The sequence below is a fragment of the Vulpes vulpes genome, chromosome 15 (genome assembly GCF_048418805.1).
Source record: "Vulpes vulpes isolate BD-2025 chromosome 15, VulVul3, whole genome shotgun sequence".
Lineage (NCBI taxonomy): Eukaryota > Metazoa > Chordata > Mammalia > Carnivora > Canidae > Vulpes > Vulpes vulpes.
Genome location: NC_132794.1, coordinates 39,943,433 through 40,015,521, shown reverse-complemented (window position 1 = coordinate 40,015,521; position 72,089 = coordinate 39,943,433). Strand labels below are relative to the sequence as shown.

The 72,089-nt window shown below is 36.6% G+C and overlaps 2 protein-coding genes and 2 pseudogenes across 2 annotated transcripts; 1 reads left to right on the top strand and 3 right to left on the bottom strand.

Moving 5' to 3' along the window:
- Window positions 1-990: 990 nt before the first annotated feature.
- Window positions 991-1,917, bottom strand: LOC112919791 (olfactory receptor 4N5). The gene has a single exon (XM_025998314.1). The coding sequence runs from the start codon at window positions 1,915-1,917 to the stop codon at window positions 991-993; it is 927 nt and encodes a 308-aa protein (XP_025854099.1).
- Window positions 1,918-20,354: 18,437 nt separating this feature from the next.
- Window positions 20,355-26,704, bottom strand: LOC112919827 (olfactory receptor 4L1-like; annotated as a pseudogene).
- A 5,781-nt stretch (window positions 26,705-32,485) lies between these two features.
- Window positions 32,486-33,427, bottom strand: LOC112919790 (olfactory receptor 4Q2). The gene has a single exon (XM_025998313.1). The coding sequence runs from the start codon at window positions 33,425-33,427 to the stop codon at window positions 32,486-32,488; it is 942 nt and encodes a 313-aa protein (XP_025854098.1).
- Window positions 33,428-51,801: 18,374 nt separating this feature from the next.
- LOC112919826 (olfactory receptor 11H6-like) lies at window positions 51,802-68,039 on the top strand (annotated as a pseudogene).
- The last annotated feature ends 4,050 nt before the right edge of the window (window positions 68,040-72,089 follow it).

The following is a 72,089-nucleotide window of genomic DNA, read 5'->3' as shown; positions in this document are numbered from 1 at the left end:
GAAAAATAAAAGGATAGTGAAAGAAAAACTGTTAATATATTACTATCTAACCAGATTGTGTTATATCAACTTACTCTTGCATTGTAACAAATTACCACAAACTCATTGACTTAAAATAGCAAAAATTTATTATCTTATAATTCTTTAAATTCTCCTTGGGCTACACTCAGAGTTATCAGAGTTGCATTCCTTTCTGGAGACCTTATGAAAAAAATCTCTTTCCTTGTCTTTCACAATTAAACCAAGTAGGATGCATCCAAAAGGAAGGGGAAAATGTGAAAAAAATATGAATAAATATAGAACGTTTGACAAGAAAGCAAAATATAATCCAATCATATCAATAATAATCCTATTACAGATCTATTATATAGAATAATTGTCAAGCATTTCCACATATATATATAAAACTATACAAACCCAACAAGGCATCATACTATTTTTGTACAGTCAGTACTTAGTATATACTTAATTACATATATCAACATATTTGACAAACTACTATTCTTTCTGTCATCTTGAAATGCACCAATTGATAAGATCTTTGTACCCTTGCACTTGTCATCCTCTCTCTAGAATTTTCTGTCCCCATGTAATTCCACGGGTATTTCTTTCAAGATGTCTGGATATCAGCTAACCACCACTCTAAAAGACCTTGCTTAACAACCAAAAGCAAAGTAACTACCATCTCCTGGTCAAACTCTATCATAAAATTATTTTTATTTGCTTCAGTTCACTCTCTCTTTTGGATATCATGGGTTGCTTTTAATATAATAGTTTAATCTATGTTTATCCACTTGACTATAACCCCAAGAGACCTGGAATCTTACCTGCCTATTTACATACCTAGAATAGTGCCTGAAAATTGCAAGTACTTAATAAATGTAGTGTTGGGTAAAATGACTGACTGATTCAGTGCATTAATGAATAAATGATTTCATTAATTCCAGCTATATTTTCTCCTTTGTTGCTTGTCCTATCATTCTATTCCATTCAGCAAGCCATGTGACGACTCAATAACCTCTTCATGGAAGCTTTCACTTCTTGGTTGCGAAGTGTATAAATCACAGGGTTCATCAAAGGAAAGATGACTGTGTGAAAGAGAGAAACTACTTTGTCAGCTGGGAAGGCTCTGAAGGGTCGAGTGTAGATGAAGATGGCAGGTCCAAACATGAGAAACACAATGATAATATGTGTAGTACATGTGGAAAGAGCCTTGTTCTTCCCTTCAGAGGAGTGTCCCTTCACACGGCAGAGGATGACTGCATAGGAGGCCAGAAGTCCCAGGAAGCACAGCAGGGTGAGCAGGCCACTGTTGGAGACCATCAGGAGCTCCACCACAAAGGTGTCTGTGCAGGCCAGCTTGATGACTTGCGGCACATCACAGAAGAAGTTATCCAACTGGTTGGGGCCACAGAACGGCAACTGGAGAATAAGGGCTACTTGTACAATGGAATGAGCAAATCCCCCAAGCCACAGGGCCAGCAGCAAGGTGTAGCAGACTCTAGCGTTCATGATGGTGGAATAGTGCAAGGGATGACAGATGGCGATGTAGCGGTCAAAGGCCATCACAACAAGAAGGAACATTTCCCCCGCCCCCAGGAAGTGCAAGAAAAAGAGCTGAGTGATGCAACCTCTGTAGGAGATTATTTTCTTTTTGGAGAGGAAGTCCACCAGCATCCTGGGAGCCACAATGAAAGAGTAAGATGCATCCAGGAAAGCCAAGTTTCCCAGAAAGAAGTAGAGGGGGGCTGTGAGGCCAGGGTCTGATCTGATGGTGAGGATGATAAGGAAGTTTCCAGGGAGGATGATGAGATAGAAACCTAAGACAAGCACGAATACCAGGAGCTGAACATGTTGAGACTGGGTTAGACCCAAGAGAATGAAGTCTGTCAACACTGTGCTGTTCTCTGTCTCCATCCCTCCTCTGTCTGCAGAATAACAGAGAACAAAGTATATCTGTTATGAGCACCTTTCCATCTACTCAATAGCTCTTTTCCAGAGAAAAACATTTACCACATCAAACACTTGCCTAGCTGAAAAAAAAAATGCATGTCCCAAAACAGGTGACGTTTTGAGTTGACCTTTCTACTCTTCCCTTCTAGATCTCCCCCTAAGATGTTGTTCTCATAACCACACTTATTCCCACTTGCCCATGTGCTTCTATATAATTGTACTCCTCTAGGACTCTGGCTATATTGCTTGAGGTGTAGTCAGAATTTCCTGATTAAAAATAAAGTTAGAGCAGCCCCGGTGGCTCAGTGGTGTAGCGCCGCCTTCAGCCCGGAACAGGATCCTGGAGATCCGGGAGTCCCGCATCAGGTTCCCGGCATGGAGCCTGCTTCTCCCTTTGCCTGTGTCTCTGCCTCTCTCTCTGTGTATCTGTCATGAATAAATAAATAAAATCTTTAAAACAAATAATTAAAACAAAAGTTAATCATTATTGTATTTGTCAGGGTTGTTTTTGTTTTTTTTTTTTGAATAGTGTTGGCGCACTGTGTCTAATATTTAGGTTTGATGTTGGGTTTTGGTCAGTTCTCTTCATTCTCACAGAGCACAGTGCTTTTCCAAGTGCTTCTTTTCTTTGGTTCCTATAAAATCCCCAGTTCCTGGTTGGTAGCTTTATGTCTTGTTTTCTAAATGTGTGTTCCTTACTTGTTCCTATTGCACTGTTCTGCTTCAGTGCCTTTGTGCACCTTTGTTCCAAACTGGTTTAGGGTCTCAAATAAGAATCTTACATTCTGCTAACACAGAGGTATTCCTCTAGGTACACCCTTGGTTGGCTCCCAATCCTGCATCCACTACACACCCTTTTCAAAAATCCTAATTTTTAAAAAAGATTTTATTTATTTATTCATGAGAGAGACTGAGAGAGAGAAAGAGAGGCAGAGACACAGGCAGAGGGAGAAGCAGGTTCCATGTAGGGAACCTGATGTGGGGCTCAATCCTGGGTCTCCAGGATCATGCCCTGGGATGAAGGTGGCACTAAACTGCTGAGCCACCCAAGCTGCTCCCAAAATCCCAATTAACTAATCCAGTTTTATTTGTTTGCCATGTATCCATTACCTACTCTTTCCTCAGATCTCAGAATGATAGCCAAATGATATCCTTCCCACAAATATTTTCAAAAAAACTTATCAGAATATATAAAATATTTTGAATATCTCAGCTAACAAAATCAAAACATGATAGAATTGAAATTGGCCATGTAGAATATTTAGTATGACATACTCATTGAGTAGATGAGAAAAAAAAGCAATTGCAGTTAAGATTTTTAGTGTTGCAATTACTTCTTTTCTTCATTCTCATTCACAAGTGGTAAGAAAAATAAAGCTGTGTATTCCTCAGTTTAAACTTATTAGGACATTAATAATTATTGTATATACCTTGATAATATTTAGGTAGTTAATCACAATTTTGCTTGCATAAATATTTCCCCTCTTGAGGCTGTAATCTGGTCTAAATAAGAATTCTATTTAGAGATTTATTTAATGGTTATTTTCTAATTTGTATATTACTATAATTGTAGAAATGTATTTTATAAGTAAAGATTCATATATTGTGATTTTTATTCATGTCTGACTGTTGGTGTGAATTGTTTAAAAAATGAAAGATTGCTAATTGTAACAATATGATATATAATGTGATATATAACAAAATTTGTCTGGATTTTGAATTATATGTAATGTTTTTAAAAGTACTATGAATACAATGGAATACAGTTTGACAATAAAGAGGAATGACAGATTGTGACATGCTACAACATGGAGAAACTAAAAAACATTATGCTATATGACAGGAACCAGGCACAGAGGACCATGTATCGTTCTATTCAATTTTTGAAAATTTGCAAACAAGGTAAATTGATGGAGACAGAAAGTAGAAAACTGGTTGCCTAGGTCTATTGGTGGAATAAAGAGTAACTGCTAATATGAATTTTCTCTTTGAGGTGATGAAAATGCTCTAAAATTTATCACGGTAATACTTGCATAATGAAAATACACTTAAAACCATTGAAGTATACACCCTAAATGGCAAATGGTGTGCTATGTTGATTATAGCTCAATACATCTTTTTTTAAAAAGATGTGTTTTTTTATTGAGAGAGAGAGAGAAAAGGCACAGGGCTAGGGCCAGAGGGAGAGAGAGAGAATCTTTAAGCAGACTCCCTCAGCTGACCATGGAGGTGGATGCAGGGCTCAATTCCAAGAACCCAAGATCACAACCTGAGCTGAACCCAAGAATTGGACATTCAACTGACTGCATCACCCAGGTACCCCTCAATAAATCTTTTTTTGTTCTTTTTCAAGTGCTATTATAGGTGGAGGGGAAAACTGGAGAAGGAGAAAGTCCTGACTGAAATTTGACAGAAATTTTTGATGGCATTTCTATAAAGAGAAGATAAGAAGAGAGGAAAAAAAGAAAAACTAAAGGAATATCAACTTTAAAAAGTCCATAAAGAAATTTATGGGAAATGTAGGCAATATGCTGATGTTTTCAGACACACATCTAAGAAACATCAGAACATATATTCTAGGTGATTAGTAACATTTCTAACTAGCAGCCAAATATTATGGGAAAGGAATTTATAATACATGGGCACGTGTGTGGGATACTTATTCACATATGTATAAACACACGTATAATGAGTATAAGAAACGAAACTAATGGGCAAAGGGGAAAAAAGAAAGAGAAACAGACTCTTAACAAGAGATATCAAACTGGTGGTTACCACAGGGAAGGTGGGAGGGACTGGGTTACATAGGTGATGGGGATTAAGTTCTACACTTACTGTGATGAGCACCGGTAAGTACGACGGGTGTCATATGGAAGTGCTCAATCACTATCTGTACACCTGAAAGTAAGATTACACTGTAGGTTAACTAACTGGAATTTAAAAAAAAAAAACTAAAAACAAAAGAAATGGGGAAAAATTATCTTTGGTGTCCTTGAAATTGCTTAGGAGCTTCCTTCTGTCTTTTACCCACTTAGATACCTATTGACCTCCACATCCATTCCTCACTCTTCCTTTAGAAACCTGCTCTTAGGAAAGTAAGTCAGTAGCTCCTTCTGCTGGTTCTTAGGTTTTGTGCCCTCCAGGTCTCACTTACAGTTACTTCATGCGTCTTTGAGTTGACCATTCCAAGCCTCAGGGAGCACTCTGAGAGTCACAGTCTCTCACTCTTCCTCTGCTTCTATTTCCCCAGACCCCCCTCTACCCCATGTTACTAATCGATGGAATTGCAGATCACTTCCCCTCTCTCATATACTTCCTTCTCCTGTTCTCAGTTACATACCTTCTGTTCCTGTGATTTCCAAATTGTGCTCAACAAGAGACTGAGGACAGACATTCATCTGATGACATTACTCTACATGAAATGAATTCCTGAGGAAAGAAGCCCTAATAATGACTCTCACAGTGACCAGTGTTTTGCTGTAGTTGGGGAGGGTGAAGCATTGTCAGTGTGGGCTGGGCCAGAGATCTGAATGTCTTCATCATCCCTGACCTTCCTTGTTATTTCAGCTGATACAAAAACACATCTGGCACTGAAGATGCGCAGGTGGAGAGGGGACTCACATCCTTACCTCCTTCTGAGATGCAGACACCTGGCATCCACAGGCCACACCGAACATGTCTAGATTCCAGCTGCTCTCAGACTGGCTCCTGGATCCAGGTTTTGGGGACTGAGCACCTTTCTAGCACCTCCTCCTTCATCTCTATCCATTCATTCCCTCTTGCTCCTTTAAAAATTTTTCCTATTTGCCCATTCTCTTCCTGTTAATTCTATTTTGCACACTCATTTGCTATGTTATTCTTTTTACATTTGCCTTAGCTTATTTTATTATTTATTTGTAATTTTTCTCCATCAACCTTTTGCTTTTCCTTCCTCATTGCATTCTGTTCATTCTCTTTCTTTCTCTCATTTGCCCACATTCTTTGAGCCTTAATTCATTTTCACTTTGTTTTGTGCATGTGTTCTACTTCATTATATCCAATGCCTGTGTTTCCATTAATTCTGAGGCAATAGATTGTTTTCTCCAAGGTAGAAGGAGCACAGTACATGCTTCCTAAGTGTTCCATTCCATTGGATTTTTCTACAGTTTATAAAGCTTGGCTGGGTCTTCACTGGACCTTTTTCTTGAACATTATCGTCTTTGAAATTTACTTAGTCTTACCCACTTATTAGTTACCTCACATTCTTCGAATATTTTGTCTAAATCATGCTGATAAGCATAAATTGATTTATTTTTGTGCTTTAAAGTAAATCTCCTTAAAACTACCCCTGCCATCACAAATCCAATTAATGAATATTTGAAAATGACAGTGTGGTTTTTGGAGTGCCTGGGTGACTTAGTTGATTGAGTGGCAAGCTCTTGATTTTGGCTCAGGTAATGATCTCAGGGATGTGGAATTGAGAGCCCTGCATAGAGCTCAGGGCTCAGCAGGGAATGTGCTTGAGATTCTCTCCCTCTCCCTCTGGCCCTCCCTTGGGTGAGCATTCTTTCTCTCTCTAAAATAAATAAATAAATATTTAAAAAAGAAAAGAAAAAAATAACAGTGTGGTTTCTGCCTCTGTATTCATACCCTTTTTATGATTATTAAAAAACACTCTTACTCATTTCTATGAATTTTGAAAAATGTGGATCAAGCTGAAGAACATAAAAAAATATTTAACTGATACTGTAGTTGAGGGTTATATAAAAGTTTATTGAAAAACACAAATATTCACCCACACAGCTACTTACCAATTCAATGGGATAGCTAAATTGGATGATGGAAACCTCTATTGTTCTTTAATATTTTGTAGTTTTAGACAGTATCATGAATGTTCCAGGAAGGACTTTCCTTTGGGAATTATTATATCTTGTTTATGTTCCTATTTCTGCAATTTGGTAAGCATATAACTTTAGGCAAGTCTTACGTCCTTTAAAATCTGAATTTTTGATTCATAAGGGACAAGTAATATATCCACTCTTTCTACTGCTTAGGGCTGACATGAAGATCAAATGAGATGGTTAGTCGCCACATCACGTCTATACAAACTGAACTAAGAAAGTGCTCAGTGATTAGACAAATTCTAGTAAAAAATGCTAAGTGGACCCTGTATCAGTAGATTTTGTTGTCACTGTGCTGGAGTTAATCCCAGAGGTGGTGACTGCCTAAATCTGAGTCATTTCGAGATTAAAAATTTGTGTTGTTTTCAAGGAGGTAATTGTTTATTTGTATTGTTTTTTAAGGACAACATAAGTAGTAAGCCTGGAGAGGTTATTTTAGATATTTTTATATAATTCAGTTAGGATTTGTGAATCGAGTCTGCCTTGTTTTAAGATCCCTAATTCTGAGCCTCATATTAGGACCACATGCAAGAGAAGAAACTCATGACAGCGGAGTGTGGTAACCAAGAGGTTTGTAAACTTGTGAAATCAGTGACATTTGTCTCTGACTCAGCCTACCTGTTCTAACTTGTGATTCCCAATTTTCTTCTTTGTCTTATCTCTGATTTACAATGGAAAAAAAACCTGGTAATTTGTGTGATACTCAAATGTAAATCCAGGTAGAAAATCTCCCAAAGCTCTGACATTTACATTTCTTTATAATAGTGCAGTTAAAGATTTTAAATCCTTTTAGTATAATACTACGCATCAGGAGGACTTGTAGGATGTGTATTTTGAGGGACAAGGTAGAGAATGCTATATGTCTGAATTTAGATCTTACCTTTTTTTTCTGTTTCTGCAGGATTACTCTATTTTTATGCATTTTAAGGTAGCAGATGTACCAGACAAATAATATTACTTTCTATTCTTCCTCTCAATTTCTTTCCAATATGAAGGATGACCAAAATTTTTCACCTCCTTAGGAATCCACTGCTACTCTCAAACAAGGGGCTATCCACTTCCTTCTGATGAAAAGATTACCTGTTCATTTCTGAATTTTTCCTCAAATATATGTCCTCATGGTAGGACATCATAAATTCTGAAATCTGCTCTCTAATTTGTGATGCAATAGGGAATATGCTTTGGGGTTTTAGCTACCTGAAGCATGCAGAGTGCTTCCAATGGGAATTAATAGAATGTCAAGTAGAATTAGAAGAAGAAAAAGATAAGAATATTATAAGGATTAAAAATATTCAAAACATGTGTCAGCTAAGACCCCTACTGGGTCATGTCACTATTTTAAACTTGATATTTTAACAGTGGCAATGAAAATGGAATGGTACACATGTTTTTAAGCATAATGAAAGTAGTAAGCCTGAGGAGGTTATTTTATATCTTTTTATATAATTTATATAAGTGATAAGAAAGCATTGGTGTTTACTAAGAGGTTAATAGTGAGACTAACTCAGTGCTGAGTATGTTAGTATCTGCATATTTTGGGATTCAAAAAAGTTAGGTAGATAGATTGTATTAGGCTAAAAAAAGATTTTTCAGGAATAACTCCCCTCTAAAAAGAGAACTTCATGTCTTATACACTAGTTCTTTCGACCTCTCAAAGAATTACTCTATTACGATCTTGGTATTAATTATTATTCACTTTTTTGAATATGTAGTTCCTGTATTCTGCATTAATAAATGAAGGTCTTTCTCTTTTTCAAATAAAGAATATTACATAAAAAAATAATCATGAAAAATCCATTTATTTTAGTTTCTTCGTCATTCATTAAGAGACAAGATGGGATAAATTTGATCATATTAAAAATAGTAACAAACTTAACTTTTACAAAAGAAATACAATATACAGTCAGGTGTACATCCATTCAAATTTATGTCCAGTTCAGACAACAGTGTAGCGGGACATGATGAAAAGTGGAGGAAAGAGGTAAAGAGATGGAGATAATATTGTTTGCAGTTTTTTTCCTATTGCTGCAAATAGCTAATTTCGCTTCTTGAAAGATTAGAAAGCTAGAAATATAAGATAATTGGAAAAAAGAGTAGAGCATCAGAAAAGAAATGATAAGATACATATGGACAAAATGGAGAAAAGATGAAAGGACAGAGAAACCATGCCTCCAGAGATGCCTATACCACAAACCACATGTGCAGATACCAAAACAGGAGGGTTGGTAGATAACTAGAGGAAGGAGGGGAAGAGAAAGGATGAGAGATCTTTAGAAATAGAGAAGTCTTTTTGTTTTTTTGTTTTTTGCTTTTGTTTTTGGTGTTGTCCTTGTTGCTTCATCTAATTATACAGACTTTCCCAGGTCTCCCTTCTCAGAATTGACCACAATGCTTAGAAGTAATTAAAAGTAATCTGGTGATTTAACTAGTCTATAGTGGGCCTCTCCTCTCAGCTGAGAAAGCTTTTTCATCTTAGGCAGCTTTTTGGTATTTTAGTATTTTAGTATTTAGTATTATTTAGTATTTAGTATTTATTTAGTATTTAGTATTTAGTATTTATTTAGTATTATTTTAGTATTTTATTTATTTATTTTAGTATTAAAAGAAAGATATGTGTGTGTGTGTGTTTTAAGAGGTGTATCTCATGATGCCTCAATTATTTTACTACACAAAGCATCCAGTAGTGATGAAAATACAAGACTAGAATTCAGAATACAAGACTGTAGTCCTGGCTTCACTCATGATGATTACTTTTGGGAAACTGCCACAGATATTTCCCAAGGAGAAACCATGGAAAGGCGTTTTGAGTATCTATCATTTGAAGGCTTGTTGTATGGGTGGGTCAGTAATTCAACAGTGATTATGGTACACAGGATCCTTGGTGTCAAGGATTTAACATTCCAATGGAGGGAGCCAGTCAAAGAGCAAAGAAGATAGGTTTATATGTCAAAAATGAAAGAATATAACAGAATTCTCTACATTGGAGAATGAATGGGGACAAGTAGGATGTTCTTTGAGTTAGATGTTGGAACAGTCTATTTTTGTGGAGGTGACATTTAAGCTAAATAACTAGATGTCTAGCCCTGAGGAGGTCTGAGGAAAGGGCCTAACAGGCAATGGGAAGAGCAAGAACAAAGAGCATGAAGACAAGGGAGCTGGTGCTTTGAGGAACAAAAAGGAGACTAAGGTGACTAAGTGATGGGCAAATGGGGGGAAAGTATAAGGTCATGTCTGAGAGGTAGGCAGCAGCTGCACACGGGATGTGGCATTTAGTCATTACAATAGGGCTTTGGCAATCTCAAGGCCACTCTGGCCACCATGGAGAACAGATTTGAAGAAGGCAAGTGTTAAAGTAAGGAGAACAGTTTAACGATTTTGCAATACTATGCATGGGAGAGTTTGAGGAAAGCCTAGGGGAGGGTGGAAGAAGGAAGTAGGGAGCAGAAAGAAGAGAACGCAACTTGTATTTCTAAGGTAGTCATTTGAACTTGCTGATAGACATGATATCTGAAAAGAAGAATCAAGAATACTCAAGAATTTAGAAGGATTAGCTCTGAATAGAATTGCAATTTAACAACATGGAAATGACTCAGACAAGATGAGTTTAGTAATAGGAAAACACATGCTGTTTTAAATATACATTTAATTTTTGCATAGGAAATATGTTTGCATAGTTACACATATTTTTAAAGTAAAAAAAATATGTTCTGTGAGGAATCTTCCCATCATAGTCCATATCCATAACCCATGATACAAGTGAGGAAACAACCAATTTTTATGTAAAATTTCAAAATTGTGACTAAGTAATATTTATATACATTCCTTTTTTCCTCGTTTGAACATAAACTTGAAATGTATTACACAATGTCTTGTACCTTATTTTTCACTTACTGTATATCTTGGAGAAGTTTTTGTGTTAATGCTTAATAAGTTTCCTAACTCTTTATATGGCTGCTTATTATTTAGTTCTTAATATACTATTCAGTTCTTTAATTTTTTCTCCTAATGAGGAAAATATAAGCTATTTATATTTTTTTGCTATCCCAATGTGTTTTGTAATAATTAAAACTAAATGTGTCATTCTTTGAATATATCAAGGACAAACTCTCAGAAATAAAATTAGAGGATCAATATTAGTGTATGTATGCAGGTACATGGTACTTTTTTCTATAGTTTACTGAGTTGTAATTTATATACAATAAAATGAACAAACCTTCAGTATACAATTAGATGAGTTTTTGAGCATATATGTACATTCTGACCATGATAAAAAATAAAATATAGAATATTTCCAATATATCAAAAAGTTCCCTTGAACTCCTTTTCAGCCAATGACCCCAGAAATAACCACTTATTTTTATTAACATAGATTAGGTTTGTGTGTTTTTGAAAATAACATAAATTGGACCATGGAATATGTATAATTTTGTACCTGGATTTTTAAATTCAATATATTTCTTTTGAGATTAATCCACATTTATTGCTGATAAGTATTCCATTTTCTAAATATATAACAACTGAAGAGGTCTTTTTTTCCCCTGAATTTGGGAGAAATATGAATAAAGCTAATTTGAGCATTCCTGTATAAATCTTCCTGGACATCTGTTCTCATTTCTCTTGTGTGCACAATTCTGAGTTGGGTTGCTGGGATATAGGGTCAGGATATTTTTAATACTTGAGAAATGACCCCGCTTTTCTATAGTGGCTATAATATTTTACACCTCTACTGTCAATATATGAGAGAAACAACTGTTTTGTATCTTCACAATAATTTGTATGTTTAGTCTTCTAATTTTAGCAATTCAAGTCAGTGTGTAGTGACATCTCCCTGAAGTTTTGGCCTACATATCCCTGATGTGCAACTTTTCAAATGTTTGCTACTTGGAGGTCATCTTCTTTCCAGAGTCCTTTTAAGCCTCTCTCTAAGAGGACTCTATTTTGCACTTTCTGTCCTTTTTAGTCCAATTTAACTCTTGCTTTGCCAGAATACTTCTCTTAAAAGCCTCATGCATACCTCAGGAATCATTTTGTGTATACTTCATGCTCCAAGAGCCACATCCATAATTCTTTCTGAGACAGGTATTTTTCTGCTTTTAGTGTTTTTAGCTAATGTGGACAAAACTTCTAAGATTCTTGGAGATCCTTTCTTCCAGCCAGGATTCTATTAGGCACTGTCTGTAGTGTTGCTGGAGACTTATCAAAGGGGGGTCAGAGCCACATCATTGATTTATTCTTTAAAGTTATTTCTCAGGCAGCCCAGGTGGCTCAGCAGTTTAGCATTGCCTTCAGCCCAGGGCCTGATCCTGGAGACCTGGGATTGAGTCCCACGTCAGGCTCCCTGCATGGAGCCTGTTTCTCCCTCTGCCTGTGCCTCTGCCTCTCTCTCTCTCTCTCTCTTTCTCTCTCTCTCTTTCTGTGTGTCTCTCATGAATAAATAAATAAAATCTTTTTTAAAAATAAGGTTATTTCTCTCATGAGGTTTTTTTCTGTTTGTTTTTGTGAGCTGGAGGGACTGTCCTGGGCCTTCCCTATTTTTTCTAAAATCTTTTGAAAACAGATATAAGTATTTCTGCTTAGGATCTCTGTCTTCCTACAAATTATCACACACAGGATTAAAATAATCATCTGGTGCTATAAATATTCTGTCTACATTATTCTTGAGCCATGCCTTTAAGGAAACTTATATTTTCCATACTCCATATTTATTCTGAAGACACTTCACCAAACATGTCACCGTGCTATGCAAGGCACTTCTGTTTTCTATCCTCCAATGTTTCTGGAGCAATGCATGAGATTGCAACTAGATTGCTACCCACTGGGAACTGTATAGGTTACACCTCTCCAAATCCTAATAATGAAAAACCCCTTTCTCTAGGATGGTTTTATTTTCTTATTAATCTTTTTTCATGTTTTCAACTTTAGTAAAATGAGCTATTTAAGTTGAAATTTTAAAAAGGTAACTCAATTTTGAAAAATAAACTATCTCCATTTTTACAAGATGTAATAGCAAACAGTCTATCTTTTATATTCAGGTTAATAAAGAAGGAATGACTAGATAACAATGATATTTTAATATTTTAGGCAAGTCATAGAGGTCTTGATAGTGTATCACAACCTGTGACTTGAAAATCTCTTTTAATTTAATCATAAATTGCTGATATTGAAAGCAGAAGAAATCAATAGCTTAGAAAAAAGAAAAAGAGAGAGGGAGAGAAGAAATCCAAAAAGACTTACAGAGGTGACAGGGAAGATGGGTGAGTTGGTTAGTAAGTTTGGTGTTTCAGTGGCAGGTTTGGTGGCTGTGGTGGAGGCTTTTATAAGAATATTACAGGGGCAGCTGTGAGGTTATTCTCTGATACCTGTTTCCCCTAGGCTACCCTGCCTTATTAAAGCTGTTATTCCAGCCATATCCTCCATGATTCAGGATTGCTCTCTGCTTTCTAGCATTCCGGAAGATTCCTTTTCTTTCTTCTATTTTAGCTCCTGAATCCATATGTTATTTTGAACTTAGTAATACATCATTACTTTACAGTTAGGTTTGTTTTTGTTACAAATGAAAAAATTTTAAGAAAATATCCCTGTGTAATAGCAGTGCACCACTTTCAAAAGTCATTCTTTTTAGTAACTTTGACCCTAGTTATATGAAATATAGGGTGACTAATAGAAGTCAAGCTTGCTTCAATACAATGATGTTAATGTGACAGGACAAAAATAGATGCTATCATTTCATTATTTGTGTATATATATATATTTTTTTCTCTTGCTCTTTTTTCTTTCCTTTTTATTAGATGATGTCTGATATTTTGGAGAAGTCAATTAGTTTATCATTTCTAGGCCAAGAGGAGTCAATACAAAATTCAGAAATTAGAACTCAAAATCAGTCTGCAAGGTCTTAAAACAAAAGCTGCATTACTATTGAGGAAAAAAACAGATCACCATAGGAGAAAAGGAAGAATATTTTGCATTCCAATTGTACTTTGGAAGGCAAACTAACTTCTCAATTAAAAATAAAAATGTTTTTGGGGAACTGCATGGTTCAGCAGTTGAGCATCTGCCTTTGGATCAGGTCATGATCCCATGGTTCCAGGATCAAGTCCCACATCGGACTCCCTGCATGGAGCCTGCTTCTCCCTCTGCCTGTGTCACTGCTTCTCTCTGTGTCTCTCATGAATAAATAAAATCTTTTAAAAATTAAAATTAAAATGTTTTTAGATGAATAGAACCTCTGTGATTCTTCTTATTAGTCTTTCATTTTTATTTATAACAAGACTGTGACAGGAATCTATTTTCCTCAAATTACCTTGTCAAATAAGACTAGAGCTCTGTCTAATGAAATGACATAATTTTGATGACTATGTTTTTCAGTTTGAACTGAGATGAACACTGAGTTTTTAGTGTTTTTTTTTTGTTGTTGTGTTTTTTTTACTTTTGTGAATACACCTTCTATAACCATTCATATTCAGTCTCTTGTATGGACATATGTTTTCTGTTGCATACATATTTGGAGTGAAATTGCTAGGTCTTCTAGTAACTGTATGTTTAACATTTTCAGGAACTGCTAAAATTCTCTCCAAAATGTTTGCATCATTATACATTCCATCAGGAATGTACTAGAGCTCTGATTGCTCTGTGTTCTCATCTGTCGTTTTGGTTATTGCCATCCTAGTGGATAAGAAGTGATAGGCTACTGTGATTTTATTTGTATAGCCTAGTGACTAATGATATTGAGCATTTTTGCATGTGCTTATTGCCCCTTTGAATATCTTTGTTGGAGACGTTTCTACTTAGATCCTTTGCCTATTATTTAATTATTTCTCTTTCAATTCTGGAATTGTAAGAGTTATTTACGTATTCTGGATCCATGTCTCCCTTTTTTGTTTTTAGACTTTGTGATTTTATTTTTTTAAATAAATTTATTTTTTATTAGTGTTCAATTTTCCAACATACAGAATAACACCCAGTGCTCATCTCATCAAGTGCCCCCCTCAGTGCCCATCACCCATTCACCCCCAACCCCCAACCCTCCTCCCCTTCCACCACCCCTAGTTCATTTCCCAGAGTTAGCAGTCTTTATATTCTGTCTCCCTTTCTGATATTTCCTACCCATTTCTTCTCCCTTCCCTTCTATTCCCTTTCACTATTATTTATATTCCCCAAATGAATGAGAACATATAATGTTTGTCCTTCTCCGATTGACTTACTTCACTCAGCATCATACCCTCCAGTTCCATCCACGTTGAAGCAAATGGTGGGTATTTGTCGTTTCTAATGGCTGAGTAATATTCCATTGTATACATAAACCACATCTTCTTTATCCATTCATCTTTCGATGGACACCGAGGCTCTTTCCACAGTTTGGCTATTAAGGACATTGCTGCTAGAAACATCGGGGTGCAGGTGTCCCGGTGTTTCATTGCATCTGAATCTTTGGGGTAAATCCCCAACAGTGCAATTGCTGGGTCGTAGGGCAGGTCTATTTTTAACTCTTTGAGGAACCTCCACACAGTTTTCCAGAGTGGCTGCACCAGTTCACATTCCCACCAACAGTGCAAGAGGGTTCCCCTTTCTCCACATCCTCTCCAACATTTGTGGTTTCCTGCCTTGTTAATGTTCCCCATTCTCACTGGTGTGAGGTGGTATCTCATTGTGGTTTTGATTTGTATTTCCCCGATGGCAAGTGATGCAGAGCATTTTCTGATGTGCGTGTTGGCCATGTCTATGTCTTCCTCTGTGAGATTTCTGTTCATGTCTTTTGCCCATTTCATGATTGGATTGTTTGTTTCTTTGGTGTTGAGTTTAATAAATTCTTTATAGATCTGGGAAAATAGCCCTTTATCTGATACGTCATTTGCAAATATCTTCTCCAATTCTGTAGGTTGTCTTTTAGTTTTGTTGACTGTATCCTTTGCTGTGCAAAAGCTTCTTATCTGATAAGGTCCCAATAGTTCATTTTTGCTTTTGTTTCTTTTGCCTTCATGCATGTATCTTGCAAGAAGTTACTGTGGCTGAGTTCGAAAAGGGTGTTTCCTGTGTTCTCCTCTAGGATTTTGATGGAATCTTGTCTCACATTTAGATCTTTCATCCATTTTGAGTTTATCTTTGTGTATGGTGAAAAAGAGTGGTCTAGTTTCATTCTTCTGCATGTGGATGTCCAATTTTCCCAGCACCATTTATTGAAGAGACTGTCTTTTTTCCAGTGGATAGTCTTTCCTGCTTTGTCGAATATTAGTTGACCATAAAGTTGAGGGCCCCCTTCTGGGTTCTCTAGTCTGTTCCATTGATCTATGTGTCTGTTTTTGTGCCAGTACCACACTGTCTTGATGACCACAGCTTTGTAATGCAACCTGAAATCTGGCATTGTGATGCCCCCAGATATGGTTTTCTTTTTTTAAAATTCCCCTGGCTATTCGGGGTCTTTTCTGATTCCACACAAATCTTAAAATAATTTGTTTCAACTCTAAGAATAAAGTCCATGGTATTTTGATAGGGATTGCATTAAACGTGTAAATTGCCCTGGGTAACATTGACATTTTCACAATATTAATTCTGCCAATCCATGAGCATGGAATATTTTTCCAATTCTTTGTGTCTTCCTCAATTTCTTTCAGAAGTGTTCTATAGTTTTTAGGGTATAGATCCTTTCCCTGTTTGGTTAGGTTTATTCCTAGGTATCTTATGCTTTGGGTGCAATGGTAAATGGGATTGACTCCTTAATTTCTCTTTCTTCAGTCTCATGGTTAGTGTATAGAAATGCCACTGACTTCTGGGCATTGATTGATCCATGACTATAAGTATTTTTCTCCCATTTCATGCATTGTCTTTTCACTTTCTCCTGACTGTCCTAATTGCTGGGATATTTTTGTTTGTTTGTCTTGTGATTTTTGATAGTTAGTTTTTATTTATTTTTATTTTTAAAATTTATTATTTATTTATTTAATTTACTTTTTGTATATTTTTTTATTGGAGTGCGATTTGCCAACATATAGTATAGCACCCAGTGTTTTTATTTATATTATTTTATACATTTCTGTGAGAGTTCAGTGTAATCTGTTTTCAAGGAACATTTTTTTTCCACTGAGTATTTGTGTTTACTTTTGTCAAATGCCTGAACCTATTTCCTTAAGTAGCAAGTTAAAAGAAAATTCTCACACTGATGTGTGGGAACATACAAAGAATGTGATGACAAGCCCAACCTTGTGAAGGACCCATTTATTTTCATCTATATCCAGAATCAAGTTTGGGTAACTTTTTTTTTTTTTCTGTTTTCTCTGTTAGGCAGGCTTTCTTCTAATAATCTCCCTCTCTCTTCCCAGAATCTGTGCACTGAGCATGGCACTCTGTTATGGTGCAAAACCCAAACCTCAGTTCTCTCCCAAGTTTATAGGATCTCTAGGCAGCAGAATTCTGTAGATGTTCTCAGAGTGGGCAATGGTTCAGTGCTGGTCTACCCTCCTGGGACGGAGCTGAAGCTTCATACTGACCTCAAGTGAGACATTTACCTTCTTTTAAAATCTTCAATTGATTTTTTTTATCCTTTGGGAAAGGATTCTTCTTTCCTAATATCCTCATTTTTTTAAATTTTTGTGTTTTTTCTTTGTTTTTTAAATTTTTAAATTTTAATTGGAGTTCAATTTGCCAACATATAGCATAACACCCAGTGCTCATCCCGCCAAGTGCCCCCTTCAGTGCCCATCACCCAGTCACCCCAACCCTCCCCTTCCACTACCCCCTTGTTCATTTCCCAGAGTTAGGTGTCTCTCATGTTTTGTTACCCTCACTGATATTTTCACTTCAATTGATTTTAACAGTTATTTTACATGATTCTAGCAGTCTTAGATGTTTTGTAACCAGAGGGATTTCAGGATTTTGGTTGTGCTATGCTACAGACACAAAAATCTTATGTAATATTTTATCAGTTTAGAGTACGATCCCATCTACCATTGGAATTATACTTTATATGGTCATGATTTATTTAATATAGAGTGTGCTATAAAGTAAGACTGAAATTTTATGTTTACTGTGTTAGAAATAAGAGTAGAATATAAGGTTTATAGCAAATATTCTTTTTTTTTTTTGCAAATGTTCTTAACTTACTTTATTTTCTTCCATTTCCCTGAAATTTTCATGTATTCTATGTTCCTTTTCTTCATATTTTTTTCTTTACAAGTTTTCATTTAATTCTAGTTAGCTGACCTAAATGATAAAGTTGGTTTCAGGTGAGGAATTTAGTGATTCATCACTTACATATACACCTGGTGCTCATCACAACAAGTGTTCTGCTTAATATTCATCACCCATCCAGCCCATCCTTCATCCATCTCCCTTCATGAGCCCTCAGTTTGTTTTCTATAGTTAAGAGTCCCTTATGGCTTGCTTCTCTCTTTCTTTTTTTTCTTCCCCTGTGGTCATATGTTTTGTTTCTTAAATCCCACATGAGTGAAATCATATGGTATTTGTTCCTTTTCTTTAAGTACAAGGCTTTCATCCCTGTAATTACTAAAATATATGAGCAATATATGTCTTTATGTATTGTAATTTTTTAAAAAGATTTTAAAAATTTATTCATGAGATACACACACAGAGAGGTGGAGACACAGGCAGAGGGCTAAATAGGCTCCCTGTGATGTAGGACTTGATCCTGGAACCCCGGGGTCATGCCCTGAGCCAAAGGCAGATGCTCAACTGCTGAGCCACCCAGGTGTCTCTGTATTGCAATTTTTTAACAGATAATATCTCACAATAAAGTGCACATATTCCTTAGTTGTAGGTTAACTTAAATAATATTCCACCAGTATATAAAGTATTTCATCTTTTCTTTCTTCATTCAATAAATATGTTTAAACTGCTGAGTGCCAATATGTACGGTAGATACTAGAGATACATAGAATTTATAGCCTAAAAACAAAGCTGACATTAACCTCTAACTGCGAATAATTATGTCATAATTTATGCAAAGGATGGAAATCACAGCATGCTGTAAATAAGTAAAATAAAGAAATGTGAACTGGCCAAGGACATACAGGAAAAGTGTTCTAAAATGTAAGATTGTGAGGGGCTTGTGGGTAATTCAGTCAATTAAGCTTCTGATTATTTATTTCATCTCAGCTCATGATCTCAGGGGCGTGGGATTGAGCCCTGAGTTGGGCTCTACGCTCAACAAAGAGTCTACTTGGGATTTTTCTCTCTCTCCCTCCTCCTCTACCCCTCCTTGCTTCTCAAATAAATAATCTTTTAAAAAAAAAACTTTAAAAATTAATATTTTGTCCAGATTATACCTCTAGGAGGAAGTTAGCTAGGTGTAGAAGTAATGGAAGGTCATTCTAGGTGAAGGGAACAGTCTGGAAATAGTCCTAAATTAAGATTCTTGATTCTTTTGAGAACTTAAAACAAAGTAGACATTATACAACATTATGAAAAAAAATGGATTGGATTGGTAGATTAGTAGATTCCAGAGGCAGATTGGGTTTTGAAGGCCAGTGAAGGATATGAACCTGTGTCTCTTAATGTCACTAAAATAGTTTTACCCAAGGAAGAAAAATTGAGAATTGCATTTTAATCACATCACTGGGTGCTTGTGCAGAATGCATTCAGGAGAGTAAAAAGAACTTATACAGTGGTTAAGAATCAATTAGAAAGCTGTTGTCTAGAGGAAGCAAGAAATGTTGGTGACTTGAATTCAGAGAGAATATTTAGGATTACCATCAATGACAATGGGATTCCCTACTTAGAATGCACTACCCCCTCTTCAACAATAACAAATCAGATTTAGCTGATAATTACAATAAGGATTACATGCTTGCCAAAGGCAAATTTAAGTATAATTTTATGTAAAGCACTTGGAAAGAAGTTACATGATACAGTGCTTAAAATCAAGACATATGCAGAAGCATATTTATTTATTGAGGTTTGAAAGGAAACCTGTGCATACTTATAATATGTCTTGGAGCATTTGGTTTCAAGGCTGCTTTTTGTAGCTCTACTGAAGTTGTCCTTGCATTGGTTCCTTCTCTCTGGTATCTTACATTCTCTCTAGCACCTTACATTGACTCTACTGTCAAATTTAATTATTTATTCTTATTTTTTTCTCATTGGATCAAGAGTTTAGAATCATATTTTCCCATTGTTGTACCCATTATTGCACACATGATTTGTACTGGTACCTCATTTAAAGACAGTATAAATTTATGAATGTTATTAACAATCCATATCTATTAAAATCATTTCTATTAGTATTGACCATATTTTAAAATACTGATTTCTTCACTAATAAATATATATCGAATATCTATGGAAAAGGGCTCAATGACTTTAAATGTGTATTTTGCTGTAGGTCACTCATTATCATTATGTGTTTTAGCAGCAGTAAGGATTAATTAAAATATTTTATTATTTTCTGCACAGTTTTTGCTTCTGCACTGGTCACTCTAACATAAGAAGAGTGAAACTATGTATTTTATATAACCTATTCAACTTCTGTTAGCACAGTACTTGTAAGTTATCTTAATTATATAGTGCCCAAATCTAGAAGTTCTGTGTCAAGATAACACATTGGAACTGTAATTTTCTCATGGCCCCTTGCATCTTCTGATTTCTTAGTGTGTAAATAATAGGATTCAGTAAGGGTGTGATAACAGTGTAAAATACAGCAAGGACTTTATTGCTTGCAAAACTATTGAATGGCCAGGCATAGATAAAGATACAAGGCCCAAAGAAGAGAGTGACCACAATGATGTGTGCAGACAGTGTTGGCAGAGCCTTGGCGAGCCCCCTGGATGATCTTTGTTGTACAGTGATCAGGATGACAGTGTAGGAGACAAGCAGCAAGATGAAGCAGATGAATGAGAGCAGCCCTCTGTCTCAATGACAAAGAATTCCAGGGTATATGTGTCCATACAAGCAAGCCTAATCACAAGGTCACAGAATATATTGTCTATGACATTGGGGCCATTGAAAGGCAAGTTGACTGTTAAAACCATCTGGTTCATGTTGTGTACAAAACCAATTGTCCATGATAGTATTATAAACCCACTCATCAGCCTGTGGCTCATGATTGTCCGATAGTGCAGGGGGTTACATATGGCTACATATCTGTCAAAGGCCATGGCTATCAAAAGAGTTGCCTCAGCACCCCCAAACAAGTGCGTAAAGAACATGTGTCATGCAGCCCCATATGGAGATGGTCTTGTGTTCATTGAGCAAGTCCATGATCAGGTGTGGTGGCAGTGAAGAGACATGTATCCAAAAAAAAGAGGTTTCCAAGGAGGAAGTACATGGGAGAATGAAGGGTGGAATCAAATGTTACTGTGACCATAATGAGAATATTTCCCCACACGGTAGCACTGTAGATAAAGGAGAATGTTACAAAGAGGAAAATCTGAAGTTCCCATCGTCCAGAAAATCTTAGTTAAAAAAACTCAGTCACTACAGATCCATTTTTAAGATCCATTTACTTGATTCACAAAGGCTCCAGAAGTTCTTTTATACAAACAGAATAAAGGGATGCCTCAGTGGCTCAGTCAGTTAACTGTCCAACTCTTGATCTCAGCTCAGGTCTTGAGCTCATGGTCTTGAGTTCAAGCCCTGCACTGGGTTCCACTTAAGAAAAAGACCAAAAAGATGAAAAATAAATAAAGCCACAATTAGCACTGATGTTTTCTATTTTATTTGATGATAATAGTTGGTGATATGAGAAAATATAATTTTAAATATATCAGCATCACCATCTACAATTTAAAATTATTTTATGGGTCACATCACTTTAAAACAACATTCTTATAACTATGCAGCAATTAAAAGCATTTGAAGGAGTGGAGGTTTTTATTTTCTATTGTTTTATTCTATAAAATGATACTCTTATCAATTGGTCTTGACTGCCACTAATTTTCTTACTTAGAAAAATTAGATAAGTAGTTACATTAGTATTTTTTGCCTTTTATTATCACAATGGCTGTCACCTCTTGAGATCATGTTACAACAATATATAAGGAATATAGAATTTCCTAATTTGGAAGATTAGGAAATTGTATTGTCCTGTATCTCCGAAGTCATTTTAAGATCTTTCAATGTTTCTGAAGTAAACAAAGAAAATGTAAATGTGCATACACACATACAAACACACACATACAACTTAGGGGTTAATTTGTACATGAAGGAAAGCCTTTAATTCATTAAAAATAATTTGTTCTTGCAGTGCCTGGGTGGCTCAGTCTGTTAAGTGTCTGTCTTCGGCTCAGGTCATAATCTCAGGGTCCTGGAATTGAGCCCAGCAATGGGGAGTCTGCTTCTCCCTCTCCCTCTGATCCACTCCCCTGCGCATGCTCTCTCTTTCTCTCTGCCTCAAAAACAAATAATAAAATCTTTAAAAAAAGATTTGATTTTTATTTTCTATTGTATAATATACTGAGAATTTTTTGAAATATGGACTCATCCTCAGATCTTTATGAACTTTTTTCTCAACTCCTGTATTACTATTATTCACAGTGAGAAGTCTGTGCATTGTGTATAAATGTATGTATGTGGTGTTTAAGAAGTAAATAGTGAAATGATTCAACTTAACCTATAGATTTTGTTTTGGTTTTAAAGTATCATACTAAATTTTCTTTACTTGGCTTTTTAGACATTGTTCATAGGATCTAGAGTGATCAAAAATGATCAATAACTATTAAGTGATTGCTGTATGCTAAACTGTTGTTAAGCATGTCACATACATTAATGCATTCAATGCTCATAACAATCCCTTGAGGGGAGTATTATTATTATCTTCATTTTGCATTAAGGAAACTATAGTATAGAAGTCTTTCATGACTTACAGTAATGCAGCTAACAGTGGTAAAAGCTGGTATTCAAGCCCAGTCAGTCTGATCCTGAATTGGGTCCATACTAATATACATATTGCCTCCAAAATTAAAGGAACATATATTTATGATCAATTTATCAAGTATCGATTGAGTTCATATGTTCCATGTGAACTGTTGAGATCCTCCTGTGTTATGGTTAATTACACTGTATTTTTTAAATACAGAATGAATCACTGTCCCACCTCTAGAGACAATCTACACATACATAATTATAAACAAAAATAGCAATTAATCAAGTAAAAATATTTAAGTTAGTACATGGTATATGTGATGAAGAATTTTGAAAAGATGGAGACCAATTCTAAGTGACTTTCAGCTACGGCTTCAGGTTCACTTGTTAATGTCTTCAAAACACTTAAAAAATAAACACCATCCTCATGGTCAGTAAACAAAAAATGAGGCTTGGAGAATATGTGAGAATTACTAGGAAGAAAACATTAAGAGCAGTGAGTAGGAGAAGTGATACATTTAGAAGAGGGACTAAATGCAGATAAGAAGGTGACTAATAAGTGTCTGTTCTCTTTTCTCCAATGAACCGTAACTTTCTCCTTGTTTTCATTTCTACTCAGGCCCTTGTGAAGACGTCCTACCACCATTATCCAATCTTAATTCCTTCCATTGTTTTCCTATCTTAGATATTTTAAGAATTGGATAATGCATACAAATTAGGGAAACTAAAGAAGAAAATTATGGAAATAGAGATGGTCAATCTCCAACAGTAGACAGAGTGGATGTTGAATGATAACAATGTGTGGAGGAACAGCCACCCACCACACCCTCTTTGAAGGACTGTGTTACATGATTATTGGGTGTGAGCAGACATTTTGCTTTGGAGACCTTTGTGACAGTAATTCTAATAATTCAATGCACTTTGGAGAAATGCAAGTCTTGATAATTATTAAATGAAATAAATATCCCAGCTACAATTTGGGAATGAATATCTTTGCTACTTGGAATTTCATGCCCCATGATACAATTACAACGGAAAAAGTTGGATATGAAAGGACTACAGTTAAGTATAATGCAATTAATACAAATAAAATCTACATTACAGCTTTATTTAGCTTTTTCATTTTATTTTAGAAGGAAAGCTGGCATTCATTTATGCTGATAGTTTTTGTTTCTCTTATTCCTCTCCTTCTTTTCCCAATCAAGTTTCTAAAATTATTTCTTTAGTTCTACACTTAATATACCTGTTATTACATTATGAGTGAATAAAAGCAATATAAATGAAAGGAAAGAAATTATATAGTTTAGACAGAAATTTATTAGTGAAGAAAATTTTCTTCCTCTTGAATAATCAATTGCATAGTTTATTATGACTATTTTTACTCAATTTATGATGTGTTTTGGAGGAATTTGAAGGAAAAATAATTATATATTAGACAAGGATGTACTTTGTAGTTGTTTATTTCTTACATCTTATTTAGCAAATGAAAAATCTAGGTCCGTATAATTAAGTAAATTTCCTGTATGTTAGATGTAGGACCACCCTAAAGAGATGTGGTATTAGGTGAGATGGTATATGGGTAAGCTGCTTGCTGGGTACAGAATGAGTGGGTAGATGGCATGTGCTGAATCTGAATCATTCACTGAAATTCAAGATTACAATCCAGAGAATTTTCCATATAAATTCCCAGTAGGAAAGGAGCAGGCCAAGACTTGTTTTATTAATTAGTGGAATATGAGCATTTCTGCTCTTGCTCTGTGTACAGAATATATATCACTTAATATAAAAGTAACTGAGTCTCTTAACTATAGAGAACTGAGTGTTACCAGAAGGGAGGTCAGTGGGGGGATGGGTTAAATCGGTGGTGAGGACTAAGGCATGCACCTGTCTTGATGAGTACCTGGTATTACTGGGAAGTTTTGAATTGCTATATTTACACCCGAGACTTATATTATAATGTATGTATAATGTATGTTAACTAACTGGAATTTAAATAAAGACTTTAATATATATATATATATATATATATATATATATGTATATAATTGAGTCAAATAAATATTTTTCTTTCATTGAAGGCACTTTAAGAAAGAAGAAAAATTTCAATCTTGACTGATTTTATGTTTTTCAAAAGTTATGAATACTTATGCTAAAGTACTGAGGGATCTCAAACACAGTATGTGAGGTGAAAGAATCAAGACTCAAAAGGCCACATTTGTGATTTTATTTATATGAAACATCTGGTGAATACAAATCTGTAGAGACAATGTACTTTAGTGACTACCTTGAGCTGGGGAGTGGGTATAAGTGGGCAAGGTTTTCTTTCTGCGATGATGAAATGATCTAAAATAATTTTATGGTGATTGTTGCATGACTATGTGAATATAATAATAATAATTGAAATGTGTATTTTAAATTGGTAAATTCAGAGTATATGAATTATATTCAATGCATCTATTATACATTTTTCGCTTTTATTCTATTAAAATTATTGAATGTTACTTTAGTATTTTTAGTTTACTAGTGCTATCCAGCTGCTTTTACTCAAATATATTCAACTGTGAAACAGTTGATGACATACTGCATATCTAATTCAACTTAGGTTTAAATTTCTTAATGTCCCTTATTTGAATTTATTTTCTGATTATTTTTTTGTATCTGGAAGCTTGCCATTCTGTTCCTGTTAGAGAGGTTTGTTGATAGTTTCTGTACTATTTTAAATACTCATAATTGAGTTTCCTGAATTATTCACATTTTTATTCATTGCTTTGTATAGAACATTTTGTAGAAACTTCTCCATTTGTTTAAAAAAGATTATTTATTTATTTATTTATTTATTTATGAGAAGGAGAGAGGGAAGGCGGGCAGGGGGAGGGGCAAAGGGAGAATCCCAAGCAGACCTCACCTCTAGCATGGAGCCTGATGTGGGGCTCAGGTCAGGGCTTAATCTTACAACCTGGAGAACGTGACCTTAGCCAAATCAGGAGTTGAATGCTTGACTAGTTGTGCCACCCAGGTGCCTCAGGAATTCTCTCTTTTTATTTATTTATTTATTTATTTATTTATTTATTTACTTAAGATCTTGTTTATATTTATGGTGTAATTGCCAGTTTTATACAGAGATTTTTACCTAGCTAGTTCTGGTCATTAATTCTCCCTTTCCTGCTTCTCCTTGAACTCTCATTATGATATGCTTATTAACATGTACTGTCAGCACCTGAAATGACGAAAAGAAATAATTGAATTTTTAATAATTTCATTGTTTTCAGTGCTAGTATGAGTTACCAGGATGCTCATAATTTGCTTTTCTTAATTTTATTCATCAGTTTTAATCATTGACCATCCACTGGCAAGTTTTACTCTTCAATATCATTTTGAGAGCATATATCCTTTAAATTTTTACAAAAACTTCTTGGTCCTAGATCATTGTGAAATAGTAAAGTGATGTCCCAGTGAGAGAGGACTTAATGTTTCAAAAGCCTCAGTCTTTTTCTTCCAGCCAACACAAAATCAATTAAAATAGTGTCTTCAGTTTCTTAAACCTCTAATGAATTACCTCTTGATGATGTTTCCACTCACCTGTTCTAAAGGCACAGTATGAAGAGCAATATGTTCAAGGAGTTAATCAAAATTGAAAATCTGCTTTTCACTCTCTGTGATGCTCTATGTATGAATTTATATACCATCTTCTGCTCTTTTTATAAATATGTGAGTTACTTTGGGGGCAGATGTGTTGGAGCTCTGCAAATCCAAATCGCAGTGGGAGTTGTTAGAGCACAGAGGCTGCTGCCCAAGCATGACCAGGAGAGGTGTTTACACTTTATTTCTGGCCCTGCACATGCTGTGATTCTCTCTGAGCAGTGGCTTGATTACAATGGACATTGTAATGTTTTTGGTTGAGTGTTGGTTGCTTGGTTGGTTGTGCTGTAGGAGTTGTAGACATCTTTGAATTAATGGATGCTTGTTTTCCCTCTTATTACTCCAAACTATCCTCTTACCTTCCTTTGAACAGCTTTGGGTAATTTTGTAGATGAATTATCTCCAGATTTCTCTGAGCTTAACATCTTCAACATAAAAATAGATCTCCATATGTTATAAATTTACTACTGACTGCATAATACAATTATGGTACAATATTAATATATTCAGGAAGTAGAAATTTTAAAAGACAAAGTTAAAATAAATTATATTGAGTGATTTAAAATTTGAAACTATACATTGATATTACAACTGCTTTAGGCTGATAATATTTAATAACTATTTTTATTTATGCAATTTTCAAAGAATATCTATGAGTCACAATATAGTTTCATAATCATTGCCACATTTTTTTTTAAATATTGATTGTGTTCTTTTTTTAAAATTTTTTTTATTTATTTATGATAGTCACAGAGAGAGAGAGAGAGAGGCAGAGACACAGGCAGAGGGAGAAGCGGGCTCCATGCACCGGGAGCCCGATGTGGGATTCCATCCCGGGTCTCCAGGATCGCGCCCTGGGCCAAAGGCAGGCGCCAAACCGCTGCGCCACCCAGGGATCCCCCATTGCCGCTTTTACTATCAGTTATCATCAACTGTTGTTCTATGAGAACAACAATACTGCCTTTAAAAAATTAATCATAATTGATTATCTTGGTATACTTTTCGCCATTGGGTTCAAAGTTCATTTGAATAACATGCCAACAAAGGATATCGTGAATAACTTTCACATTGGCGGATATTGCTGTCACTTATATGGGGTTATTATTTAATTCCAGTCAGATTCACCACTTAGCCCATGTATTAATGTGGTTTTAGACATAGACATCACATTTATTATCGGAGAAAATAAAATTGATGAAAAATTATTATATGTATAGATGTTAAAATCATCCATACTTTTGTATAATGGAAAATTCATTCCCATAAAAATATGATTCTACCTTAAATTTGCAAATCATTAGAAATAATTTTCTGTGTAGTTTTTGATATTGTCTGCTGATAAGAAGTACATTTTATTTACTGCCACATCACTTATGTAACTATTTTTTATAGTGACTGAGAACAGAAGTATTTTTGCAATAGAATGTGGCTCTTGCCCTTTTGCTATTAATCAGAAACATTTGAGAAAATTTTATTACATTTGGTGAAAAATTTAAACCATTTATTAACTGGTGGGTATTAAAACAGCAAAAAATTTATAGTATTATTTTATATATTTTTTGTATATTTTTTAAAGGAGTTCGATTTGCCAACATATAGCATAACACCCAGTGCTCATCCCACCCAGTGCCCCCTCAGTAACCATCACCCAGACACACCAAACCCCTGCCCACCTCCCTTTCCACTACCCCTTGTTCGTTTCCCAGTTAGGTGTCTCTCATGTTCTATTACCCTCACTGATATTTTTACTCATTTCCTCTATTTCCCTTTATTCCCTTTCACTATTTTTTATATACCCCAAATGAATGAGACAATATCATGACTGTCCTTCTCCAATTGACTTGCTTCACTTAGCATAATACCCTCCAGTTATATCCACGTTGAAGCAAATGGTGGTTTTTATCATTTCTAATGGCTGAGGAATATTCCATTGTATACATAAACCACATCTTCTTTATCCATTCATCTTTCGATGGACACCGAGGCTCCTTCCACAGTTTGGCTATTGTGGACATTGCTGCTAGAAACATCGGGTTGCAAGTGTCCCAGCATTTCACTGCATCTGCATCTTTGGGGTAAATCCCCAACAGTGCAAATGCTGAGTCATAGGGCAGGTCTATTTTTAACTCTTTGAGGAACTTCCACACAGTTTTCCAGAGTGGCTGCACCAGTTCACATTCCCACCAACAGTACAAGAGGGTTCCCGTTTCTCCACGTTCTCTCCAAATTTGTTTCCTGTCTTGTTAATTTTCCCCATTCTCACTGGTGTGAGGTGGTATCTCATTGTAGTTCTGATTTGTATTTCCGTGATGGCAAAGGATGCGGAGCATTTTCTCATGTGTTTGTTGGCCAAGTCTGTCTTCCTCTATGAAATTTCTGTTCATGTCTTTTGCCCATTTCAGGATTAGATTGTTTGTTTCTTGGGTGTTGAGTTTAATAAGTTCTTTATAGATCTTGGATACTAGCCCTTTATCTGATACGTCATTTGCAAATATCTTCTCCTATTCTGTGTTGTCTTTTAGTTTTGTTGAATGTTTCTTTTGCTGTGCAGAAGCTCTTTATTTTGGTGAAGTCCCAATAATTCATTTTTGCTTTTGTTTCTCTTGCCTTCATGGATGTATCTTGAAACTTGTGGCCAAGTTCAAAAAGGGTGTTGCCTTTGTTCTCCTCTAGGATTTTGATGGATTCTTGTCTCACATTTAGATCTTTCATCATTTTTAGTTTATCTTTGTGTATGGTGCAGAGAGTCATCTAGTTTCATTCTTCTGCATGTGGATGTCCAATTTTCCCAGCACCATTTATGAAGAGACTGTCCTTTTTCCAGTAGATAGTCTTACGTGCTTCGTCAAATATTAGTTGACCATAAAGTTGAGGGTCCACTTCAGGATTCTCTATTCTGTTCCATTGATCTATGTGTCTGTTTTTGTGCCTGTACCACACTGTCTTGATGACCACAGCTTTGTAGTACTTCCTGATCTGACATTGTATTGCCCCCGGCTTTGGTTTCCTTTATCAATATTCCCCTGCCTATTCTGGGTCTTTTCTGATTCCACACAAATCTTAAGATGATTTATTACAACTCTCTGAAGAAAGTCCATGTATTTTGGATAGGGATTACATTAAATGTGTAAATTGTCCTGGGTAATATTGACATTTTCACAATATTAATTCTTCCAATCAATGAGCATGGAATATTTTTCCATCTCTTTGTGTCTTCCTCAATTTCTTTCATAAGTGTTCAGTGGTTTTTAGGGTATAGATCCTTTACCTCTTTGGTTAGGTTTATTCCTAGATATCTTATGCTTTTGGGTGCAATGGTAAATGGCATTGACTACTTAATTTCTCTTTCTTCAGTCTCATTGTAAGTGTATAGAAATGCCACTGACTTCTGGGCATTAATTTTGTATCCTGCCATGCTACCAAATTGCTGTATGAGTTCTAGCAATCTTGGGGTGGAGTCTTTTGGGTTTTCTATGTACAGTATCATGTCATCTGCAAAGAGGAAGAGTTGGACTTCTTCTTGGCCAATCTGATTACCTTTTATTTCTTTTGTTGCCTGACTGCCAAGGATAGGACTTCTAGTACTATGTTGAATAGCAGTGGTGAGAGTGGACATCTCTGGCGCCCTGGGCCAAAGGCAGGCGCTAAACCACTGCGCCACCCAGGGATCCCCTGTATTTCTTTAAATACACAGAAGCAGTCCAATTTTTAAATATGTCTGTTTCCTTGAGAATTTCTAGAAGGCTTTGTGTTTATACTTAGATACATATTTTCACTTATTTTATAGAATTTATGGTTATGTCTGTTTTTTATATTTTTCTCAGAACACTGATTTTATCCTACTTTTTATCTACTACTACTAATATTGAATAGCTTTTTTAAATTTCCAAGTACCACTTTTTCCACATATCATTGATTAGTGGGACATTTCTAACAGCCTAGAGAGCCTCTCTGTATTAATCTCTAGTTAAAACCAAACTGAATTGTGTCATTATGATTGCCTCAATTTTGCTTAATTTTAACTCTCAATACCTCCTCTCTTGGTAATACTGTTATTAAAGTATTAAGAATTTAAATATAGACTTCCTGATTCCATAGTCAATTTCTGTAGATGAGATCACATGATTTATAGTTGTGAATTTGATTACTTAATTATCTGTTTAATTTTGAGGTATCTGGACTTCTCTGACAATTAGTGGTATATCCTTAGGTGTTTTGATATCTATTTTTTGAGGAAATCTTGCTTCAGTAACATCTCTCAAAGTGTTTCCTACTTCTCAATGAAAAATTTACAAGTTATATTCCCAAGTATGGGAAAAGAAAACAGCTCTGAAGTATCTCTTCCATAATGTTAATCAGACTGATCAAAGAATACATACAAGCCTCCTTTATTTGTCAAACATACTTTTATTGAGTTTATGTTTTATTTTAGGCATTAAAATGCTTTAAAAAGGTAACCCTTTTTTAAAAAAGTAAGCTTTGGGAATTTAAAGATAATAAACACAAAACTTCAGTCTTCAATGCGTTTACCTAACTAACGTTCTAGGCTCCTGTCTCTGTCACACAAATTAGTTGCTGAAATTGCTTCTATAATTCACTTACTTTTTAAAAAGCAGTAAAAATAGGGGCACCTGGGTGGTGCAATCAGTTAAGCCTCTGATGCTTGGTTTTGGCTCATATGGTGATTTCAGGGTCCTGAGATCAAGCCCCACAGCAGATTCTTTGCCCAGTGTGGAGTATTCTTGAGATTTTCTCTCCTACTCCCTCTACCCCTCCTACCTTTGCTCACTTATGCTCTCTGTCTCTCTCAAAATAAATAACAAATATTTTTTAAAATTAAAAATTAAAAACTGTAAAAATAAAAATGCATTATTGTCCATTTCTATTTTGTGTCTAGTTAGTTCTTAACTTGAATGTCAATTCAATTTTCCCATCTTTGATTATAAAATTTTAGTAAGGACTACATAAGTTTATGAATTAGTATTAATATAATTCTGAGGATAACAAATGCCAAAAAGTTTTTTTTATGATAATGGTGATAATAATATAAACTGTGCCCCAGGTGGATAAAGATAAAAATGTCATGGCTCATTTCTATACACTTTCTAGCATCTTCCCTAAAGTGGTTATGGTAGACCATACTGTTGTTTCATTAAGGCATTTCAACCAGTTTAAATATCCACCATCAATATCTTTCTGTCATTGAAAACTCTAATGAATAAATAATAGTAAAGTCCTGTTATGAATCAAGCACCAGACTAAACATATTTGTATGTATTGCCATTTTTAGCTCTTACCAGAGCACTGTGAAGTAGGCATCATTCTATGCATGTTACAGCTAAGGAAATTAGGGCTGCAATAATTTAAATGACTTGCCTAAGATTCACTTGATTTGTAATTCAGAGAGTTAGTTGAACCCACACTATGAGGCAGTTGCTCTCTGAATTGCACTACTAGATGGTAGTGGTGTGATGAAGTGGTGAAGCCAACTAATATATCCTATTGGTTTGTTATACAGTTATATAAATTGGATTCACTCTAACTCATCTAATTGATAATCCTCTAAATATTTTGTAACTGTATGAAACACATATACATTCCTATTCAGGTCTTTGCAGACATCTGGTTAGAATGTGAAAGTTGAAAAGACAATAAAACCAGGCACAAGGGGATCCCTGGGTGGCTCAGCGATTTAGTGCCTGCCTTTGGCCCAGGACGCGATTCTGGAGATCAGGGACCGAGTCCCACATCAGGTTCCCAGCATGGAGCCTGCTTCTTCCTCTGCCTGTGTCTCTGCTTCTCTCTCTCTCTCTCTATGTCTATCATGAATAAATAAATAAATCTTAAAAAAAAACAGGCACAAGGTGGAGAAGAAAATGGTGAGACTTTGGAAAGGGTGGTTTGTACTAGTGTGTGACATCAAACAATGAAAAGAATGGATGGAATAAGATTTGATCAGATGAATGAGTAGAATGGAAGAACACAATTAATAGAAAAACAGAAAACAGATGCTTCGAGGAAAAGGAAGAAAAATGCAGAATAATTCAGTATGAAAGGAGTTTTTCTGATTTAATTATAGAGGCATAAATAGCATTATGACTTAATGAAGAAAACCAAACAATTAGGCTATCATCTTCTAACTCATTCATGAAAAAGTGATTATTTTAACTGCATATCGTCTGCTCTAAAAAATTCATTTCAACTGTTTATGTCTCCTGCTTTTTCCAAGTAAGTTCACTCCTGTCCCACAGTTTCCGCATGGCTGACTTGACCTCTTTGTTCCGAAGTGTGTAGATGAGGGGATTCAGCATGGGTGTAATAACATTGTAGAGTACAGACACCATTTTGTCCACAGAAAATGTGGAGAAGGGACGAGCATAGATGAAAATACAGGGTCCAAAGAAGAGTGTTACCACCATAAGGTGGGAGCCACAGGTGGCGAGTGCCTTTCGCCTTCCCTCCTTGGAGCGAATCTTGACCAGGATAGTGGAATAGGAAGAAAGCAGTACCACAAAGGAACTGGTAGAGATCAACCCACTGTTAGATACCATTAGCAATTCAATAACAAATGTGTCTGCACAGGCAAGTTTGATGACAGGCGGAACATCACAAAAGAAGTTGTCCACATGGTTTGGTCCACAAAAAGGCAAATGGATAGTGAGGATCATCTGGACAGTAGAGTGCACAAACCCTCCCATCCAGGAGGCAGCTACCAACATACAGCATAATCTTCGACTCATAATAGTGGTATAATGCAGAGGGCGACAAATTGCAACATAACGATCATAGGCCATTACTGTGAGCAGGAACATCTCAGCTGCCCCTACAAAATGCAGAAAGAAGAGCTGCACGATGCATTGGTCATAGCGAATGAGCTTCTCATTATTCAGAAGATCAGCCAGAAGCTTAGGGGTAGTTACTGTTGAATAACATAAGTCCAGGAAAGAGAGGTTGCCAAGAAGGAAATACATGGGTGATGAATTCAGATAGTTATCAGAGGCCACTGTGACCATAATGAGCACATTGCCTACCCAAGTGGACACGTAGAAGAAAAGAAATAGTACAAATAACCCTGCCTCAATAGATGGGGTCTGTGAGAAGCCTGCCAGGACAAAGTTTCTCACCATCTCTGTTTGGTTTTCATCCATTTGACCTGGCTCCTTGATTAAAGAAATTAAACAAGGGGCATTAGTAACATTGAAAGTGAATGAGATATTTCACACAAAATGCAAGAATCTTCCCATTTCAAAGTAAATATTTCTCTCTAGGATATATCCTCATTGATTATGTAAAATAAATTATTTTATCCTTAGCTGATATTGAATATATATTCTCCAATAAGTTCCAACTTTAAGACAATAATGAAGTAGTCAAGATATTTTGGAACATGAAGTCTTCTATTTTCAATTTGATGCATTTCTGTCTTTCATCAATCAGTATTCTCCTTCTCTCTTCATTTTTACATTCAGTCTCTAAGACATAAGTTACATTTCTCTGAGATACTAGTTTTTTAATAAAAATACTTAGGAAAAAGCCTTGAAGGTAGAATTTAAGATTCCATGGAACAGGCATTAGAATCTGTAAAGGTTTTACCTGGGTTGGGAAATTACCCTGTGTGGTTAGACTGCTATAGTAACCCTGTGAGCCTTTCTTTCACTGTAACTCTTGTGGAGCTCCATCTCTGTACATGGCTGGAGGAAGGATCACATTCCACTTTGAGCTTATTGCTAGTTCATTGATCCCCACTTGAGTTTCCTGAATGTCTGCCCATTTATACTACATTTATGTCCAGCTTATTATTGTGTATAATACATTTCTCATTTTAAGTACTAGCTGTGTACATATCAGCACAGATTATGCTCTTAATGTTATAAATAGAATGATAAAAGGGTGATTTAGAAACTCAGGTGTTTTCCCTCTTTTATCCTATCAAATTGAGTAAAAAGAAATAAAAGAATTAGCATTCCAGGGAGTGTATGTTTGTATTTTTTATGCATTTATTGAATGATGCTACTGTATGAGATGAAATAGGTGATAGTCCTATGAGGAATGTGGAGACTCATGTTAGCTGCTGTTGACTCAAATTCTACAGTTCTACAACACAGAAATATTTTTAGCAATCAAGATATATAATAATTTAAAATTCAGATACTGGTGAATTTTCTTTATCTCATTCTAATTTATGCCTCCTCTATAAACTGAGTATTTTTATGTAGGCAACTCAATAAGAATAAAAGTTTTGAAAAAGAAAATTAATTTTAAATTATATAAAGCTTATTTTAAATAAAACTAAAATTTACATATGTCAGGAGAAATATGCTAACAATTTTAAATATAAAAAAATAATATGAAGAAAAATCCCAAAATGCAAATACTATTTTGTTAAAATGATGTTTGCAAAAAGATTCATCAATCTGAGAAAACGATTGCATAATGAAGGGATAGTCACCAAATTACATTTAAAATATGACAGAATCCTGGGATCCCTGGGTGGCTCAGCGGTTTAGTGCCTGCCTTCGGCCCAGGGCGTGGTCCTGGAGTCCCAGGATCAAGTCTCACACTGGGCTCCCTGCGTGGAGCCTGCTTCTCCCTCTGTCTGTGTCTCTGCCTCTCTTTTTGTGTGTCTCTCATGAATAAATAAATAAATAAATGAATAAAAATATTTAAAAACATAATAAATAAAATATGACAGAATCTATATACATAGGGTGCCTGGGTGGCTCAGAGGGTTAAGTGTCTGCTTTCAACTCAGGTCATGGTCCCACAGTCCTGGGATCCAGCCCCTTGTTAGGCTCCTGCTCAGTGGGGAGTCTGCTCCTCTCTCTCCCTTCACTTGTGTGTGTGCATGTGCTCTCTCTCTCAAATAAATAAAAACAATTTTTTAAAAAATCTATACACACAGGAAAATAAAACTATAAGCCACAAGATTAAAGGCCAAGGCAACAGCCTTCATAAATGTTGGCTTTGACAATTGGGACTTTCTTTTTATTTATTAATAGCTTCAAATTTGCTACAGGGAACTCTTATATTTATGATAAATACTTGAATTTTCTATGAGTTTGTGTGGTTATGCATATCCACAGGTCCTAGGACTATTTTACTTTTATATGAAAAATTTGATATTTGGAATTTGTTCCTTTTCTGCAACTTAGTTATTATTAATTTACAGTTACTAAATTTCAGCTAATTTATTAGCTAACCTTTCATTATAATCCATGTAACTTTTTTTGAGAGTAATAGTTGTATTTGTGTACATCAAACCCAGATTTATGAAAAACAAGTTTTCAATGATGGATTAGGTTTCCAAGAAGTATTTTGCTATTTAATTTTTAAAGTTTTAAATTTTTTTCTGATTAAAAAATAATCAGTGTTTTTTGCTGAAATTTAGAAACATGAAAAACATGAAGGAATTAATTATCCAACACCAAAATGGAACACTATTAACTTTAGCTAGTCATATATTCTCAAAACCTTTGCTAAATGCATTACTAATTTATATAATGGATATACTATTATAAATGCAATGTGATATATTACTGAAAATACATAATTACTATGAAATACTGATTTTACAAGTGGGTACAGATAACAGGAACATGAGGGAAAAAAGGCTTTCAGTAGATTGGATCTTAAGTCAGATTACACACCTCTGTCCTTAAAGTAGAGATTCTTAGGTCTTGGAGTTAGACATGTCTGGCCTGTTAGCAAAAATACAGATATCTAGACACTATCGAACCAAGAAGATAAATAAATTAAATGGAACCCCCTGGTCGCACTAGCCATCGTTAGGAAATTTCGATGTTTAGGGATTTAGGGATTCAGAAACTTGCAGTCAAATCACAAAGGGAATCATTAAAAAATTTAATAACAATCTTTTGTCAGAAATTATGGAACATGGAAGTATGTGTGTTTGGGGGCTATAGTGGGATGTGAGGGTAAAAGCCAATGGTAAGAAAAAGAATAAAAAAGAAAAAAATATGACAGTTGGAATAATGTCATCTGGGTTATATTGAGAAGTGAGTGTTTCCAACACTGAAGTATTCAAGATTGATGGTAAGGATAACGAAGCAATAAGCAAAATTTGGCTGCAGGTGCCTTCCCAAAAGCAGAACAGCTTTGCTTTCATGGCTTTCTCCACATAGAGCACCTTCTCTAATCAGAATTTTTTAAAAGACTTTATTTGACACAGAGCATAGGCAGGGGGAATGGCAGGCAGAGAGAGAAGGAGAAGGAGGCTTCCCCATGAGCAGAGGGCCCAACAAAGGAGCTTAATCCCTGGATCCCAGGGTCAGGACCTGAGCTCAACGCAGATATTTAACCAACTGAACCCCCAGCTCACCTCTAATCAGAATTTTTTACTTTAGATTTAATTTTTCCAAATAACAGGATTATAGGGATCCCTGGGTGGCGCAGCGGTTTGGCGCCTGCCTTTGGCCCAGGGCGCGATCCTGGAGACCCGGGATCGAATCCCACGTCGGGCTCCCGGTGCATGGAGCCTGCTTCTCCCTCTGCCTGTGTCTCTGCCTCTCTCTCTCTCTCTGTGACTATCATAAATAAAAAAATAAAAAAATAAAAAAAGTCAATAACAGGATTATATAAAGTAACAAAAATCTCTCCTTTCTTTCACTGCCTCTATTCCACTGTGTGAGGTGGGGAAAAGAGAGAGGAAGAGAGGAGAGATTCATGGATATGTCTCCATGTGATATATGTAGTTGTAACTCCTTTTTAACTGATACATGATATTTTTAAAACATGGGTATGCTATAATGACCTACTCTTAATAGCATGTAGATTATCTATTATTATTCTTATAAATAGTGCTGCAATAAAAACAATGTTGAATTTTTAATTTTGTTCATAGTTCCTTAGACATTTATTATTATTATTATTATTAATTTTGATTTTGAAGATTTTATTTTTTTGAAGATTTTATTTTTACGGAATCTCTATACTCAACATGGGTCGAACTCACAACCCCAAGGTCAAGAGTCACAAGCTCCACCAGCTGAGCCAGCCAGGTGGCCCTGTGTGAGTCCTTTATTTAATTTATTTATTTTTGTATATTTTGTATTGGAGTTCGATTTGCCAACATATAGCATAACACCCAGGGCTCATCCCATCAAGTGCTCCCCTCAGTGCCTGTCACCCAGTCACCCCATCCCCCCCACCCACCTCCCCTTCCACTACCCCTTCCTTGTTCATTTCCCAGAGTTAGGAGTTTCTCATGTTCTGTCACCCTCACTGATATTTCCCACTCATTTTCTCTCCTTTCCCCTTTATTCCCTTTCACTATATTTTATATTCCCTAAATGAATGAGACCGTATAATGTTTGTCCTTCTCCAATTGACTTACTTCACTCAGCATAATACCCTCCAGTTCTATCCACGTTTATTATTTGTAAGGAGGCCTGAATGTGAAATTTATGAGGCAGATGTTGACAGAATTTTTTTCTCCCGAAGTAGCAATACTACCTTATGCTCCCATGAATAATATACATGGCACTAATTTCATACTTCTCAACACTGGATAATATCAGCCATTACTGTTATTTAATTTTAATTTTACAGATGTGATGGATAAAAATGATACCCTGTTATCTTAATTTGCATTTGCCTTATCAGCTGTGTGAATGAACATTTTAAGCTTTTTATGTTACATATTCTGAAGATTTCATGTTCATGTTGTCATTTTACATACTGTTTTATGTTTTCATTATTAATGTACAGAAGTTCGCTAGATTTCAAAGGTATTGCATGATGCAAATGTTTGAAACATTTACCTTTAGTGTAAATTTGCAATTAATTGAATTTTTACTTATGTAAACTTCCAAACAAATGGAGGAATAGAACAATATTACATCAGAGACATCCTCATACCACCCTCTCAATCAGTACCCCTAAGGTTAACTTTTTTTAAGACTTCTATCACCTTTGATTAATTTTTTACTTCATCTAAATGAGATTACATGATACATGCTCTCTCTATATTTGATTACTTGACACTATGTTTGTGAAATTCATCCAAACTATATTATTATCAGTATTTGTCATTTTTATTGCCAATGAATTGTAAATTGTTTCCATTGTATGAACATACAATAATTTACACGAGGCACTGTTGGACTTCTGGGTGGTTTCTCATTTTTGGAAGATACAACTATAAATGTTATGAGCATTCCTATATATGTTCATTGAAGGACACAACACTTCTTACCATTGGATGTTATATTAAGTGGGACTTTTTAAACCTACAGTAGATACTGATTTAATATTAGAAACCATCAGACATGCTTCAGCTGGGATTGTCCTAGTTTACAGTCTCCCAGCATTGTAAGCATTTCTGTGGCTCCACATCCTCCTCAACACTTGTCAGTATCCATCCTTAAAAATAGATGTGTTTTAGGGGCTCCTGAGTGGTTCAGTCAGCTAAGTGTCCAACTCTTAGTTTTGGCTCAGGTCACGATCTCAAGATCCTGAGATCGAGCCCCATGTGGTACTGCTTAAGACTCTTTCCCTCTCCCTCTTCCCCTCAAGCACTCTCTCTAAAATAAATACATCTTTAAAAATATATATATATATATACACATGTATTTTAGCCATTCTACTGGGTGTGTAGTTCTATGTAATTGTGCTTTAATTTGCATATTCCTGATAAGTAAAGATGGTGAACACATTTTTCATGTGGAAATTTATTTTTATTTTTTTATTTGAATGTAATTGGCATTCAATGTTACATTAGTTACAGGTGTTTAGTGTAGTGGTTCAGCCAGGCTATATGCTGTGCTGTGCTCACCACAGGTGTAGCTACCATCACCATACATCACTATCGCAATACCATTGACTGTACTCCCCATGCTGTACCTTCCATCCCAATGACTTACTCATTGCATAAGTGGAAGCCTGTGCCTCCTATTCCCCATTCACCCATTTTGCCCATTCCCCTCATTCTCCTCCCCTATGACAGCTATGTTTACTATCTGTATTTATGGCTCTGTTGCTGCCTTTTATTTGGAAATCTTTCTCATGAAGTATCCATTCAAATTGTTTCCTCAGTTGTTAGATGGATATGTGCATTACTTTTATTGACACTATACAAAAAATATATATAATAAAATCCTTAGCTGAATATTTATTTGCAATGATCTAATCCTTCTGATGATTTACCTTTTTACTTTCTTACTGGTGTATTTTAGTAAATAGAAGTTCTTTAATGATGTCAAGTTTTTTTATATATATGGTTAAAGATATTTCTATTTTAAGAAATTGTCTCTCTGAAAGTCATGAGAATATTCTCCTGTAAACTAGATACTTAAATATTTTGGCTTTCACGTTTGGAAATTTGATCTATTTTAAATTAAATTTTGTGTGTGGTGTGAGATAGTTTTATTTTCTTTATGGATGTTCAGTTGACCTAAAAACATGTATTAAAAAGACTATTAATTTCCCATTGGGTTGCAATGGAGGCTATCTGATAGATACCATATCTGTGAAACTTTGGGTCTCCATTTCAATCTGCTGTGTTAGATTTCTGTTCTTTTGCTAATAAGCACTGTCCTAATCACGTTAGGCTTTATACTAAATCTTGATATTTGATACTGTAAATTTTACTTCATTGTTCTATAATGTTGCTTTGTGTATTCTAGGTCCTATGTATTTTCACCTATAGTTTAGAATCAATATCTCAATTTATTTAAACATACTTACAAGGATATTGATTGGGATATTAGTATATCAATAGATAAGTTTGGGGACAATTGCTATATAATAACATTGAGTTTTATGATACTTAAATATTTTAATCTTTTTATTTAATTTCTCTTAGTTATGTGTTTTAGTGTTGAGAGGAAAGGTCTTGTATCATTTTTTGTTGTTTTTTTCATTTTATGACATTTTTAAACTATTGTAAATTTGTGTCCCTTAATTTTTTTCTAGATTGGTTGTAGCAACTTTGCTAAATTCACATAGCACAGATATTGCATTGAATCTGTGGTTCACTGTTAGTAGTGTAGATATCTCAATAGTACTTCCAATCCATGAATGCAGGGTGTATTTACATTTATTCATGTCTATAATTTCTTTAATAAATGTGTATAGTTTTCAGTGTGTTAAGTCTTTCACCTCCTTGGTTAGATTTTTTCCTAAGTATTTTTGATGCTATTGCAAATGAAATTGATTTCTTAATTTCCTTTTTGGGCTGTTTATTGTTAGTATATAGAAATACAAGTGATTTTTCTTTTCATTTTTATTTAAATTCCAGTTAACATACAGTGTAATATTAGTTTCAGGTGTAAAATTTAGTGATTCAACACTTACATACATCACCCAATGCTTATCACAGCAACTGCAACTGATTTATGTCTGTTGGTTTTATGTCCTACAAATTTGCTGAATTTGTTTCTTAGTTTCAAAAGTAGTTTTGATGAAATCTTTGTGATTTTCTACATATAAGATCATGTAGTCTACAAACATATTTTATTTCTTCCTTTCCAATGTGGATGCTTTTTCTCTCCTTCTTGCATAATTGCTTTGGATTATAATTCCAATATTATGTTGAGTAGAAGTGATGGGAATGGACATTTTCCCCTTATTCCTGATTCAGAGGGAAAGCTTTTAGTGTTTCATCACTGTAATGTTAGCTGTAGCTTTCCATAAATGTATTGTTGAAGTACCTTGCTTCTTCTATTCTTATTCCTTGTTTTTGCTTCTAAATTTTTATTTTTATTGATGTATAAGTGACACACAATTGTTATATTGTTTTGGATTACAACATCTTAATTCACAATTCTATATAGTACTCTATACCAAATAAATTCAATTACCATCTGTCATCATACGTTATTACAATATTATTGACTATATTCTTTAAGCTATATTTTTCATACCTATCACATTTATTTTATAACTGGAAGTTGCTATCTTTTAATATCCTTCATCTGTTTCACCTATCCCCCATACTCCTCCCCCCTGGCAATCATTAGTTTCTTCTCTGTATTTAAGAGTCTCTTTTTTTGTCCATTTCTGTGGTTTTTATGATTTCACAAGTAAGTGAAATCATATGGTATTTATCTTTGACTTATTTCACTTAGCATAATACCTTCTGGATCCATCCATGTTGTCACAAATGGTGATATTTCATTCCTTTTTATGCCTGAGTTATATTGTTATGTATATATATCCATTCATCTATTGATAGACACTTGGGTTACCTCCATATCTTGGCGACTGTAAAGAATCCTGAAGTGAATGTAGGGTACCTATATCTTTTCAAATTAGTGTTTTTGTTTTCTTTGGGTAAATACCCAGAATTGGAATTACTGGACCATAAGGTAGCTCTATTTTTAATTTTGTGAAGAGACTCCATGCTGTTTTCCATAGTGGTTTCGCCAATTTACATTTCCACCAACAGTGCAAGAGAGCTCCCTTTTCTCCATATCATCTCCAACACGTGTTATTCTTGTCTTTTTTTTATACTGGCTGTTCCAGCAAGTGTGCAATGATATCTCATTGTGGTTTCGATTTGCATTTCAGGAGTGATTAATGATGTTGACCATCTTTTCCTGTGTGTTTCTGGCCATCTGTATGTCTTCTCTGGAGAAATGTTAATTCAAATCATCTGCTGCTTTATTAATTGTTTTTGTTGTTATTTGTTATTGAGTGGTGTGTTTTTGAAATACATTTTGGACATCAACCCCTTATTAAATATATTGTTTTATAAATTTCTTCTATTCTGGAGCATGCCTGTCATTTTGTTAGTGGTTTCCTTTATTTTACAGAAGATTTTAAGGTGACGTAATCCCATTTGTTTATTTTTGCTTTTGTTACCCTTTACTATTGTGGTCAGAAAAGATGCTTGATAGTTTTCCTAAATTTCAGTTTTCTTAAATTTATTGAGACTTGTTTTTTGGTCTAATAGGATCAGTTCTTTATAACATTTCATTTGAATTTGAAAAGAATGTGTATTTTGCTATTTTTCGATGGAATGATCAGTATGTATCTATTAAGTCTATCTATTCTAATGTGTCATTTAAGGCTAGTGTTTCCTTACTGATTTTATATCTGAATAATCTATCCACTGACATAAAGACCTCTATAGTTATTGTTTTGCTATTTCTCCCATTATGTCTGTTAATATTTGCTTTATATATTTATGTTCTCTTGTGTTGGGCTTAAACTGTTACATCCTCTTGTTAGAATGATTCTTTTATCATTATATAATATCCTTCTTTGTCTCTTTTTATACTCTTTGTTTTAAAGTCTATTTTATCTGTTAGGAGTATTGCCATCCAGCTTTCTTTGTATTCCCATTTGCATGATTCTTTTTCCATCTCCTCAGACTCCCCAGGGATCCCCTCATTTCTGTTTTATTAATTGTGTTCTTGGGCAGCCGGGGTGGCTCAGCGGTTTAGCGCCGCCTTTGGCCCAGGTTGCGATCCTGGAGACCCGGAATCAAGTCCCACGTCAGGCTCCCTGCATGGAGCTTGATTCTCCCTCTGCCTGTGTCTCTGCCTCTCTCTGTCTCTCATGAATAAATAAATAAAATCTTTTTAAAAATTGTGTTCTTGCTGGTTTTGTATTGTAATTCCTCTGTTCCTTTTTTCTTCTCTTTCTCTCTTCCCTTGTAGTTTGTTGTTTTAGTATTTATTTTTTCTTTTGTATATTCACTATAAGTTTTTTCCTTTGTAGTTACAGTAAGGTTCATATAAAATATTTTGTGTACACAAGTCTCTTGTAAGTTAATTTTGAGGGGGATCCCTGGGTGGCTCAGTGGTTTAGCACTTGCCTTCCACCCAGGGTGTGATCCCAGAGTCCCGGGATCGGGTCCCACATTGGGCTCCCTGAATGGAGCCTGCTTCTCCCTCTGCCTATGAATCTGCCTCTCTCTGTGTGCGTCTGTGTAATTAAAAAGTTAATTTTGAACACATTTCAAAGCTTTATATTTTTGCTCTCCACCCACATTTTATTTTCTTGATGATGCATTTATCATTCCTTGTTATATATATAGTAACTAATTGTAATTTTAATAAATTATACCTCTTTTTTTACCCTTCATACTAGCTTTATAAGTGGTTGATCCCCACATTTATTGCTTATTTACCACTTGAGTCAGATTTTTAATTTCGTATGCTTTTCATTTTATTAATTAGTGCGTTTTATTTTTAGCTTATATAAGTCCCTTTAACATTCTTGGAAAACTGATTTAGTGGTGATAAACTCCTTTAGCTTTTGTTTATCTGGAAAACTCTTAATCTCTCTTTCAATTCTGAATGATAATCTTGATGGATGGAGAATTCTTGATTGGCATTTTTTTCCTCTCAGCACTTTGAATGTCTCATACCATTCCCTTCTGGCCTGTAAAGCTTCTGCTGAAAACTCTGCTCATAGCCTTGAGGGGTTTTCCTTGTATGCAGGATATTGCTTTCGCCTTGTTGCTTTCAAGAGTCTGTCTTTACCCTTAACTTTTATCACTTTTTAATAATGTGGCTCAGTGTTTTTAGATACATCTTCTTTTGAACTCTCTGAGTTTCCTGGGGATGTCTGTTTTCTTCAGATTAGGGAAGTTTTCATCCATTATTTCTCTTCTCCCTCTGGGACCACAATAGAGACATTGTTACCCTCCTTCATATTGTTCCAGTGGTCCTGTAAGTTATCCTGAATTCTTTTCTTTTTTTAAATTTAAATGCAGTTAGCCAACATATAGTACATCAATAGTTTCACATGTAGTTTTCAATAATTCGACAGTTGCATGTAATACTCAGCTCTTCCCATTACGTGCTCTGTTTAATGTGTTTAATTTAATCACTCAGTACTTCGTCCCCCACCACCTCTCCTTCAGCAATTCTTAATTTCTCAGAATTAGGAGTCTCTTATGGTTTGTCTCCCTCTCTGACTTTTTCCCATTCAGTTTCCCTCCTTCCCCCTATGTTCCTTTGCATTAATTCTTATATTCCACATATGAGTGAAACCATATGATAATTATCTTTCTCCAATAGACTTATTTCTCTCAGCATAATGTCCTTCAATTCCATCCACATCGATGTAAATGGTAGGATTCATCCTTTCTCATGGCTGAGCAATATTCCATTGTGTGTGTGTGTGTGTGCGTGTGTGTGCGCATGTGTGTACCACATCTTCTTTACCCACTTATCTATTGAAGGACATCTCAGTTCTTTCCACCGATTGGCTATTGTGGACATTGCTATAAACATTGGAAGCAGGTGCCACTTTGGATCACTACATCTGTATCTTGGGATAGATACCCAGTAGTGCTTTTGCTGTGTCACCAGGTAACTCTATTTTTAACTTCTTGAGGAACCTCCGCACTGCTTTCTAGAGTAGCTGTCACAGCTTGCATTCCCACAACCCTATAGGAGGGTTCTCCTTTCTCCATATCCTTACCAAAATTTGTTGTTTCCTGTCTTTCTAACTGTAGGCATTCTCTCTGGTATAAAGTGGCATCCCATTGTGGTTTTGATTTGTATTTCCCTAATGACAAGTGTTGTGGAGCATTTTTTTCTTGTGGGTGGCCATTTTTATATTTTCTTTTGAGAAACATCTGTTCATGTTTCTTGCCTATTTCTTAACTGGATTATTTGTTTTTGGGTGTTGAGTTTGATAAGTTCTTTATAGATCTTGGGTACTAGCCCTTTATCTAATGTGTCATTTGCAAATATCTTCTCCCATTCTGTACATTGTCTTTTAGTTTTGTTGACTGTTTCCTTCGCTGTGCAGAAGCTTTTAATCTTGGTGAAGTCCCAGTAGTTCATGATTGCTTTTGTATCCCTTGCCTTTAGAGACATGTCTTGTAAGAAGTTGTGGCCTGTGTTCTCCTCTAGGATTTGGATGGATTATCTTTATTCCATCGTGTATTCTTTCCTGTTTTGTCAAAGATTAGTTGACCATGTAGTTGAGGGTCAATTTCTTAGTTCTATGTTCTTTTCCATTGATCTAGGTGTCTGTTTTTGCACCAGTACCACACTGTCTTGATGATCACAGCTTTGTAAACAGCTTGAAATCCAGCAATGTGATGCCCCTAGCTTCGGTTTTCTTTGTCAACATTATTCTTGGCTACTGGGAGTCTTTTCTGGTCCCATACAAATTTTAGGATTACTTGCTCCAGATCTGTGAAGAAAGTCCTTGATATTTTGACAGGGATTGCATTGAACATGCAAAATGCCCTAAGTAGTATAGACATTTTCACAATATTTATTCTTCCAATCCATGAGCATGGAATATTTTTCCATCTTTTTGTGTCTTCCTCAGTTTCTATCCTAAGTGTTCTGTAGTTATTAGAGTATAGATCCTTTGCCCCTTTGGTGAGGTGTATTCCTAGGTATCTTATGGTTTGGAGTGCTATTTTAAGTAGCATTGATTCCTTAATTTCTTTTTCTTCAGTCTCATTGTTAGTGGATAGAAATGTAACTGATTTCTGTGCATTGACTTTGTATCCTGCACATTGGTAAATTGCTGTATGAGTTCTAGCAAATTTGGGGTGGAGTCTCTTGGGTTTTCCACATAAAAGCATCATGTCATCTGTGAAGAATGAGATTTTGACTTCTCTGCCAATGTGAATACCTTTTATTTCTTTTTGTTGTCTGACCACTGAGCTTAGGACTTCTAGTACTATGTTGAACAAAAGTTGTGATAGTGGACATTCCTGACTTAGGGGAAAAGCCTTCAATTTTTCCCCATTGAGAATGTTATTCACTGTCGGCTTTTTATAGATGCTTTTATGATATTGAGGTACGTTCCTTCTGTTCCTACACTGTGGAGAGTTTTAATCAAGAAAGGATGCTGTAGTTCATCAAATGCTTTTTCTGCATCAGTTGAGATCATATGTTTCTTTTCTTCTATTAATGTGATCTATCATGTTGATTCATTTACAAATTTAAGCCACCTTTGCATCACAGGAAAAAAATCCTACTTGGTTGGGATGAATAACCCTTTTAATGTACTGTTAGATCCTATTGGCTAGTATCTTGGTGAGTATTTTGACATCCATATTCATGGATTGATATTGGTCTATAATTCTTTTGGTGAAGTCCTTTTCTGGTTTGAGGATCAAGGTATCCTGGCCTCACAGAATGAATTTGGAAGTCTTCCTTCCATTTCTATCCTTTGAAACAGCTTTAGTAGAATAGGCATTGTTTCTTCTTTAAATGTTTGGTACAATTTCCCTGGGAAGCCATCTGGCCCTGGACTTTTGTGTCTTGGGAGGTGTTTGATGACTGCTTCAATTTTCTCACTGGTTATTGGTCTGTTCAGGTTTTCTATTTCTTCCTGTTTCAGTTTTGATAGTTTATAGGTTTTCAGGAATGCACCCATTTCTTCCATATTGCCTAATTTGTTGACATATAGTTGCTCATAATATGTTCTTAAAATCATTTGTATTTTCTTAGTGTTGGTCATGATCTCTCCTCTTTAGTTTATTATTTTAATTTGGGTCTTTTCTCATTTCTTTTTGATAATTCTGGCTAGGGGTTTATTGCTTTCAATTCAACCAGCTCATATTTTCATTGATCTATTCTACTGTTATTCTGGTTTCTGTTTCATTGTTTTCTGCTCCAATCATTATTATTTCTCTTCTCCTGCTTGGTTTAGGCTTTATTTGCTGTTTTGTCTCCTGCTCCTTTCCATGTAAAGTTAGCTTGTATATCTGAGATTTTTTTTATTTTTTTGATAGAGGCTTGAAGTGAAACATCCTTCCCTTTGAGAACCACCTTTGCCATATCCTAAAGATTTTGAACAGTTGTGTTTTCATTTTAATTTATTTCCATGAATTTTTAAAATTCTTCTTTAATTTCCTGGTTGACCTATTGATTCTTTAGTAAGATTCTCTTTAACCTACAAGTGTTTGAATTCCTTCCAAGTTTCCTCTTGCGATTGAGTAACAGTTTCAAAGCATTGTGGTCTGAAAGTATGCAGGGAATAATACAAGTCTTTTGGTACTAGTTGAGAACTGATTTGTGACCCAGTTTGTGGTCTACTCTGGAGAAAGTTCCATGTGCAGTTGAGAAGAATGTATATTCTGTTGCATTAGAATGGAATGTTCTGTATATATCTGTGAAGTCTGTCTGGTCCAGTGTGTCATTCAAAGCCCTTGTTTTTTTGTTGATCTTCTGCTTAGGTGATATCTTCATTGCTGTGAGTGGGGTGTTGATGTTCCCTACTATTAATCTATTATTATCTTTACTTTGGTTATTAATTGGTTATGTTTGGGTGCTTCTACATTAGAAGCATAAATATTTATAATTGTTATTTATTCTTGTTGGATAGACCCTTAAAGTATGATATAGTGTCCCTCTTCATCTCTTACTACAATCTTTGGTATAAAATCTAATTTGTCTGGTATGAGAATTGCTACTCCATCTTTCTTTTGATGTCCATATCATGGTAAATGATTCTCCACCCTCTCATTTTCTCTTCAGAGGTTCCTTTAGGTCTAAAATGATTCTCTTATAGACAGCATATGGATGGCTTTTGCTTTTTTACTCAATCTAATACCCTAGGTCTCTTGATTGGAGCATTCAGCCCACTTATATTCAGAGTAACTATTGAAAGATATGAATTAGTGCCATTATATTACCTGTACAGTCCCTGTTGCTATAGATTGTCTCTGTTTCTTTCTGGTCTATGTTACACTTGGGCTCTTTCTTTGCTTACAGGATCCCCCTTAATATTTCTTGCAGGACTGGCTTGGTGGTCACATGCTCTTTCAGTTCTGTCTGTCTTGGAAGCTTTTTATATCTCCTTCTATTTTGAATGACAGTTTTGCTGGGTAAAGTATGCTTGGCTGTATATTTTTCTCATTGGGTTATCTTAAATAAAGCATGCCAGTCCTTTCTAGCCTGCCAGGTGTCTGTGGACAGGTCTGTCAATCTAATATCTCTGCTTCTGTATGTTATGAATCTCTTGTCTTGAGCTGTTTTGGGGATTTTCTCTTTATCTCTGAAGTTTGCAAGCTTCACTCTTATATGTCAGGGTATTGATCTATTTTTATCGATTTTGGGAGGAGTCCTCTCTACCTCTTGGATATGAATGCCTGTTTCTTTCCTCATGTTATGGAAGTTCTCAGCTATGATTCTTCATATGCCTTTTCTCCCCCCCCCCTCTCTCTCTCTCTGTCTCTCTCTCTCCCCACCTCCAGGCACTCCAATAATTTTGATGTTGGTTCTTTCATGGCATCGTTAATTTCTTCAAGCTACTCCTCATGGGTTATTAGTTGTTTTTCTCTGTTTTACTCAGCTTCCTTCCTTTCCATTAACTTGTCTTCTATCTCACTTATTTTTTCTTCTGCCTCATTACCCTATCTGTAAAGCATCCAATTTATTTTTTTAAAGCATCCAATTTAGACTGCACCCCAATTCGAGTATTTTTAATTTCTGACTGATTAGATCTCATTTCTTCACTAAGAGATTCTCTAGTGTCTTTTATGCATTTTTCAAGCCTAGCTAGTAATGTAATTGTTATCCTGAATTTCATTTCTGACATTTTAATTAAATCCACATCCATTAGATCTGTGGCAGAGAGTACTACCTTTGGTTCTCTCTTTTGTTGTGAACGCCTCCAAGTTTTTTTATACAGAGAATGGATCATCAAGTGAACAGAATAAAAAATAACCAGAGGGATGCCTGGATGGTTCAGCGGCTGAAATCTGCCTTCAGCTCAGGGCATTATCCTGGAGTCCAGGGATCAAGTACCACATCAGGCTTCCAGCATGGAGCCTGCTTCTCCCTCTACCTGTGTCTCTGCCTCTTTGTGTTTGTGTGTCTCTCATGAATAAATAAATAAAAATCTTTAAAAAAAAAAACAACCACAACCCAAGCAAACACACACTAGACTAATCTGATTAGGTCATAAACAGAAAATAAATAAATAAATAAATAAATAAATAAATAAATAAATAAATAGCAAAAGAAAAAACAAAGGGTGAGAGAGAATATAAACTCACGGGGTGAACAAAATAGGGTAATCCACTTGTTCCTGAGTTTTGGTCTGTGTGTTAAAAGACACTAAAACCCAAAATTGCAAAGAAAGCAGAATATGTATATATATAGAGATAGAGAGAACAGTGAAAGGAAGCCAAAAGTGAAGTATACTTCTAAAAAATGTAAATTGCACCCAAAAGCATAAGATACCTAAGAATAAACCTAACCAAAGAGGGAAAGGATCTATACCCTAAAAACTACAGAACACTTCTGAAAGAAATTGAGGAAGACACAAAGAGATGGAAAAGTATTCCATGCTCATGGATTGGAAGAATTAATATTGTGAAAATGTCAATGTTACCCAGGGCAATTTGCACATTTAATGCAATCCCTATCAAAATACCATAGACTTTCTTCAGAGAGTTGAAACAAATCATCTTCAGATTTGTATGGAATCAGAAAAGACCCCAAATAGTCAGGGGAATATTAAAAAAGAAAACAATAGCTGGGGGCATCATAATGCCAGATTTCAGGTTATACTACAAAGCTGTGGTCATCAGGACAGTTTGGTACTGGCACAAAAACAGACACATATATCAATGGAACAGAATAGAGAATCCAGAAGTGGACCCTCAACTTTATGGTCAACTAATATTCGACAAAGCAGGAAAGACTATCCACTGGAAAAAGACACTCTCTTCAATAAATGGTGCTGGGAAAATTGGATATCCACAGGCAAAAGATTGAAACTAGACCATTTTCTTACACCATACTCAAAGATAAACTCAAAATGGATGAAAGATCTAAATGTGAGACAGGATTCCATTGAAATCCTAGAGGAGAACACAGGCAAACCCTTTGTGAACTTGGCCACAGTAACTTCTTGCAAGATACATCCATGAAGGCAAGAGAAACAAAAGCAAAAATAAGTGGGAAATATCAGAAAGGGAGACAGAACATGAAAGACTCCTAACTCTGGGAAACGAACTAGGGGTGGTGGAAGGGGAGGTCGGGGGGGGCGGTGGGGGTGACTGGGTGATGGGCACTGAGGTGGACACTTGATGGGATGTGCACTGGGTGTTATTATATATGTTGGCAAATTGAACACCAATAAAAAGTAAATTTATAAAAATAAAAAAAATGAACTATTGAGTCTTCATCAAGATAAGAAGCTTTTGCACAGCAAAAGAAACAGTCGACAAAACTAAAAGACAACCTACAGAATGGGAGAAGATATTTGCAAATGATGTATCAGAAAAAGGACTAGTATCCAAGATCTGTAAAGAACTTATTAAACTCAACACCAAAGAAACAAACAATCCAATCATGAAATGGGCAAAAGACATGAACAGAAATCTCACAGAGAAAGACATAGACATGGCCAACAAGCACATGAGAAAATGTTCCGCATCACTGGCCATCAGGGAAATACAAATAAAAACCAAAACGAGATACCCCCTGCACCAGTGAGAATGAGGAAAATTAACAAAGCAGAAAAGAACAAATTTTGGAGAGGATGTGGAGAAAGGGGAACAGTCTTGAACTGTTGGTGGGAACGTGAACTGGTACAGCCACTCTGAAAAACTGTGTGGAGGTTCCTCAAAGAGTTAAAAATAGATTTGGCCTACCTCCCAGCAATTGAACTACTGGGGATTTACCCCAAAGATACAGATGCAGTGAATGCTAGGACACCTGCAACCCGATGTTTATAGCAGCAATGTCCCCAATAGCCAAACTGAGGAAGGAGCCTCGGTGTCCATTGAAAGATGAATGGATAAAGAAGCTGTGGTTTATGTATACAATGGAATATTCCTCAGCCATTAGAAACGACAAAACCCACCATTCACTTCGACGTGGATGGAACTGGAGGGTATTATGCTGAGTGAAATAAGTCAATCGGAGAAGGACAAACATTATATGGTCTCATTCATTTGGGGAATATAAAAAATAGTGAAAGGGAATAAAGGGGAAAGGAGAAAAATGAATGAGAAATATCAGAAAGGGAGACAGAACATGAGAGACTCCTAACTCTGGGAAATGAACAAGGGGTTGTAGAAAGGGAGGTGGGCAGGGGATGGCAGTGACTCGGTGACAGGCATTTAGGGGGCACTTGATGGGATGAACACTGGGTGTTATTCTATATGTTGGCAAATTGAACACCAATAAAAAATAAATAAAAAACAAGCAAACAAACAAAAAATATAAAATAAATAAAAAACATAAAATATAAATGTAAAAAATGAAAATTACAATCTAAAAACAAAGAGTTGATAAAATAAGATACTAGTTGAAAAGGGAAAGAAGAAAAAAGAAATGGAAAATTTTAAATTGAAAGATACATGTATCATGAGAAAGAACCTCCACTTCTGTATGCTATTTTCCCCTATCCTGGATTTTTATGGTCTTGTAGAGTCTGTTAATTTGTTGTGCAGACTTCCAGTTTATCTTCTGGGAGAGGGGTCTTCTGTGCTGCTTCTCAAGTATCTTTGCCTTGGTAGAGTCACACTGCCCCTTGCCAGGGGACCAGGCTCACTGTAAGCTGGTCTTGAGTGTGGCTTTTATTTCCTGAAGGCTTTCTGCACTGAATCCAAACAAAAATGACAGAGTTCACATCCCCATCCCCAGAGCTGAAAGATCGCAGTCCCCTGTCTTCAGCAAACTCTCAGGGATACATGGTTCTTACTTTTGCATGTGCCACAGTACACAGACTCCTGCAGTGCATGCCCACACCAGTCCTCCCTGGGGGAAGTCGGAATGTCCCACCCCACTGCTCTCTGCACGACGCTGACACTGAGAGTGGCCACTGGAATGCCCCCATAGCTGCTCCATCCCTCCTAAGGGAAGGTGGAGGGCCTCCTGGTATTGTCTTTTACATGGTCCCTTGCCATGAGAGCTATTGGTCAGTTGCTCCTGGACATGCTCTGCCCCTACTATGGGATGGCCAAGGGTCCTTGCATTCCAGTCCTATGCAGATTCCCTAGGTGGAGGGTGGTTACTGAATCCAGCAGGTCTCCAGCTCAGTGTCTATGGTACCAAGTTGAGGGCTCCCTCTTGGGCTCACCAATCCCAACCAGTTTCTCCTTTCCAGTGCCTGGGAATTCCACCAGCTCAGGCACTCCCTTTAATTCTGAGACCCCACTGAGATGCCACTGTCCCACCTAGAATTCTCCCGTTTCACCACCTGAGCACCTTTTAGGCATGATGTCTCTCATTGGAGAGATTTCTAAGGGTTCTTCATTTTGTCCTCCAGGGGAATACCACTTTCCAGTAGTCAGTTTACAGAGGCTCCCTGCCCCTGCCATTTTTCTTCTGATATCTCCCCTCAGATTCACTTCTCCACACTTCATACCTTGCAAAAAGTGGTCACTTTTTTATTTGTACAGTTCCAGATATTCTTTTCTTATACCACAGGTTGAATTCATGGGTGCTCAGAATGCTTTGATAGTTATCTAAGTAAATTCAAGGGACGGGATAAAGCGAGGTCCTCCACTCTTCTGCTGTTTAGCCTCTCCTCCTGATACAGCGTATATAATTCTCTCTCTCTTGTTTTTTTTTATTTTGATGCTTTAAATGTTTTCCTTTGCATTGTTTTCCAGCTCACTGATTCGTTCTGTTTCATCCATTCTGCTGCTGAAACTTTCTAGTGTATTTTTCAGTTCAGTTATAACTTCTGTTTAGAATTTTATTATATTTTCTACATTACTGTCTAAGTTCTTCCTGGGGGCAAGATGGCAGAAAAGTAGGGTCCCCAAGTCACCTGTACCCATCAACCTACCTAGATAACTTTCAAATCATCCTGAAAACCTAAAAATTCAACCTGAGATTTAAAGAGACAACAGCTGGAATGCTAAAGTGAGAAGAGTTCATGCTTCTACCAAGGTAGGAAGATGGGAAAAAAGAAATAAAAAAGCATCCAATGGGGAGGGGCCCCCACGAGGAGCAGGGCTAAGGCCGGGCAGCCAGAGCCCCCAGGACAGGAAAGTCCAGTCCCAGAGAAGCAGGAACTTTATCAATCTTCCCCGACAGAAAGGCACTCACAGGGAACTCAGGCAGGATCTCAGGAGGGGTAGTGATGCCCTCAGGCTCCCAGGGTCACTAACAGAGGAGATGTGCCCCCAGGAAGAGCGTGCGGCACACTGTGGGCCGAGCTCCCTAAAGGGCTGGAACGTGCGCCCACTGGGCCAGGGAGCAGCTCAGGCGGCGACTCAGGTGGTGGCTCTGCACAGAGGGGACTGCCCTGTCCCGGGACTGCAATTCCAGTGGCACAGGCCCCAGAGCCGAAGGCACCGGGGGACAGAGCCCAAGTTCCAGCACTCCCCCCGGGACAGGCGGAGGCCGCAAGAACACAGGGTAGCAAGACGCTCCTGCCAGCGGGTGCCCCCAAGCTGTGCAGATCAGATTCCCCCTCCCCCAGAGCATCCAGGTCCCTGCGGACTGGGAGCTGGGGTAGTTACTGCTGGAGCTGACTCTAGGGCTGGAGAGCTGGCCGCGGCCACTGTTGTTATTCCTCCTGGTGTCACCTTGTACCAGGGTTTGAGCCGACCGCCAGGGAGCAGGGGCCTCACAGGAAAAATGGCTCCCACTGAAAGGTGCACTTGGCATGGGGCAGGGCAGCTCCACCAGATGCAAACACATGAGAATCAAAAGCAGGCCCCTCACCCAGAAAACCAGCTGGAAGGGCAGGGTAACAGCAAGTTCTTGACCAAGCAGTGCTGGAAAGTTCCCGGGGAAGTCTAGGGACTTACAGTATATAGAATCAGAGGATACCCCTCAGTGTTTATTTGTTTTTTATTTGTTTCGCCCCCTTTTTTTCTTTTTCTCTTTTTCTCATTTATCCAGTACAACGTATTTTCAGCCACTCTGCACTGAGCAAAATGACTAGAAGGAAGAACTCACCACAAAAGAAATTATCAGAAACAGTCCTCTCACCCATAGAGTGACAGAATTCGGATTACAATTTAGTGTCAGAAACCTAGTTCAGAAGCACAATTATAAAGCTACTGGTGGCTCTGGAAAAAAAGCATAAAGGATTCAAGAGATTTCATGATTGCAGAATTTAGATCTAATCAGGCCGAAATTAAAAATCAATTAAATGAGATGCAATCCAAACTGGAGGTCCTAACAACAAGGGTTAACGAAATAAAAGAACAAGTGAGTGACATAGAAAACAAGCTGATGGCAAGGAAGGAAGCTGAGGAAAAAAGAGAAAAGCAAAAGATCATGAGGAAAGGTTAAGGGAAATAAATGACAGCCTCAGAATGAAAAATCTACATTTAATTGGGGTTCCCGAGGGCGCCAAAAGGGACAGAGGACCAGAAAGTGTATTTGAACAAATCATAGCTGAGAAGTTCCCTAACTTGGGAAGAGAAACAGGCATTCAGATCCAGGAGATACAGAAATCCCCCCCTAAAATCAATAAAAACCGCTCAACACCTCGACATTTAATAGTGAAACTTGCAAACACCAAAGATGAAGAGAAGATCCTTAAGCAGCAAGAGACAAGAGATCCTTAAGTTTTATGGGGAGAAGTATTAGGTTAAGAGCAGACCTCTCCACAGAGACCTGGCAGGCCAGAAAGGGCTGGCAGGATATACTCAGGGTCCTAAATGAGAAGAACATGTAGCCGAGAATACTTTATCCAGCAAGGCTCTCATTCAGAACAGAAGGAGAGATAAAGAGCTTCCAAGATAGGCAGGAACTGAAAGAATATGTGACCTCCAAACCAGCTCTTCAAGAAATGTTAAGGGGGACTCTGTAAAAGAAAGGGGAAGTCCAAGGAAACAATCCACGAAAACGGGACTGAAAGGTATTATGATGACACAAAATTCGTATCTTTCAATAATAACTCTGCACATGAATGAGTTTAATGATCCTATCAAAATGTGCAGGGTTTCATACTGGATAAAAAAGCAAGGCCCATCTATTTGCTGTCTATAAGAGACTCATTTAGACAGAACGACACCTACAGCCTAAAAATAAAATGGAAAAAATTTACCATTCAAATGGTCCTCAGAAGAAAGCAGGGGTAGCTATTCTTATATCAGCTAAATTAAAGTTTATCCCAAAGACTGTAGTAAGAGATGAAGAGAGACACTATATCATACTTAAAGGATCTACCCAACAAGAGGACCTAACAACCATGAATATTTATGCCCTGAATGCTGGAGCTGCCAAGTAAATCAATCAATTAATAACCAAAGTTAAGATATACTTATATAATAATAAGCTTACACTTGGAGACTTGAACACAGTGCTTTCTACAACCGATAGATCTTCTAAGCACAACATCTCCAAAGAAACAAGAACTTTAAATGATAAACTGGACCAAACATTATATGTTCTCATTCATTTGGGGAATATAAATAATAGTGAAAAGGAATATAAGGTAAGAGAGAGGAAATGTGTGGGAAATGTCAGAAAGGGAGACAGAACATAAAGACTCCTAACTCTGGGAAATGAACTAGGGGTGGTGGAAGAGGAGGAGGGCGGGGGTGGGAGTGAATGGGTGACAGGCACTGAGGGAGGCACTTGATGGGATGAGAACTGGGTGTTATTCTGTATGTTGGCAAATGGAACACCAATAAAAAATAAATTTATTATAAAAAAAAGAAAAAAATAAACTGGACCAGATGGATTTCACAGATATTTACAGAACTTTAGATCCAAGCCCAACTGAAAATACATTCTTCTCAAATGCCCATGGAACTTTCTCCAGAATAGACCACATATTGGGTTACAAATCAAGTCTTAACTGATACCAAAAGATTGGGATCATCCCCTGCATATTTTCAGTCCATAATGTTTTGAAACTAGAACTAAACCACAAGAAGTTAGGAAGGATTTCAAACACGTGGAGGTTAAAGACCATCCTGCTGAAAGATGAATGGGTCAACCAGGAAATTAGAGTAGAATTAAAAAGTTTCATGGAAAATAATGAGAATGAAGATACAATGCTAAAAATCTTTGGGATACAGCAAAAGCAGTCCTGAGGGGGAAATACATCGCATACAAGCATCAATCCAAAAACTAGAAAGAACTCAAATAGAAAAGCTAAATTTACAGTTAAAGGAGCTGGGGAAGGAACAGCAAATAAAACCTTCACCCAGCGGAAGAAGAGAATTAATAAATATTGGAGCAGAACCCAATGAAATAGAGACCAGAACTGTGGAACAGATCAACAAAACAAGGAGTTTGTGCTTTGAAAGAATTAATAAGATAGATAAATCATTAGCTAGCCTTATTATAAAGAAGAGAGAAAAGACTCAAATTAATAAAATCATGAATGTGAAAGGAGAGATCACCACCAATACCAAGGAAATACAAACGATTTTAAAAACTTATTATGAGCAGAAATATGCCAATAAATTAGGCAATCTAGAAGAAATGGACACATTTCTGGAAAACCACAAACTACCAAAACTGCAACAAGAAGAAATAGAAAACCTGAACAGGCTAATAACCAGGGAGGAAATTGAAGCAGTCATCAAAAACCTCCCAAGAAACAAAAGTCCAGGGCCAAATGGCTTCCCAGGAGAATGTTATCAAACGTTTAAGGAAGAAACAATACCTATTCTACTAAAGCTGTTCCAAAATATAGAAAGAGATGGATACTTCCAAACTTGTTCTATGAGGACAGCATCACCTTAATTCCAAAACTGGACAAAGATCCCACCCAAAAGAAGATTATAGACCAATATCTCTGTTGAACACAGATGCAAAAATTCTCAACAAGATACTAGCCAATAGGATCGAACACTGCATTAAGAAGATTGTTCACCATGACCAAGTGGGATTTATCCCCAGGATGACAAGGCTGGTCCAACACTCATAAAGCAATCAACATGGTAGATCACATCAACAAGAGAAAAAACAAGAACAATATGATTTTCTCAAGAGATGCAGAGAAAGCATTTGATGAAATATAGCATCCATTCCTGATCAAAACTCTTCAGAGTGTAGGGATAGAGGGAACATTCCTCAGCATCTTAAAAGCCATGTATGAAAAGCCCACAGCAAATATCATTCTCAATGAGGAAACACTGGGAACCTTTCCCCTAAGATCAGGAACAAGACAGGGATGTCCACTCTCACCACTGCTATTCAACATAGTACAAGATGTCCTCGCCTAGGCAATCAGGCAACAAAAAAAAAAAAATAAAAGGCATTCAAGTTGGCAAAGAAGAACCAAACTCTCCCTCATCACAGATGACATGATACTGTATGTAGAAAACCCAAAAGGCTCCACCCCAAGATTGCTAGAACTCATACAGCATTTCGGCAGTGTGGCAGGATCCAAAATCAATGCCCAGAAGTCAGTGGGATTTCTATACACTAACAATGAGACTGAAGAAAGAGAAATTAAGGAGTCAATCCCTTTTACAATTGCACCCAAAAGCATAAGGTACCTAGGAATAAACCTAACCAAAGAGGTAAAAGATTCTATACCCTAAAAACTATAGAACACTTCTGAAAGAAATTGAGGAAGACACAAAGAGATGGAAAAATATTCCATGCTCATGGATTGGAAGAATTAATATTGTGAAAATGTCAATGTTACCCAGGGCAATTTGCACATTTAATGCAATCCCTATCAAAATACCATGGACTTTCTTCAAAGTTGAAACAAATTATCTTAAGATTTGCGTGGAATCAGAAAAGACCCCGAATAGCGTGGGGAATATTAAAAAAGAAAACCATAGCCGGGGGCATCACAATGCCAGATTTCAGGTTTTACTACAAAGCTGTGATCATCAAGACGGTGTGGTACTGGCACAAAACAGACACATAGATTAATGGAACAGAATAGAGAATCCAGAAGTGGATCCTCAACTTTTGGTCAACTAATAGTATTCAACAAAGCAGGAAAGATTATCTACTGGAAAAAGGACAGTCTCTTCATTAAATGATGCTGGGAAAATTGAACATCCACATGCAGAAGAATGAAACTAGACCACTCTCTTACACCATACACTTAGATAAACTCAAAATGGATGAAAGATCTAAATGTGAGACAAGATTCCATCAAAATCCTAGAGGAGAACACAGGCAACACCCTTTTTGAACTTGGCCACAAGTTTCAAGATACATCCATGAAGGCAAGAGAAACAAAGCAAAAATGAATTATTGGGACTTCATCAAGATAAAATCTGCACAGCAAAAGAAAGAGTCAACAAAACTAAAAGACAACCTACAGAATGGGAGAAGATATTTCCAAATGACGTATCAGATAAAGGGCTAGTATCCAAGATCTATAAAGAACTTATTAAACTCAACACCCAAGAAACAAACAATCCAGTCATGAAATGGTCAAAAGCATGAACAGAATTCTCACAGAGAAAGACATACACATGCCCAACACGCACATGAGAAAATGCTCCGCATAATTTGCCATCAGAGAAATACAAATCAAAATGACAATGAGATCCCACCTCACACCAGTGGGAATGGGGAAAATTAACAAGACAGGAAACCACAAATGTTGGAGAGGATGTGGAGAAAGGGGAACCCTCCTGCACTGTTGGTGGGAATGTGAACTGGTGCAGCCACTCTGGAAAACTGTGTGGAGGTTCCTCAAAGAGTTAAAAATAGACCTGCCCTACGACCCAGCAATTGCACTGCTGGGGATTTACCCCAAAGATGCAGATGCCGTGAAACGTCAGGACACCTGCACCCCAATGTTTATAGCAGCAATGTCCACAATAGCCAAACTGTAGAAAGAGCCTCGGTGTTCATGGAAAGATGAATGGATAAAGAAGATGCGGTTTATGTATACAATGGAATATTCCTCAGCCATTAGAAACGACAAATACCCACCTTCGCTTCGACATGAATGGAACTGGAGGGTATTATGTTGAGTGAAACAATTCAATCAGCGAACGACAAACAGTATCTGGCCTCATTCATTTGGGGAGTATAAAAAGTAATGAAAGGGAATGAAGGGAAAGGAGTGAAAATATTAGTGAGGGTGACAAATCTTTGAGAGGCACCTAATTCTGAGAAACTAACTATGGGTAGTGGAAAGGGAGATGGGTGTGGGGTTGGGGTGACTTAGTGATGGGCACTGAGGTGGGCTTTTGGCTAGATGATCACTGGATATTATGCTATATGTTGTCGAATTGAACTCCAATAAAGAAATAGAAAAAATAAAACAATGTTTTTGGCTAGAGCTTCATGTTTCATATATATATATATATATATATATATATATATGTTCCTCCTGTATTCACCCATTCTTCCCCTGAGATTGGTTAGCATCTTTAGGGCTATTAGTCTGAACTCTTTATCAAGTAGGTTGCTTAACTCTGTTTCATTAAGGTCTTTTCTGGGATTTCCTGTGTTCTTTGGTTTAGGACATATTCCTCTGTCTCCTCGTTTTGTTTCTCACTCTTGGCTGGTCTGTATATATTAGGTGAAGTCACTACCTTTTTAGTTTTGAAAGAATTGTTTTGTGTACAGGTTTTTCTACATGGGCTAGAGTGCAATATCCCCTGATCACTGGAGCCAGGCACTCTGTGTGGGCTGTGTATGCTTGCCTGCTATGATGGGGCCACACTTGCACAGGGAAGTCAGGGCTTGGGACACCTGTCTGGCCATTTTCATACTTGGCTACTGCACAGGTAGAGCAGGATTTAGATCATCACCTTGTCTGCTGCATGGCTTGGGAAGGGTTCAGGGCACTCTCCTAGCCCTTCTGTTTACATATCAAATGCTGAACAATGGGGCGGGACTCCAAATGCATACCCATCCTGGTTGCAGATAGCTCTCTGTGCTGAGTGGATGAAATTTGTCCTCCAATGCTATCAGGCTAAAAGGGAAGGCACCAAAAAAAAAAAAAAATGTCACCTGCGGGGTGCTCTTTCCATAGCAAGTTAGAATGAGGTTGCAAAAATAGCATCAACCAGTGCTTCCATTCCTGGATAACGTCCCTTCAGGTTCCTGCCTCTCTAGCAGCTGCTTTAAAATTAGTAATTGGTCCCCCTTGCTTATGAACTAGGGATTGCTTTTGCTTGGATTACAGGGTGAGTGGGTTTGCATACAAGCCCTTTAATATTGGATATCCATTCTTTATTGTTCTATAGTTCTCCTGGTTTTCATCACCATAGATTTCTAAAAGTGGACATTTTGTCATCTTGTATTTCCAGTGTTGGACTCTAGGGTCTGGGTGCCTGATATGGGGTACAATCCCTTCACCCCTTGAGGGAGAGTTCTCTATTTTTCCCCAAAATTTGGGATTACTGCATCTGGGGTATAGTTTTCGCAAGTCTGTTGCTGTCTCTCTTCTATCCTTCTGGATGCCTCTCTTTTGTCTTTTGTTGTGAAGGCAGTGTATCTAATTCTCAGACCTTTCTCAAATCTATTTGAGCTATCTCAAAGCTCAGACCTTTCTCTCTGAGCTATTCCATACATATCTGTAAATTTGTTATGTCTGTGGGAGGAGGTGTATTAAGGTCTTCCTGTGCCAACATTTTCTCTCTTTTTTATTTATCTATTTATTTTTTTTAATTGGAGTTCAATTTGCCAACATATAGCATAACGCCCAGTGCGCTCATCCCATCAAGTGCGCCCCTAAGTGCCCGTCACCCAGTCACCCCCACCCCCTGCCCACCTCCCTTTCTACCACCCCTTGTTCATTTCCCAGAGTTAGGAGTCTCTCATGTTCTGTCTCCCTTTCTGATATTTCCCACTCATTTTTTCTCCTTTCCCCTTTATTCCCTTTCACTATTTTTTATATTCCCCAAATGAATGAGGCCATATAATGTTTGTCCCTCTCCGATTGACTTATTTCACTCAGCATAATACCCTCCAGTTCCATCCACGTTGAAGCAAATGGTGGGTATTTGTTGTTTCTAATGGCTGAGGAATATTCCATTGTATACATAGACCACATCTTCTTTATCCATTCATCTTTCGATGGACACCGAGGCTCCTTCCACAGTTTTGTGCCAACATATACTTGTGTGTGTGTGTGTGTGTGTGCCAACATTTTCAACACATTTCTTCTTTAGTTTTGATAGTTTTCACTGATAGATTATTCTTGGTTAATAGTGGGTATTTTTTTTTTCTTTTTTTTTTTAAGTACTTTGAATAAATACGCTTGCTCCCTTTGTGCCTGAAAAGCTAATGATGTTAAATCTAATGAATATTCTTATAGAAGATCCATTGTATTTAATGAATTGCTTTTCTCTTTCCTTTTTGAAGATTTCTTTCTTTGTTTTTATTTTGGACAATTTGATTATAATGTGTTTCAATGTAGCTTTGTTCAGATTTACTTCAGTTGGAGTTCTTTAATTTTTTTTTATTTGTATGTCCATTACTTTGCTCAGATTTTGGAAATTTTCGGCCACTACTTTGTCAAATAAGCTAATCCCCTTTCTAGGATCCCACAGGCATATATTAGTTCACTTAACTGGTGTTCGCTAAGGTCCTTAGGCTTTTTAAAATTCTCTTAATTTTTTGGTCTTTTGCACCTTTGGTTTCATAATTTCAAATGATGTATCTTCTAGTTCACAGACTTTCTCTTACCTTTCAGGTCTGTTGTTAAACCCTCTATTTAATTTTTCACTTTAGTTACCATATGCATACATATATACATATACATATAGAAAGAGAGAGGGTGGTTTTATTATTTTGGAGACAGAGAGAGAGAGAGAGAATGCAAGCAGGGTGTGGGGGAGCAGAGGAAGAGAGAGAGAAAATCTTAAGCAGGCATCATGTCCAGTGCAGAGGCCAACATAAGACTCAGTATCACAACCCTGAGATCATGACCTGAGCCAAAATCAAGAGTTGGACACTTACCCATCTGAGCCACCCAAGTGACCCCAAGTTATTATATTTTTCAGTTCCAGAATTTGTTTGGTTGTTTTCTAAAAGTTCCTTTCTCTTTGTCAATATGCTCATTTTGTTCATGTATCATTTTCCTGATTTCACTTGATTGTGTATCTACATTTTCTTTTAGTTCATTGAGCATCTTTATGACAGCTATTAAAGATTCTCTATCAGGCAATTCAAAGATAACGCTTTCCTTTAGGGTTAGTTCTAGGGTTTTATGTTGGTCTTTTAATTGGGTCATGTTTCCCTGTTTCTTTGTATAGCTTCTTTTTTTTTTTGGCTGGAATTTGGGCAGTTGAAAAAACAAGCATCATCTCATTCTATGCGACTGGCTTTTTTCAGGAGATCTCCACCAATCAACCTCATGGGAGGTTTTAGGGCTTCTCAAAAATGTTGTGATATCTTCCTCCCCCTGGCGTTGGTATTTAGAACTGCCTGTTTGCCTTTGGTTTGGGCGGCTTTCAGACTGGCTTCCCATTAGGGCTCTTTTATCAGCTTAAATGTAATTTTCGCTGTATTTGATTTGTTTTTGAATTTTATCTTAATGCATATGGATCCATATATTGAATTTTATTACAGTTTACTAAAATTTTATTTAAAATTTACTAAACAATTGGAAAAAACAGGATCTTTTTATTCTATTTTCCCACTTTTACTTTGTCAAGTCATGTGATTTGTCTATTTGTCTATTGTGGTTTTGAACAGGATTAGGGTTTTTATCCATTAATTATATTTTTCTGGGTTGTTTTTCAACTTTTACATAGATTTTTAGGCTTTTTCTTTTCAGTTTTCTCCTCTTTCATTATCATCAGGTATTATTATTATCAGGTATTTGGGGAACCAAATACCTGTCACATTGACAGCTTCAAACTCTAAGGTGTCTCTTTATTCAGAGACATTCATTTCCTTTTTTGTTTGATTAATTAGAATGTTTTTTGTGTTTTGTTATTAGAAAATAATTTCACCAATCATTTCTGATAGATTCTTTACTAATTTTAGAAATTCGTTTTATTTCTGTTTTATTTTTATCAAGAATGGAGTTCAGCTTTATCTGTTGCCATTATCAAGCATTCTTATGTTTCTATTTTTAAAAAAATATTTATTTTAGAGAGAGAGAGATAGTGAGTGATGGAGGGGGTAGTAACAGAGGTACAGGGAGAGGGAGAGAATCTCCAGCAGCCTCTGTGCTGAGCACACAGCCTGATTCAGGGCTTGATGAAAGTATTCTTTTTCCAGATTCAAAGCCAAGTTTTTTTTTTTCCTGAGAGCTTATAAACAAATATTACTTTAAAAATGTAATAGAACTCTTCAAGTAGTTTGTTAGTTCCCCATGTGTAAGGCTCTATGTAGCAGCTGGGGGCCCTAGGTCAGGGAAAATTCCAATAAACGAATGTGATTATACTTTCCTTCAATGAAACTTCAAGTGATGAACTGTCTCTCATGTTACTTTCTGTTACTTGTAGCAAGTAGAAGACAAGGAAATTTAATTCCTGCTTGAGACTGCAAAATTTGAGGAACAGTTTTTGTGAGCACAGCCAACTTTGACATATCTTTATTAATGATACATATTTGTCTACTAATATTTCTTATCAATTGTGATCTTAATGAAGAACATCATATAAGCATTGAGTGTGTTGTGAATGACAATATTAGATTGATCTGAAGGGCAAAGTTATTGTAACACTTGGTTCCTTAAACTTCTTGGGAAAATATGGCAGATTGTGAATAAATCTATTACATTCAGACATTATTAACATTACCAACTTTTCTAACATGCTGTCTTTTACTTATTGTTTTATAGGATATCTTTGTATAATGGATGCTATTTATTTGAAATTATTTTGGCATTTCTTTTCCCATAATTCATGACATTTTTTGTTTTCCAGTAGTTTTAAAAATTCAATTAAAATTGTTAATCCCTTTAAGATTTGCCTTTTCTATGTGTTGTTTAATGAAGTTTTCTAATCAGTAGCACAGTATTCTCCTATAAAGATTTCTGTATTTTTTCTATTCAAATTCTGCTACTCACATTCTAATCTTTTTCAATCTTCAAAATATTTCTTATATGTCAAAGATGAGGATTTTTTATGAATGGCTTTTAAAAATGTATTTCCTTTTGAAGAAAGACAGTATTCCACACATCAGATTTTCAAATTGAAAATATTTATAAAAGCCCATTCTCTCTCTTTCCATGTAACATGTATGTGTATATATGTAACATGTATGTGTATATATGTGTGCATGTATAAAATAGGTTTTAAGAGGAACCTAGGAAACATACCCATTTTCCTGGGCTGTGAATAAATTATAGATAGGGAAAGAATTACAAAATATTCACACATGCACACAGACACACATGCGTGCATATACTCTGAATAGAAAGAAACCAAATGAAACAAAGAGAAATAGGTAGACGCTAAGATATTGAGAGACATTTCCACACACATATAGAAATAGTAGAATAAATGAAGAAAAACATGAAGAGGGAAAACTCAAAGTTGATGGCAAATGTTATAGGAGATTATTGAGGGCTTAAGTGGGCTACAACTGTGTAATACCATGCCACACACTGAATCTACAGCTTCAATCTGGGTTTTTATCTGTGATTAATTTGGAATTTAGATGAAATTACTGGCTTAGAAAAGTTGTTCCTAAGTATGAATCCATTACTTTTCAAAATTTGAAGTTTATTTTTAAGAATAATCTTTAAGAAGATATATGATTCCATTAATTTAAAGAGTATATGCAACTGATATGTTATTGAACACTGCATTTGAAACAAATGATGTACTCTATATGTTGGTTAATTGAATGTAAATGAAATTTTTTAAAAAGAAACAATAAAGAGTATGAATATAGGTGAATTCATAACTAAGATCTTAGTACTACAGCTTAATTTATTTTTCTCCTTTATTTGCTCTTCATTTCCAAATCGTCTTTTATAGGTTATTTCTTCTGACTTTATTGACAAATAAAAGTTGCATATATTTAATTGCATATATTTAAGGGTACAATGATATGATTTGATATACATTGTAAAATGATGGCCAGGGATCCCTGGGTGGCGCAGCGGTTTGGCGCCTGCCTTTGGCCCAGGGCGCGATCCTGGAGACCTGGGATCGAATCCCACATCAGGCTCCCGGTGCATGGAGCCTGCTTCTCCCTCCGCCTGTGTCTCTGCCCCTCTCTCTCTCTCTCTCTGTGACTATCATAAAAAAATAAATTTAAAAAAAAATGATGGCCATAGTCAAACTAATTAACATGTCCATCACCTCCCATAGTTACCTTTCTCTTGTTTCAGTTATAAGATGAATAAATTCCGTAGATCTAATGTACAGCATGGTGGCAATAGTTAATAATAAAGATTTGAACACTTGATACATGGCTGTATTCTCACCACATTTTATTATTAAGTTTAACATGCAGGTATCTATGCTCTGTGATACCAAACCAGAAGTAAAACAAAACAAAAAAAATAATCTTTCATTTATAGACTGACATAATTCTAGCAAAGTAAGTCTTCATCATTCTGTAATGTGTGAGTGTTGAAAATGATTTAATTTTCTGCAAAAGGTAAGATTTACCTGGAACAGTGGCTTTCAAACTTGTTGATTTCAGGACCCCTCCATAATCTTAAAATTTATCAAGGACCCCAAGGTGGTTTTGTTTATATGAGTTCTTGCTATTCATCTTTATCCATTAGGAATTAAAACAAAAAAGGATGTTTATACTCAAATTCGTTTTAAAGTGGCAATAAGCTAATCACCTTGCCATAAATGTCTATTTAGAAATAACTATTTCTGTCAAAGTAACAAAAATTAATGAAAAGAGTTATGTTTTTAAATATCTCTAATAAATCTCTTTAATATTTACTTTGAGAGAAAGCAGTAGGATGTTGTCTGGTTTGAATCACCAAACTTTTGTTGTGAGATCACCCATTATGCAGCTTGGAAAACTCTTTTCAGTAATGAAGAAAAAGCTAGAGTGAATAAAGCAAATAATATCTTATCATTATTATGAAAATAGTTTTGACCTTAATGCCCTGAAAATCTTCAGAGACCATCAGGAATCCCTGACTGCACTATGAGAACCAGTATCTTCTAGAATATCATCACCTTTGAGTTTTTGTCCTTTTCCACATAAAACGCTGGAGAGTTAAAGACCTAACCTCCATACCAGTCATGTGGTATTGGAGGGCCTCATTGAATCCTATCCTTTCTCTCTCATATTTTAATTAATGGTGATAACTCTAAGTGTTAACCAACTTAGAGAAAGTATCCTCACTCAGTATTTGCCATTAGAGCTGAAGTTTTAAAAATGGAATTTCCTCCCTATAGGATGATGAATAGAAAACATACCCATTTTCCTGGGCTGTCTTTGTTGGTACAGAGTCAATGATCTTTGACTTTCTGAGCAGCATCCCAAGTACTGAAATGCAGTGAACATTTTAAAAAATTATACACATGTAGTATTTTTAGAAGTGTATTTTTACTGAAGGGATGAGTTGAAATTTAAAATCTTCTAATAATTTCTCAGTTTTGTATTGACTTATAATCTGTTCTAAAATACATATATATAGGAATATGGCCCACCACCAAACATTAAACGACAATTAATTATGTTGCACATAGTACTTAATCAACTGGATATTGTCTTCAAATGAGCTTGGCATTTTTCTCTCACAAATAGAGTAAATATGGAAGCTTATTATCTTAACATCTTTGTATGTCAGAAACACTGAGTTATCTCTTAGCTGTATTCAGTCACCCTGTATTCATTCACTGCTTGATCTTTGTACAGAACTGTAGATCTACACTGGAGATCTTCGTACAGACTTGCTTATTGCCAATACAAACTAAATGTGATTGTAAACCTCAGGATGGCAGGCAAGTATCTGTTCACTTTGTGTTTGTTATATCTAGAATAGGACTATGAATGACTATAAATGATGAAAATATTTCTGCATGAGTTATGATATTTCCTGACATGCAGAGTGATGTACTCATAATGAATACATTTGCCTTAATGAGGAATACTTAAAGGCCATTTATCATATGGAAACTTGTTTCTGCAGTGTTACAAGCAAATGAATATTTGAACACAAAAAAATTATTCTAGCTCTGTGAGTGAATTCATCCTTTTGGGCTTCCTTATACCTGGGAAATTCAGATTGTCCTTTTTTCAATCTTCTGTGGGACTTGCATTCTGACACTGACTGGTAATCTGTGTAGTATCTGTGCTGTGAGGTAGGACCATCACCTAAAAACTCCAATGTACATCCTGCTGGCTGATTTCTCCTTCCTAGAGATCCGCTTTATCACCTCCACTGTCCCCCAAATGCTAGCCAACTTTCTCTCTGAGACCAGCACCATCTGCTTTTATGGCTGCTTCTTCCAGTTCTACTTCTTCTCCAAGGGCACTGCTGAGACCTTCTTCTTGCTTGCCATGGCCTTTGACAGGTTCCATTGCAGGCCCCTGCACTACCCCACTGTCATGACTGCTCAGTGCTACATCAGAATAGGACCCAGTGCTGGGTGTGTGGCTTCTCCTGTCTTTTCTCCGAGTTTACCTCATCTTCCGACTTCCTTTTTATGGCCCCAATACAATTGATCATTTTTTATGTGACCAAGGACCCCTTATGAAGCTGTCCTGTGTGCCAGGTCCTGCTACTGAGATCATCTGTGCTGTCTATAACTCAGTCCACATTTTCTCCACCTTCTTTTTTATTACCATCTCATACATTCTGGTGATTAAAGCTGTGCTCATGGTCCCTTCAGGAGATGGCAGGCACAAGGCCTTCTTCACATGTGGCTCCCATATGGCTGTGTTGTCCCTGTTCTGTGGCTCTGTCATCGCTGCATATGTAAGCCCTAGAGCAGACAATCCAGCATGGATTCAGAAAATTGTGCCTTTGTTCTATTCTACATTAACTCCGTTTTTCAACCCCTTGATCTATAGTTTCTGAAATAAGGAAGATTATCCAGGACTGTCAGATTTAGAGGCATGAAAAAAATTCAAAGTACTTTTGTGCACAACTGAAATACTGTGTGTGAAATAAATAATTGAAAACTTGGTATTCCATTGTATTAACTGAATTAAAAACATATTTTTTGGGGTGAGGAGGAACAGTCATTGTAAAAGAATGCTTATAAAGCTGACTGTATCCATCTCTTCATTTTTATTATTAGGGAAAATTATTAATAGTAAAGTCTTTCAAATTTAAATAAATATAAAGGAAAATGATCATTAAACTTTCTGACATTTAGATTTAATGCTATTTAAAATTCCACTGTTAATATCACACACACATGTGTACACACAGTCTGTCCTCTATTTTACATTTAAAATTTTCTCAAGTGAGTTAAAAGTTATGTATGCTGAATTTAGAAAACAACATTTAGATGTTAATTCTTATGTTGATACTAAAAACAGAGCAACATATATTCTATGAAAGGTGATTCATCATTTACCATAACTGCATTTCTTCCTACTTTCTCACCAGGTTTTAGTGAAAATACTTTTAATATTTAGACCCATATGGTTGCCATTTAATTTGCTTCCATTATGTATTTGCTTCTAAGAAGTCTCTTTGAAAAGAGCTCTATTTAGGATGAACCCTGCTTTACCTTTTCCTGATGTGCCATTTTTGCCTACTGTCAGTTAGGACTGACTAGCTGCCAGGTGCTGCTGCAGTTGCCAGAGTTATTCGATTTATCTCTAGTCACCGTCTCAAGAATATTATGTCTCACATTCTCAACTAGAATATTCCTTATCCTACAGAGAAAGCCCGAACACAGTAACTCTCCCTGTATCCTCTTCTCCCTTCTCAAATTCTGGCAACCACTTTCCATTTCTATGTATTTATGTATTCTGGACATCATATACATCAAATAATACAATATGTGGCCTTTTGTGACTGGCTTCTTTCCTTCACTTAGGATAATGTTTCCAAAGTAAACCAAGGTAAATGTTTACAGATAAACCACAAGGGTCCTTTATGTTCTAGCATGTATCAGTATTTCATTCCTTTTTATGGCTGGATAGCATTCCATCTGTTGGATATAAAGTATTTTCTTTGTCCATTCAACAGTTGGACATTTGAGTGGTTTCAGCTTTATGGCTGTTACTAGGATTGCAGCTGTGAATAGTCATAATCTTTATGTGAACATTTTTTCACTTCCCTAGGGTATATCCCTGTGAGCAGAACTGCTGGTTCATAAGTTAACTATAAATTGAACATTTTGAGAAACTGTGAGTATTTCCAAAGAGGCTACAACATTTTTATTTTTATACCCTCACTGTATGTAATGTGGTTTTCAACTTTCTGTGTATTTTCACCAATATTTGTTATTTTTTGTTTTTTTGGCTTTAGTCATCCTAGTAGGTGTGAAGTGATATTTTTTTATTCTCATCAGCATTTCCCCTAATGCTATTGGTCATTGTATCCTGTGCTTATTTTGGACACTTGCTTGCCTTCTTTAGGAAAATATGTATTCAAATCCTTTGAGCACTTTTAGATGGGGTTATCTCTCTTTTTATTGTTGAATATTAGAAGATATTAATAATATATTTTGGATATAAGTCGCTTACCAGTAATGTGTGTAATCTGAAATTATATTCTTCTAATCTTTAGGCTTTTTACTTTCTTGAATATATCCTTTGATATTTTGACTTTCTTTTGTACTTTTAAAATATATCTTTAGTGTATTTTTATTTAAATTCAGATTAGTTACTATATGGTGTATTATTAGCTTTAGGCTAGAAGTTCGTGATTCGTCAGTTGCATATACCACCCACTGCTCGTCATATCAAGTGTCCTCCTTAATGTTCATCACCCAATTACCCCAACCTCCCACCCACCTGCTCTCCAGAAACGTTTGTTTCCTAGAGTTAAGAGTCTCTTATGGTTTGGCTCTCTCTCTCTTTTCATCTTATTTTATTTCTCCTTCTTTTCCCCTGTGTTCATCTGTTTTGTTTCTTAAATTCCACATATGAGGGGGTGGGGGCAAGATGGCAGAAGAGTAGGGTCCCCAAGTCACCTGTCCCCACCAACTTACCTAGATAGCTTTCAAATCATCCTGAAAATCTATGAATTCGGTCTGAGATTTAAAGAGGGAACAGATGGATTGATACAGTGAGAAGAGTTTGCACTTCTAGCAAGGTAGGAAGACGGAAAAAACAATAATAAAGAAATAAAAAAGCATCCAAGGGGGAGGGGCCTGGCGAGGAGCCGGGCTAAGGCCCGCAGTGAGCGCCCCCAGGACAGGAAAGCCCAGGCCAGGAGAGGCAGACGCTTTACCAATATTCCTGGACAGAAAGGTGCTTGCAGGGAGCTCCGGCAGGATCGCAGGAGGGGCAGGGATGCCCTAAGGCTCCCAGGGGCACTAACAGAGGACTGCGCCTGGGGAGAGATCGGGCCACATACGCAGGCCCAGCTCCCTAAAGGGCTGCAGACCGCACATGGCAGGGCCCCAGGAGCAGCTCAGGCTGCCCGCCTGGAGGCGGAAATTCCACCGGCGCAGGCCCCGAGCCGAAGGTGCTGGGAGACACACCCCAAGATCGTAGGCTCCGCCCGGGACAGGCAGGGACCGGGAGGACCCAGGACAGCGAGGACGCTCCTGCCGCCAGGCAGCCCAGAGCTGTGCAGATCCGCACCCCTGGCCCCCAGAGCATCCAGGTCACTGCGGACTAAGAGCTGCGATAGTTACTGCGGGAGCTGACTCTAGAGCTGGACAGCTGGCCGCCAGTACTGTTGCTGTTCCTCCTGGTGTCACCTTGTACCTGGGACTGAGCAGGGGCCTCACAGGATAAACAGCTCCCACTGAGCTGTGCACCTGGCAGGGGGCTGGGCAGCTCCCCCAGGTGCACACACCTGAGAATCAGCACAACAGGCCCCTCCCCCAGAAGACCAGTTAGAAGGACAGGGGAAAAGCAAGTAATTGACCAAGCAGCACTGAAAAGTTTCAGGGGAAGTCGAGGGATTTACAGTATATAGAATCAGAGGATACTCCCCCTTGTTTTTTGTTTTCTCTTTGTTTCCCCCTCCCCCTTTTTCTTCTTCTTTTCTCTCTTTTTCTCCTTTTTCCAGTACAACTTGTTATTGGCCACTCTATATTGAACAAAATGACTACAAGGAAAAACTCACCTCAAAAGAAAATATCAGAAACAGTCCTCTCTCCCACAGAGTTACAAAATTTGGATTACAATTCGAAGTCAGAAAGCCAATTCAGAAGCACAGTTACAAAGCTAGAGGTGGCTTTAGAAAAAAGCATAAAGGATTCAAGAGACTTCAAAACTGCAGAATTTAGATCTAATCAGGCCAAAATTAAAAATCAATTAAATGAGATTCAATCCAAACTGGAGGTCCTACAACAAGGGTTAACGAGGTAGAAGAACAAGTGAGTGACGAAGACAAGTTGAAGGGATCCCTAGGTGGCGCAGCGGTTTAGCGCCTGCCTTTGGCCCAGGGTGCGATCCTGGAGACCCGGGATCGAATCCCACGTCGGGCTCCTGGTGCATGGAGCCTGTTTCTCCCTCTGCCTATGTCTCTGCCTCTCTCTCTCTCACTGTGTGCCTATCATAAATAAATAAAATTAAAAAAAAAAAAAGAAGACAAGTTGAAGGCAAGGAGGGAAACTGCAGAAAAAAGAGACAAAAAATTAAAAGAACGTGAGGATAGGTTAAGGGAAATAAATCAGAGCCTCAGAAGGAAAAATCTACGTTCAGTTGGGGTTTCTGAGGGTGCTGAAAGGGACAGGGGTCCAGAATATGTATATTAACAAATCATAGCTGAGAACTTCTCATTTGGGAAGATAAACAGGCATTCAGATCCAGGAGATAGAGAGACCCCCCCCCTAAAATAAATAAAAACCGCTCAACGCCTCGACATTTAATAGTGAACTTGCAAATTCCAAAGATAAAGAGAAGATCCATGAAGCAGCAAGAGACAGGAGATCTCTAACTTTTATGGGAAGAAGCATTAGGATAATAGCAGACCTCTCCACAGAGACCTGGCAGGCCAGAAAGGGCTGGCAGGATATATTCAGGGTCCTAAATG

What these genes read in the sequence shown, in the direction of transcription:
- LOC112919791 (XM_025998314.1), bottom strand. Translation starts at nt 1,917, where the DNA reads ATGGAGACAGAGAACAGCACAGTGTTGACAGACTTCATTCTCTTGGGT.
- LOC112919790 (XM_025998313.1), bottom strand. Translation starts at nt 33,427, where the DNA reads ATGGATGAAAACCAAACAGAGATGGTGAGAAACTTTGTCCTGGCAGGC.